General features: G+C 42.6%; 1 protein-coding gene across 1 annotated transcript; it reads right to left on the bottom strand.

The window, feature by feature from the left end:
- Positions 1–25,758: 25,758 nt before the first annotated feature.
- Positions 25,759–50,259, bottom strand: LOC106568156 (fibroblast growth factor 10). The gene is made up of 3 exons (XM_014138234.2): positions 49,269–50,259; positions 27,909–28,012; positions 25,759–26,724 (listed from the first exon to the last, which is right to left on the bottom strand). Exons 1-3 carry the CDS (start codon positions 49,591–49,593, stop codon positions 26,533–26,535), a joined length of 621 nt encoding a protein of 206 aa, XP_013993709.2. The 5' UTR covers positions 49,594–50,259; the 3' UTR covers positions 25,759–26,532.
- Between the last annotated feature and the right edge of the window lie 21,830 nt (positions 50,260–72,089).

The raw sequence follows: 72,089 nt of genomic DNA, 5'->3' as shown, positions 1-72,089 counted from the left end.
TACTCACACCAGGTTACTGCCAGGGCACAGGGGACCACAGATAAACAAACTCGATTAAGCATATGCCAAGCTTCATACATCTAGGATGTCTGTGCCAGGACACATAATATAAATTCTGATAGGATTTGCTCTGAGTAGAATTACAAATATTCATCCCTGGAATGAAAACCTTTACCTGTGATTTAAAAAGCAAATTATTGTGTATGTCAAAGGCCTTGGCCTCAACCTCTGTCTCTCTCTGTTTTGACTCTATTCAAACATCTTTTGTTTTTGATGTTAGACACTCCACTGTGAGTCATTTACTCTTTTTTTAATCATAGTCGAGGATAAGTCCTTTAAAGCCAGACTGGCAAAAGTAAGATAAACTTAATTTGTGTTGTTTACATCTGGCTGAGAGTGCTTTTGGTACAGGAGGCTGCAGGCGCAGAGACGGACCTGGAGCGCTGAGACAGCGTGATGAAGCATTGTCGTCCCAGCTTGAGAGATCTTATCAAACCACAAAATCATCAACCGTTAGAGAGGAGGACAGACCAACCTGCAGATCCACAAAAACATCAACTGTTAGAGAGGAGGACAGACCAAACTGCAGATCCACAAAAACGTCAACTGTTAGAGAGGAGGACAGACCAACCTGCAGATCCACAAAAACGTCAACTGTTAGAGAGGAGGACAGACCAACCTGCAAACATCAACTGTTAGAGAGGAGGACAGACCAACCTGCAAACATCAACTGTTAGAGAGGAGGACAGACCAACCTGCAAACATCAACTGTTAGAGAGGAGGACGGACCAACCTGCAGATCCACAAAACAACACATTTTAGAGAGGAGGTCGGACCAACCTGCAGATCCACAAAACAACACATTTTAGAGAGGAGGTCGGACCAACCTGCAGATCCACAAAACAACACATTTTAGAGAGGAGGTCGGACCAACCTGCAGATCCACAAAAACATAAACTAAAAGAACAGACCAACCTCATCCAAATTCTCAAGGAATGTCAAAATAAATTCACATCCTTAACTAAATGAAGATTTATCCTCGTGAAATAATTATATTTAGGTATCAGGTTCTCCATACAAACTCAAAACTTGAAACAAAGGATAAATGCAAATGATGACAGTGTTGGGGTACTTGGCAGGGAATCCTATTTAGTAAGATGGCGTAGCAGTTGAACCATGGAGAAAGCCCCCGAAAAAGATGCCTGTATCATCTGTATCGTAGAGGTCTTGATTATGAAAGACACATGGGAGAGGTGGTTGGGCCAAGCTGTCAGTGAGGACCAAAGAGGGGTGTGAGATTGTGGGGTGCAAGAGTGCTGGAACCAGCAGTTGATTCAGATGTGTTAATTCCATGCAAGAAAAGGCACAACATTTTAAAGCCATATGGACTTTGTTACCATGGAAATGTACTGATTTTTTAAAAATGCTTTGAATGCATAATGCAAAGACTTGAGTCTGCAGGGGGAAAAAATAGCTAGGATATTGGAAAGAAACCAGAGAGGTGGAGAGATAAGGAAATTTAACCTAATGAGAGTGACCTGAAAAGGCGTAACAGTCCTTTCCTCTGTCTACCTCTCTTGTTTTCTCTGCAAACAAACTCATTTTGCAATGCAGTCTTTTTGGAAGCCATTTTGATATACTTCTATATCCTGCTTAGCCCCTGCACTGATAGCAAACCTCATACACTAACACACTGAAATCAAATCAAATCAAATTCATTTTTATTAGTCACATGTGCCGAAGGGAGCCAAGAAGGGAGCCAAGCTGACTCCAGAGGAGGAGGAGGTGATCAACAAGTAGAGGTCGAAGAAGATTCAGAAGATTGAACAAGTGATTCAGAAGATTTCACCTTACAGTGAAATGCATACTTACGAGCCCCTAACCAACAATGCAGTTTCCAAAAAATAAGGATAAGAATAAGAGATAAAAGTGTGTGGGGGAGAACAATGCAAATAGTCCAGGTAGCAATTTGACTAGATATTCAGGAGTCTTATGGCTTGGGTGTAGAAGCTATTTAGAAGCCTCTTGGACCTAGACTTGACGCTCCGGTAACGCTTGCCGAGAACAGTCTGACTAGGTTGGCTGGAGTCTTTTACAATTTTTAGGGCTTTTCTCTGACACCGCCTGGTATAGAGGTCCTGGATGGCAGGAAGCTTGGCCCCAGTGATGTACTGGGCCGTACGCACTACCCTCTGTAGTGCCTTGCGGTCGGAGGCCGAGCAGTTGTCATACCAGGCAGTGATGCAACCAGCCAGGATGCTCTCGATGGTGCAGCTGTAGAACCTTTTCAGGATCTGAGGACCCATGCCAAATCTTTTCAGTCTCCTGAGGGGGAATAGGTTTTGTCGTGCCCTCTTCACAACTGTCCTGGTGTGCTTGGACCATGTTAGTTTGGGGGCGGCCCGTCAGGATGTCCAGGATCCAGGTGCAGAGGGAGGTGTTTAGTCCCAGGGTCCTTAGCTTATTGATGAGCTTTGAGGGCACTATGGTGTTGAACGCTGAGCTGTAGTCAATGAATAGCATTCTCACATAGGTGTTCCTTTTGTCCAGGTGCGCCAGGGCAGTGTGGAGTGCAATAGAGATTGCATCATCTGTGGATCTGTTGGGCGGTATGCAAATTGGAGTGAGTCTCGGGTTTCTGGGATGATGGTTTTGATGTGAGCCATGACCAGCTTTACAAAGCACTTCATGGCTACAGACATGAGTGCTACGGGTCGGTAGTCATTTAGGCAAGTTACCTTAGTGTTCTTGGGCAAAGGGACTATGGTGGTCTGCTTAAAACATGTTGGATTATGATCTGTGCCAACAACAGGTGATTCTAAACTCTACCTGGATGCTTCACATAAAAACAATTGTCACTGGATGCTTTTTAAATCACCAAACATTGACATACACACCTTGGCTGTATATGGCAAGGGAAAACTCCCTTGTATGAAAGAGCACATGAAGAAGAATTTAGAGGAACCTGACAAATGGCTCGAAGGTTGTGGTTGGACTGCTAAGGTCATCCCCATGGTGCCACTAGGGTATTTTATAACGCTGATGATAAATGAGTTCACCGAGGTGTGCAATTATTTGGATTAATTGATTTAATAACTTGTTTATGATGGCTATGATGTTGGTGATGTTCTGGTGTAATGTACATGTTATTGTATCTTGTTATATTTTTTTTCTTTTGCTTTGTGGTCTTAGGGCACCATTGAAAATGAAACCCTGGTCTCAATTGAGCTCCCCTGAATAAATGAAAGTGAATAAAAAATATAAATAAATGTACTGTCGATTAGGATAGCTCTATAGCACACTAATTTGGAACTGATTTGTTTTTATAAATAATGTTTGATAGAGTGGAGTGACTGTCTGCTGACCTCTGCTGATGACAGCGATTCAAACGATTCATTTAGGATTCTGTTTCTACTTCAGTGGCGGTCAATTGCTGTTGAAAACTCCAGATAATACTGGTAGGTCTTGTGTAGACCAAAGTACTCTACACTGGAGATGTTGTGGGTGACAACAAGTGGTGTCAGATTCGGCTTGGAATGTGTGTTGGGAAGAACCAAAAATATCTGCTTTAGCCGCTATTGTCGTCCTTGCCTTTGTATAATGCAGACTTTGAGCGGTTTTCGGTCCCAGTCCAGTCTAGGGAAAGATATGACTGACACTGTGGTCAGCTATTCTCGTTTCCATCTCTCTGAACCAGTGCTTTTCTCTAGCTGGGAAGTTGAGAGTTGCCAGGATCAGGCACCGCCAATGAATTTTCCAGCGATCTTTGGTTTCCATTAGAGGAACATCACAATGGCAATCAAGTGCAACTCAGAGTCTTCTGAAACGTTTCCATCTTTGTTTTTGTTCTAACACATGAATTGTTGAAGTACTGTGCAATAATACAGCAGACTGTGAAAACCACCATCTAAGGAGCCTGTCTAAGGCCTAAGGACACTGTCTGAAGCATGGGTTGCTGTTGTTCACATGGATTTAGCTTGAGATGTAGTGAAGCGCAAACACATGTAAATGTTGTTTAACACACCCGTTCATATAGCGTGCCTTCCACAAACCTATTGCGCTAAATTAGCATTGTTAGTGTTAGTGTTTATGTTGACGGTTGTTCTTCATCTCTATCAACATTTATCATTAACTTTTTTATTTAGCTGAAGATCCATGGCCTGTGGATTAACATGTGAAGTCCCTGGGCAAAAACTGGTTGAATCAATTCAATGTGATGACGTTGAATCAACGTGGGAAAATTATTGGATTTTAAAAAAGTAATCAACGTAAGGGATCTTTTTTTTTTTTTCACCCAACTTTAAAAAAAATCCAATGACATGGTGACATGTTTGGTTGATTTCACCTTGAATTCACATTAGTTGACAACTCAACTAAATGTAAATCAAACTAGTCGTTGAATTGATGTCTGTGCCCAGTGAGAATGAGATGCTGATGACAGACTGAACTGTTGTCAGTTATTGTATTTTCTAATCTGATCTAATCTAATTCACTCTCACACATTTTAGTGTCCAAATGAAGTCATAGCACAGTCCACATTTTCAGTTAGGAGTGACAACCAACCCGTTTGAAGACCAACCCAACTTTCCCCAATATCTAATAGGGATCATGCAGTTGACTACATTGAATAAGGAGACCAGTAGTGTCAATGTCAATATGATATGATATGCTACTTCTGGGATTTCAAGAAGACTTGCTAGGGCATATCTAATTCTACTTTATTGTTATTATTAGGCAATGTAACAATCTCATTGTACCTTTTGACAGTTGGGTCATATAAAAATCTATTATTAAATATTACTAGTATTACATTGAAGGTTTGCATATGATTTTAATTAAGTCTTCAATCTGTGTGTTTGAACCCACCCGACTCTTCTCACTCTTATAACCTTGGGCTACAAAGCCCTGCTTAATAATTACATGCAATAAATGTGTTTTGGGCAGTCATAATTGCTATTATCTACGCTTGTGTTGTGTGATGGCTGTAATTGGGGACAGAGGGCCAGAATATGTTTATTACTTACATATGTGGCAAGCATGTGGTTTACATTTTCCAGTATGTACACTTTGGGTATATTTACCATTGAGGCATCTCACTACGACCAGATTAACTGATCAAATCAAATCAAATTTTATTGGTCACATACACATATTTAGCAGATGTTATTGCGGTGTAGCGAAATGCTTGTGTTCCTAGCTCCAACAGTGCAGTAATATCTAACAATTCACAACAATACACACAAATCTAAAATTAAAAGAATGGAATTAAGAAATATTTAAATATTAGGACGAGCAATGTTGGAGTGGCATTGACTAAAATACAGTAGAATAGAATACAGTATGTACATATGAAATGAGTAAAGCAGTATGTAAACATTATTGAAGTGACTAGTGTTCCATTATTAAAGTGACCAGTGATTCCATGTCTATGTATACAGGGCAGCAGCCTCTAAGGTGCAGGGTTGAGTAACCGGGTGGTAGCCGGCCTGTGATGGCTATTTAACAGTCTTGAGATAAAAGCTGTTTTTCAGCCTCTCGGTCCTAGCTTTGATGCACCCGTACTGACCTCACCTTCTGGATGATAGCGGGGTGATAGGAACTACAGCAAATGGAACTAAAGCGAAGAAAACTAATCTGGGGATGGGTACAAAACACTTCATAACAATGATACAATTTGTTCTATATCACTGCAATGTAGTATGGCACGTGTGTGAGGTTTGACAGTTATGTATTGGATTAGTTTAATATCATTATTCAGATGAGAAATTGATCGATAAGATTATTCAACTCCATATTCCATTTTTTCCATTCTCACTAGACTTACTATATGCTATAACCATCATTTTAAATGATCTTTTCAATAGGTGTCGTAATTGTAATCACAAATGATCGATCATGTAGAAATTGACATTTTGGAATTTGCTTAAACACAAACAAATCTCTTGATGGACATCAAGAGCCAAAACATTCTTTCCAAATGATACACAATGGTTTTTACGTTCAGAAGACAATCCAAATAACATTATTCCTGCTCTTAGCATTTTGACCTGTATTATTATGTTATTATGTGAAGCAAACCTATTCACACGAGGTAATAAGTGTACACAATTTCCATAATGGCTACAATCATTGCTTTTGTTTCATTGATTTTGATGAAAGGAAAAGTGGCGAGTGTTGAAACAGTCATCAGTGTTGCTGAGGGAGGAATGGAGGGAGGGCTCCAGCTCAACTGCTCCAGACAGGGTTCTCTCTCTCTCTCTCTCTCTCTCTCTCTCTCTCTCTCTCTCTCTCTCTCTCCTCTCTCTCTCTCCCATTAGAGAGCTCATCGTCCTCCTCATAGTCAGTCAGTGATTAGCCAAAGAGGGCTGAGCAGCCTACGTCTGTGTGAGAGGAACCAGACTTGTTTTTCTGTGCCGAGAGCAGGTGATAAAAGGGAACTATCATGTCAAGGCCAGATGTGTCCTCGCTGGTGTTTGGCTATGATGCAATGCGGCCCTGAAAACGAGAGCTCCCAGAACCCCACTCTGCTGCAGAGTGAACCTATGCATGCATATCATTAGGAACCTTCTGACCCATTTTATATACTCTCTCTCTCTCTCTCTCTCTCTCTCTCTCTCTCTCTCTCTCTCTCTCTCTCTCTCTCTCTCTCTCTCTCTCTCTCTCTCTCTCACACACGCACACACGCACATACACAGTGCATGGTACTGACCACATCAATGGCCGATCAGGTGGTGTTACAGCTGTGGGTATTGCTGGGTAGTCAATGTCACTGTAAAGTGTATGATAGTGCCCATATTTGAAGTTGCAGATACGACTTAACCACTGACAGATGGATTATGATCTCAAGCATACAGTTTCAGAATATCATAATGTAAACCATAAACATGGCCTTTTACCAAAATCCTCAAATTTTGTGCAATGCAGTGTATTTTATTCAGTTGTTTTCATCAGACAAAGTAAAAGCAAAATAAAAACTGGCCAGTGACCATCTGTATTAAAATCAAGTCAATATGATCTTTATTCAGGCTTAGAAGAGTGTAGCAACATCTTCATTTAGAGCAAAGTAACAGCACAGGACTGGAAAAGCTTTCAGGTGCCAAAATGATTTTAATGTCAGTTTGTTTGTGCTACGTGCTAAACTATTACTCTATCACATAAGTAGCAATAATAATATTGAAGTACTATGTAGAGTACAAAGACCGGTATTTTTGTTGTTGAACTGGTGAGCTCTATAAATGTGATTCACATTCTTTTTTTTCTAGTGGGGGGATGCAGAACTACTTGTGGACAAATTCCAGGGAGAAAACAGTGAAAAACACTGATTCAGGCACAGAGGGGCAAGTAGAAAGTTGTTTTGCCAGGTTTACAAAATGTAGTGTTTGCCCTAGCACAAAGTTTGCACCTGTTGCTTTCCAGGATAAATAAATAATAACTCATGAAACAAAAAGGTCTAGTTAGGTTTAGATATTATGGGGTTGTGCCTTCAACTCCACTGAGGCTTCATTTCTTTAAACCATATACGTTTAGTGGAGAACTACCGAACTAGCGTAAGTCCTTCGAACTGTTGATCACATTACAGTATTAGAATTATTTCACAGAAGAGTGTCATTGCAAAGTCTCATAATGTTATACTTACATTAGAGACAAAGCTATAGTGTCTGCTGTCCATGGTTCTGAAGCGACTATGTTCATCATCTTCACTGAGACAAAACAGTTGTCAAATGCAACACCCAAAACATTGTCCAGAAACATAGCAGCTCTATGTCAAACTAAGCAGGACATTTCATGGGGACTACATATTCTCCAAGGCAACAATGTAACCGCTATGTTTGATGTCTGCGCCCCCGAGGAAATCAAATTAGCATAATAAAAAAATCTCCATAAAAATAATTTAAGATAGATATATCTGGGGGTTTTTTGCATTGGATGCGTCTCAATCCACCACATCCGCCTATGTCGCACTTCCGCATCTGTGGTGAAAGGCTACAACCTCCACGACCTCCACAATGCTGCCACCACAGTGCTTCACCATAGGGATGGCACAAGGTTTCCTCCAGACGTGACGCTTGTCATTTAGGCCAAAGAGTTCAATCTTGGTTCATCAGAACAGAAAATCTTGTTTCTCATGGTCTGAGAGTCCTTTAGGTGCCTTTTGGCAATCTCCAAGCGGGCTGTCATGTGCCTTTTACTGAGGAGTGGCTTCCGTCTACCCACTCTACCATAAAGAGATGGTTGTCCTTCTGGAAGGTTCTCCCATCTCCACAGAGTGCCAAACTTCTTCAATTTAAGAATGATGGAGGCCAGTGTGTTCTTGGAGACCTTCAATGCTGCAGAAATGTTTCGGTACCCTTCCCTAGATCTGTGCCTCAACACGATCCGGTCTCGGAGCAATAACGATAATTCCTTTGACCTCATGGCTTGGTTTTTGCTCTAACATGCACTGCAATCTACACACAATAACCCTTAATGGCAAAGTGAAAACAGGTTTTTAGAAATGTTTGCAAATGTATAAAAAATAAAAACAGAAATACCTTATTTACATACATATTCAGACCCTTTGCTATGAGACTCGAAATTGAGCTTAGGTGCATCCTGTTTCCATTGATCATCTTTGAGATGTTTCTACAACTTGATTGGAGTCCACCTTTGGTAAATTCAGTTGATTGGACATGATTTGGAAAGGCACACACCTGTCTATATAAGGTCCCACAGTTGACAGTGCATGTCAGGGTAAAAACCAAGCCATGAGGTCGAAGGAATTGTCTATAGAGCTCCAAGACAGGATTGTGTCAAGACACAGATCTGGGGAAGGGTACCAAAACATTTCTGCAGCGTTGAAGATCCCCAAGAACACAGTGGCCTCCATCATTCTTATATGGAAGAAGTTTGGAACCACTAAGATTTTTCCTAGAGCTGGCTGCCCAGCCAAACTGACCAATTGGGGGAGAAGGGCCTTAGTCAGGGAGGTGACCAACAGTCAGGTGGTCACACTGACAGAGAGCTCTTGAGTTCCTCTGTGGAGATGGGAGAACCTTCCAGAAGGACAACCATCTCTGCAGCACTCCACTAATCAGGCCTTTATGGTAGAGTGGCCAGACGGAAGTCATTCCTCAATAAAAGGCACATGACAGCCCGCTTGCAGTTTGCCAAAAAGCACCTAATGGACTCTCAGACCGTGAAAAACAAGATTCTCTGGTATAATGAAACCAAGATTGAACTCTTTGGCCTGAATGCCAAGAGTTACGTCTGGAGGAAACCTGGCAACATCCCTACAGTGAAGCATGGTGGTGGCAGCATCATGCCGTGGGGATGTTTTTCAGCGGAAGGAACTGAGAGACTAGTCAGGATCGAGGGAAAGATGAATGGAGAAAGTACAGAGAGATCTTTGATGAAATCCTGCTCTAGAGCACTCAGGACCTCAGACTAGGGTGAAGGTTCACCTTCCAACGGGACAACAACCCTAAGCGCACAGTCAAGACAACACAAGAATCCCTGAATGCCTTTGAGTGGCCCAGCCAGAGCCCGGACCAGAAACCAATTGATCATCTCTGGAGAGACCTGAAAATAGTTGTGCAACAACGCTCCCCATCTAATCTGACAGAGCTTTAGAGGATCTGCAGAGAAGAATGGGAGAAACTCCCCAAATACAGGTGTGCCAAGCTTGTAGTGTCATCCCCAAGAAGACTTGAGGCTGTAATTATTGTCAAAGGTGCTTCAACAAAGTAATGAGAAAGGGTCTGAATACTTATGTAAATGTGTTATTTCAGTTTCTGTGGTGAAAAAAAACTGTTTTTGCTTTGTCATTATGGGGTACTGTGTGTAGATTGATGAGGGGAAGAAAAAAAAAGTAATACATTTTAGAATAAGTCATGGGGGGTCTAAATACTTTTCGATCGCACTGTACATAGGGCGATTTGATTAGTGTAGTGTTAGCTAGCTACATAGTTGTCTTTGCTGTCTTTGTATCTAAGATAATTGTGTAGTTTAGAGTAATTATCGAGGTTAGCTAGCCAGCTATTTTCGTCCGCCGCGCCGCGCCACCGTTCTCCTACTTAGTCAACACTGCTAGCTAGCTAGTCAACTTCTACCGACTAGCAGCACTGTAGAAACTAATACATTACAACGGAACGATTTGATTAGTGTAGTGTTAGCTAGCTACATAGTTGTCTTTGCTGTCTTTGTATCTGAGATAACTGTGTAGTTTAGAGTAATTATCGAGGTTAGCTAGCCAGGTTAGCTAGTGTTAGCTAGCTACATAGTTGCCTTTGTAGCATGATAAGGTGTAGCACTGAAACTATCGAGGTTACCTAGCCAGCTACACTTTCAAACAAAGTCAACAACGCAGCCACTGCTAGCTAGCCTACTTCACCAGCCAGCAGTACTGTATCATTTTAGTCATTTTAGTCATTTTAGTCAATAAGTTGCCTTTGTCATAGTTTGTCATAGCTTGATAATTGTGTAGTTTAGAGTAATTATCGAGGTTAGCTGGCCAGCTATTTTCGTCCCCCGCGACGCCATTTCCAAACCTAGCCAACTATTACCGACGAGCAGCATTGTAGAAACTAAATACATTACAAAGGAACGTCTTGATTAGTGTTATGTTAGCTAGCTACATAGTTGTCTTTGTATCATGATAAGGTGTAGTACTGAAACTATCGAGGTTACCTAGCCAGCTACACTTTAAAACAAATTCAACAATGCAGCCACTGCTAGTTAGCCTACTTCACCAGCCAGCAGTACTGTATCATTTTAATCATTTTAGTCAATAAGATTTTTGCAACGTAAGCTTAACTTTCTGAACATTCGAGACGTGTAGTCCACTTGTCATTCCAATCTCCTTTGCATTAGCGTAGCCTCTTCTGTAGCCTGTCAACTATGTGTCTGTCTATCCCTGTTCTCTCCCCTCTGCAAAGGCCATACAAACGCTTCACACTGCGTGGCCGCTGCCACTCTAACCTGGTGGTCCCAGCGCGCACGACCCACGTGGAGTTCCAGGTCTCCGGCAGCCTCTGGAACTGCCGGTCTGCGGCCAACAAGGCAGAGTTCATCTCAGCCTATGCTACCCTCCAGTCCCTCGACTTCTTGGACCTGACGGAAACATGGATTACCACAGATAACACTGCTACTCCTACTGCTCTCTCCTCGTCTGCCCACGTGTTCTCGCACACCCCGAGAGCTTCTGGTCAGCGGGGTGGTGGCACTGGGATCCTCATCTCTCCCAAGTGGACATTCTCTATTTCTCCCCTGACCCATCTGTCTATCGCCTCCTTTGAATTCCATGCTGTCACAGTTACCAGCCCTTTCAAGCTTAACATCCTTATCATTTATCGCCCTCCAGGTTCCCTTGGAGAGTTCATCAATGAGCTTGACGCCTTGATAAGTTCCTTTCCTGAGGATGGCTCACCTCTCACAGTTCTGGGTGACTTTAACCTCCCCACGTCTACCTTTGACTCATTCCTCTCTGCCTCCTTCTTTCCACTCCTCTCCTCTTTTGACCTCACCCTCTCACCTTCCCCCCCCTACTCACAAGGCAGGCAATACGCTTGACCTCATCTTTACTAGATGCTGTTCTTCCACTAATCTCATTGCAACTCCCCTCCAAGTCTCCGACCACTACCTTGTATCCTTTTCCCTCTCGCTCTCATCCAACACTTCTCACTCTGCCCCTACTCGGATGGTATTGCGCCGTCCCAACCTTCGCTTTCTCTCCCCTGCTACTCTCTCCTCTTCCATCCTATCATCTCTTCTCTCTGCTCAAACCTTCTCCAACCTGTCTCCTGATTCTGCCTCCTCAACCCTCCTCTCCTCCCTTTCTGCATCCTTTGACTCTCTATGTACCCTATCCTCCAGGCCGGCTCGGTCCTCCCCTCCTGCTCCGTGGCTCGACGACTCATTGCGAGCTCACAGAACAGGGCTCCGGGCAGCCGAGCGGAAATGGAGGAAAACTCGCCTCCCTGCGGACCTGGCATCCTTTCACTCCCTCCTCTCTACATTTTCCTCTTCTGTCTCTGCTGCTAAAGCCACTTCCTACCACTCTAAATTCCAAGCATCTGCCTCTAACCCTAGGAAGCTTTTTGCCACCTTCTCCTCCCTCCTGAATCCTCCTCCCCCTCCCCCCCTCCTCCCTCTCTGCGAATGACTTCGTCAACCATTTTGAAAAGAAGGTCGACGACATCCGATCCTCGTTTGCTAAGTCAAACGACACCGCTGGTCCTGCTCACACTGCCCTACCCTGTGCTTTGACCTCTTTCTCCCCTCTCTCTCCAGATGAAATCTCGCGTCTTGTGACGGCCGGCCGCCCAACAACCTGCCCGCTTGACCCTATCCCCTCCTCTCTTCTCCAGACCATTTCCGGAGACCTTCTCCCTTACCTCACCTCGCTCATCAACTCATCCTTGACCGCTGGCTACGTCCCTTCTGTCTTCAAGAGAGCGAGAGTTGCACCCCTTCTGAAAAAACCTACACTCGATCCCTCCGATGTCAACAACTACAGACCAGTATCCCTTCTTTCTTTTCTCTCCAAAACTCTTGAACGTGCCGTCCTTGGCCAGCTCTCCTGCTATCTCTCTCAGAATGACCTTCTTGATCCAAATCAGTCAGGTTTCAAGACTGGTCATTCAACTGAGACTGCTCTTCTCTGTGTCACGGAGGCGCTCCGCACTGCTAAAGCTAACTCTCTCTCCTCTGCTCTCATCCTTCTAGACCTATTGGCTGCCTTTGATACTGTGAACCATCAGATCCTCATCTCCACCCTCTCCGAGTTGGGCATCTCCGGCGCGGCCCACGCTTGGATTGCGTCCTACCTGACAGGTCGCTCCTACCAGGTGGCGTGGCGAGAATCTGTCTCCGCACCACGTGCTCTCACCACTGGTGTCCCCCAGGGCTCTGTTCTAGGCCCTCTCCTATTCTCGCTATACACCAAGTCACTTGGCTCTGTCATATCCTCACATGGTCTCTCCTATCATTGCTATGCAGATGACACACAATTAATATTCTCCTTTCCCCCTTCTGATAACCAGGTGGCGAATCGCATCTCTGCATGTCTGGCAGACATATCAGTATGGATGACGGATCACCACCTCAAGCTGAACCTTGGCAAGACGGAGCTGCTCTTCCTCCCGGGGAAGGACTGCCCGTTCCATGATCTCGCCATCACGGTTGACAACTCCATTGTGTCCTCCTCCCAGAGTGCTAAGAACCTTGGCGTGACCCTGGACAACACCCTGTCATTCTCCACTAACATCAAGGCGGTGACCCGATCCTGTAGGTTCATGCTCTACAACATTCGTAGAGTACGACCCTGCCTCACACAGGAAGCGGCGCAGGTCCTAATCCAGGCACTTGTCATCTCCCGTCTGGATTACTGCAACTCGCTGTTGGCTGGGCTCCCTGCCTGTGCCATTAAACCCCTACAACTCATCCAGAACGCCGCAGCCCGTCTGGTGTTCAACCTTCCCAAGTTCTCTCACGTCACCCCGCTCCTCCGCTCTCTCCACTGGCTTCCAGTTGAAGCTCGCATCCGCTACAAGACCATGGTGCTTGCCTACGGAGCTGTGAGGGGAACGGCACCTCCGTACCTTCAGGCTCTGATCAGGCTTACACCCAAACAAGGGCACTGCGTTCATCCACCTCTGGCCTGCTCGCCTCCCTACCTCTGAGGAAGCACAGTTCCCGCTCAGCCCAGTCAAAACTGTTCGCTGCTCTGGCACCCCAATGGTGGAACAAGCTCCCTCACGACGCCAGGACAGCGGAGTCAATCACCACCTTCCGGAGACACCTGAAACCCCACCTCTTTAAGGAATACCTAGGATAGGATAAAGTAATCCTTCTAACCCCCCCCCAATGTAATGTAATGCAGTAGTCTCTAGGGTGCAGGGTAGACTACCAGGTGGTAGCTGGCCAGTAACAGTGACTAGGCAGGTTGGCTAGTGCTGACTTTTTAACAGTCTGATGGCCTGGAGATAGAAGCTTTTTTTCAGTCTCTCGGTCCCAACTTTGACACACCAGTACTGTCTCTGCTTTCTAGATGGTAGCGGGGTGAATAGGACGTGGCGCGGGTGGCTGATGATGGTCCATGATGATCTTCTTGGCCTTCCTGTGACACCGAGTGCTGTAGGCTGGCATCAGCACCCTCTGGAGAGCCCTGCCGTTGCGGACGGTGCATTTGTCGTATCAGGCGATGATAGGACAGGATGCTCTCAATAGTGCATCTGTAGAGGTTTGTGAGGGTCTTAGGGGCCAATTCTTTCTCTTTGCAAATACTCCTTCTGGGGAAATTATGTTGAACTTTTTGCATAACTTAAGTATCTTGCGATCAATAGTTATATCACAGCTCTAGAAATTAAGCATCAATGTCAGGTCCATGTGTTTCCCTGCATGGTCTCTATTTACCTAGAGCTGCAGGACTAAACAGGGAGAAAGAGTCTGGTCATTCCAACAGACAACTTATTCTGCCATGTCACCAGCCATGTACAACATCACACCATGAGACACTACTGAGAGTCAGTCAAATGACCTGGAGGCAGACCAATACTGACTTCTAATGAACACTAAACACACAGAGTAATTAACACATTATTACGGCCCAAGCCAAAGCAGCCTTTCCTAAAGCAATTACAGTTAGTCTTTGGCACTTTAATCAGTCTAATGCACTGTTTTTCAAAAATATTGTTAGTAGAGAAAAGCTATTATGTGGTTTACTGACACAAGTACCAAATATATTAATGTACATTTGATCCAATGTCAATGCTAATGTTTGCCATGGTCACTCTACTGTAATTGCCTGTGATCAAGGATAATAGTCTGCGTTTGTGCTTGTGCTTCCAGGGGCGCAGGGTTTCTCCAAGAATCACGCCAGTGTCAGGGGTCCAAGAATAACAAATATATTTTCATTTAGACTTCAAGCACATTTCTCCTCCCTGTGGGATAGTGGACCAGGAAGGTCAGTGGGAGCCGGAGCTCGCTAGGGCCTCTGCTCCGCTCGTCACAACAGTCATTGTTACTTATTAGAAAAACCTATTGGTTGGATGGGCCAAATATGACATGTTTTCAGAAAGGCTTGACACAGATCATACTGTATATTATCTGAACCTGCAACACTTTCTCTCTCTCTCTCTCTCTCTCTCTCTCTCTCTCTCTCTCTCTCTCTCTCCATCCCCTCTTTCCCTCTCCTCCTCTCTCTAAATTGATAAACACATGCTTCATCTTAGTCAAGGCCAAGGCAAATGTTTGACACACCTGCTGAACCGAAATGGAGCCCTCCGGAGATCCCGAAGGGGTCCAAGCCTCAGCCTGAACTGGCCCAAGATTTAATATATGCCGTTAAATGCAGTAAAACATTCTCTATACATAGCCATCTAGCCGTTGGATTCTGCTGACATCAAGCAAGGCAGGAGGCTCTTCAGAGACCCAATGCTCCTCACGGATGTTCCAGACTCACCTCTGTTCTTAGAACTCCCTGGGTTCGGACCAATGTCACTGTGTCCGACCTCTGAAAATACACCAGAACCGTGGCTCTCTGAGTTATTATTAACATCTACTGCCCTGCCTTGTCCACCAGAGCATCAGAAAGTGAGCTCTCCAGGATAAAATATTCACAGCTGGTACTGTGGTTTGGTCCTGAAGCCGCAAATTCCTCTGAGCAAACAGAGAAGCTGTGAATGTGTGAAGCCATCGGTGTGGATTTCATTTGAGGTCCACACAGGTTTGTTAGAAATTATGTAGTCAAAACAGCAACGTTATAACGCATGCCCTTAAATCAACAAAACACTGATCTGTACCTTTTCCTGAAGACATCACAAAACACATTTCTGGAAGTATATAGTTCAAGTTATGTGAAATATGAGCTATGTAAAGTATAGTTTGAACCTAGTATTCAGCCATATAGTCCTACACTTTAAGTTCAACAAACAAACACTTTGTCAGAATCATTTTATTTTTGTAAAGGAAAAACAATTCTACTGGTGCCTTGAATACATTTCAGTCTAACTGTACATTATATATTTACAGAACACCCAAGTAATCATATAAACAAAGCTTGAGTGTTCTGTTAAGATTAAAGCAAATTTGAAGCTTGTTCAAATGCATCATACTTACGCACATTTTGACATGACTTTTACACATTTTGGATTATTGAGGCCAACAAAAGATAAAGTCTGTTTACATAAAAACAACAGGATCAACAGAGAGATTTTGATTCCACTCAGAAATAACCTCAGAGAGTAACAGATGTTGGAGTATTGACAGTGATTGAACACACCCTTGGGTGGGGATGGTGGTGGTAGTGTGTGTGTGTGTGTGTGTGTGTGTGCGTGCGTGCGTGCGTGCGTGCGTGCGTGCGTGCGTGCGTGCACCCATGTGTGTATGTGTGTGTGTCCTGATGCCTGCCCTAACTCTCTGTCTGATTCTGTTAATTGCTGGAACTGATCTGGAGGTTACGAGGAGAAAAAAGAAACCATTACATCATGCTTAATTAGAATCAGCTCATGAACAACTTTCTAATATTTATGTTACACCACATGCCCTCGCCTTGTAACTGACACTCACTGGAGAGGCAGAGGGAAACATCCTGATTTAGACATCACAGGTCAAGGTGGAACGTGCTCAGCTGCTATGCCACCTTGAGAAAGCTTCTTTTTAAAAAAAGAAGAAATGTCTGCCCAAGTAGAGAGAGGCCAGGTTCATAGTCATACCTCCAAAAACAGGTTTTCCTTTGTTGGTAAGAGATTAAAGAACACATGTATCCTTTATGGCAAGATGGCGCTGATAGAGATGGCAGCTTCACTTCAAGTCCTTAGGAAACTGTAGTATTTAGTTTTTTATGTATTATTTCTTACATTGTTAGCCCAGAAAACCTTAAGCGTTATTACATACAGCCGGGAAGAACTATTGGATATCAGAGAGACATCAACTTACCAGCACAACCAGCACTATGACCAGGAATACGACATTCCCAAAGCAGATCCTTTGTCTGCACCTCCAAGGGCATTTGAACTGATTCTAGAGGCCGACCCAAAACAACGCCGTCGGAGGAGAAGGTGCCGGAGTGGTCTTCTAGTGAAGCTTCGGATGCGCGGACACCACCCACCACTTCCGAGTATATTACTCGCTAATGTCCAGTCCCTAGTTAACATTGTTGATGAAATTAGGGCAAGAGTTGCTTTCCAAAGAGATATCCGGGATTGTAACATACTCTGTTTCACGGAGACATGGCTAGCTGGGGACATGCTGTCGGAGTCTGTACAGCCAATGGGATTTTCAGTGCATCACACCGACAGGAACAAACATGTATCTGGTAAGAAGAACGGTGGGGTGTATGTTTCATGATTAGCGATACAAGAACTCAAGTCAAGTCCGTTCGTTCACCTGACCAAGAATTCCTCACAATCAAATGCTGACCGTATTATCTCCCAAGAGAACTCTCCACGGTTATCGTCACAGCCGTGTATATACTCCCGCAAAGGGGATACCAAGACGGCCATCAAGGAACTTCACAGGACTTTATGCAACTGGAAACCATACAGTTGAAGTCGGAAGGTTACATACAGTACACCTTAGCCAAATACATTTAAACTCAGTTTTTCACAATTCCTGACATTTAATTCTAGACATATTCCCTGTCTTAGGTCAGTTAGGATTACCACTTTATTTTAAGAATGTGAAATGTCAGAATAATAGTAGAGAGAATTATTTATTTCAGATTTTATTTCTTTCATCACATTCCCAGTGGGTCAGAAGTTTACATACACTCAATTAGTATTTGGTAGCATGGCCTTAACATTATTTAACTTGGGTCAAACGTTTCGGGCAGCCTTCCACAAGCTTCCCACAATAAGTTGGGTGAACTTTGGCCCATTCCTCCTGACAGAGCTGGTGCAACTGAGTCAGGTTTGTAGGCCTTCTTGCTTGCACACACTTTTTCAGTTCTGCCCACAAATGTTCTATAGGATTGAGGTAAGGGCTTTGTGATGGCCACTCCAAGACCTTGACTTTGTTGTCCTTAAGCCGATTTGCCACAACTTTGCAAGTATGCTTGGGGTCATTGTCCATTTGGAAGACCCATTTGCGACCATGCTTTAACTTCCTGACTGATGTCTTGAGATGTTGCTTAAATATATCCACGTAATTTTCCTACCTCATGATGCCATCTATTTTGTGAAGTGCACCAGTCCCTCCTGCAGCAAAGCACCCCCACAACAGGATGCTGCCACCCCCGTGCTTCACAGTTGGGATGATGTTCTTCGGCCTACAAGCCTCCCCTTTTTTCCTCCAAACATAACGATGGTCATTATGGCCAAACAGTTCTATTTTTGTTTCATCAGACCAGAGGACATTTCTCCAAAAAGTACCATCTTTGTCCCCATGTGCAGTTACAAAACGTAGTCTGGCTTTTTTATGGTGGTTTTGGAGCAGTGGCTTCTTCCTTGCTGATATAGGACTTGTTTTACATAGGACTTGTTTTTGTATAGGACTTGTTTTACTGTGGATATAGATACTTTTGTACCTGTTTCCTCCAGCATCTTCACAAGGTCCTTTACTGTTGTTCTGGGATTGATTTGCACTTTTCACACCAAAGTATGTTCATCTCTAGGAGACAGAACGCTTCTCATTTCTGAGCGGTATGACGACTGCGTGGTCCCATGATGTTTATACTTGCGTACTATTGTTTGTACAGATGAATGTGGCACCTTCAGGTGTTTGGAAATTGCTCCCAAGGATGAACCAGACTTGTGGAGGTCTACAATTTATTTTATGAGGTCTTGGCTGATTTCTTTTGATTTCCCCATGATGTCAAGCAAAGAGCCACTGAGTTTGAAGGTAGGCCTTGAAATACACCCACAGGTACACCTCCAATTGACTCAAATGATGTCAATTAGACTATCAGAAGCTTCACATTACATCATTTTCTGGAATTTTCCAAGCTGTTTAAAGGCACAGTCAACTTAGTGTATGTAAACTTCTGACCCACTGGAATTGTGATACAGTGAATTATCAGTGAAATAATCTGTCTGTAAACAATTGTTAGAAAAATGACTTGTGTCATGCACAAAGTAGATGTCCTAACCAACCTGCCAGACCTATAGTTGGTTAACAAGAAATTTGTTGTGGTTGAAAAATGTGTTTTAATGACTCCAACCTAAGTGTATGTAAACTTTCGGCTTCAAGTGTATATTCTGTGTCTGCATTTATTGTAGCTGGGGATTTTAACAAAGCTAATCTGAGAACAAGGCTACCTAAATTCTAACAGTTTGTCGATTGCAGTACAAGAGCGAGTAACACACTCGACCACTGCTACTCTAACTTCAGCGATGCATACAAGGCCCTCCCCCGCCCTCCTTTTGGCAAATCTGACCATTACTCCATCTTGTTGCTCCCCTCCTATAGGCAGAAACTAAATCAGGAAACGCCCGTGCTTAGGTCTATCCAACACTGGTCTAACCAAAATGGATTCCACACTTCAAGATTGCTTCGATCACGTGGACTGGGATATGTTCCAGGTAGCCTCAGACAATAACATTGACGTATACGTATACTCGGTGAGCGAGTTTATAAGGAAGTGTATATGAGATCTTGAACCCACTATGACTATTAAAACCTTTCCACCGCATTTAATCATGGCAAGGCGACTGGAAACATGACCGAATACAAACAGTGTAGTTATTCCCTCCGTAAGGCAATCAAACAAGCAAAGCATCAGTACAGAGATAAAGTGGAGTCGCAATTTAACGGCTCAAACACGAGACATATGTGGCAGGATCTACAGACAATTACAGATTACAAAAAGAAAACCAGCCAAGTTGTGGACATCGACGTCTTACTCCCAGACGACAGTGCCACCGACATGGCCTGCTACCAAAGACTGTGGGCTTTCCTTCTCTGTGGCCGACGTGAGTAAAACATTTAAACATGTTAACCGTCGCAAGGCTGCTGGCCCAGACGGCATCCAAGCTGCGTCCTCAGAGCATGCGCAGACCAGCTGGCTGGTGTGTCTACGGACATATTCAATCAATCCCTATCCCAGTCTGCTGTTCCCACATGCTTCAATATGGCCCCCATTGTTCATGTTCCCAAGAAAGCCAAGTTAACTGAACGAAATAACTATCGCCCCGTAGTACTCACTTATGTCATCATGAAGTGCTTTGAGAGACTAGGATCATATCACCTCCACCCTACCTGTTATCCTAGACCCACTCCAATTTGCTTCCCGCCCCAATAGGTCCACAGACGATGCAATCGCCATCACACTGCACACTGCCCTATCCCATCTGGACAAGAGGAATACCTATGTAAGAATGCTGTTCATTGACTACAACTCAGCATTCAACACCACAGTACCCTCCAAACTTATCATTAAGCTTGGGACCCTGGGTCTCGGCCCTGCCTTATGCAACTGGGTCCTGGGGTTACTGACGGGCCACCCCCAGGTGGTGAAGGTAGGAAACAACATCTCTACTCCGCTGATCCTCAACACCGGGGACCCACAAGGATGCGTTCTCAGCCCTCTCCTGTACTCCCTGTTCACCCACAACTGCGTGGCCATGCACGCCTCCAACTCAATCATCAAGTTTGCAGACGACACTACAGTGGTAGGCTTGATTACCAACATTGACGAGACAGCCTACAGGGAGGAGGTGAGGGCCCTCAGAGTGTGATGTCAGGAAAATAACCTCTCACTCAATGATCGTGGACTTCAGGAAACAGCAAAGGGAGCACCCCCCATCCACATCGATGGGACAGCAGTGGAGAAGGTGGAAGGTTTTAAGTTGCTCGGTGTATATATCATTGACAAACTGAAATGGTCCATGCACACAGACAGTGTGGTGAAGAAGGCGCAACAGCGCATCTTCAACCTCAGGAGGCTGAAAGAATTTGACTTGTCACCGAAAACCCTCACTAACTTTTACAGGTGCACAATTGAGAGCATCCTGTCAGGCTGTATCACCCCCTGGTACAGCAACTGCACCGCCCAGAACCGCAGGGCTCTTCAGAGGGTGGTACAGTCTGCACAACGCATCACGCGATTTGCGTGAAGAAGAGGCAGAGAAAAAGGGGCCAAAGGGCGGGCTGCCTTCTGAGAATTTGTAGGCGGTCGAATAAACCCCCACTTCCCTCCATTCTGGTTACACGCTATACCGGGTGAATAGAACAGCGGCGTCTGGTAAGACAAGGGGCGGCAGACTATGTATTTTTGTAAATATCAGCTGGTGCACGATATCTAAGGAAGTGTCAAGCTATTGCGCGCCTGAGGTAGAGTATCTCATGATAAGCTGTAGACCACATGATCTACCTAGAGAGTTTTCATCTGTATTTTTTTGGAGCTGTTTACATACCACCACAGTCAGAGGCTGGCAGTAAGACAGCATTGAATGAGCTGTATTCCGCCGTAAGCAAACAAGAAAACGCTCACCCAGGGGACTTTAATGCAGGGAAACTTACATTTCTATCAGCATGTTAAATGTGCAACCTGAGAAAAAAACTCTGGACCACCTATACTCCACACACAGAGATGCGTACAAAGCTCCCCCTCACCCTCTATTTGGCAAGTCTGACCATAATTCCATCCTCCTGATTCCTGCTTACAAGCAAAAATTAAAGCAGGAAGCACCAGTGACTAGATGAATAAAAAAGTGTTCAGATGAAGCAGATGCTAAGCACAGGACTGTTTTGCTAGCACAGACTGGAATATGTTCCGGGATTCCTCCGATGGTATTGAGGAGTACGCAACATCAGTCATTGGCTTCATCAATAAGTGCATTGATGACGTCGTCCCCACAGTGACCGTACGGACATACCCCAACCAGAAGCCATGGATTACAGGCAGCATCCACACTGTGCTAAAGGCAGAAGCTGCCGCTTTCAAGGAGCGGGACTCTAACCAGAAAGCTTATAAGAAATCCTGCTATGCCCTCCGACGAACCATCAAACAGGCAAAGCATCAATACAGGACTAAGATCGAATCATACTACACCGGCTCTGACGCTTATCAGATGTGGCAGGGCTTGCAGGGCTTGCAAACCAGGGCTTGCAAACCAAGAGCAGCACAGCCAAGAGCTGCCCAGTGATACGAGCCTACCAGATGAGCTAAACTACTTCTATGCTTGCTTCGAGGCAAATAACACTGACACATGCATGAGAGCACCAGCTGCTCCGGACGACTGTGTGATTACGCTCTCCGCAGGCAATGTGAGTAAGACCTTTAAACAGGTCAACATTCACAAGGTCGCAGGGCCAGGCGGATTACCAGGACGTGTATTGCGAGCATGCGCTGACCAACTGGCAAGTGTTTTCACTGACATTTTCAAACTCTCCCTTTCCGAGTCTGTAAAACCAACATGTTTTAAGCAGACCACCATAGTGCCTGTGCCCAAGAACACTATGGTAACCTGCCTAAATGACTACTGACCTGTCGCACTCAACAACATTATCCCAGAAACCCTAGACCCACTCCAATTTGCATACCACCCCAACAGATCCACAGATGATGCAATCTCTATTGCACTCCACTCTGCCCTTTCCCACCTGGACAAAAGGAACACCTATTTAATAATGCTATTCATTGACTACAGATCAGCGTTCAACACCATAGTGCCCTCAAAGCTCATCAATAAGTTAACCTGTTTGGGATAGGGGGCAGTATTTTCACGGCCGGATAAAAAACGTACCCGATTTAATCTGGTTACTACTCCTGCACAGAATCTAGAATATGCATATAATTAGTAGATTTGGATAGAAAACACTCGAAAGTTTCTAAAACGGTTTGAATGGTGTCTGTGAGTATAACAGAACTCATATGGCAGGCCAAAACCTGAGAAGATTCCATACAGGAAGTGCCCTGTGACAATTTATTGTTCTTCTGTAGCATCTCTATCGAAAATACAGCATCTGTGCTCTAACGTGACATTTTCTAAGGCTTCCATTGGCTCTCAGAAGACCCTGTCTTTCAAAGATAATTAGTAAAAATCCAAATAACTTCACAGTTCTTCATTGTAAAGGGTTTAAACACTGTTTCCCATGCTTGTTCAATGAACCATAAGCAATTAATGAATATGCACCTGTGGAACGGTTGTTTAGACACTAACAGCTTACAGACGGTATGCAATTAAAGTCACAGTTATGAAAACTTAGTACACTAAAGAGGCCTTTCTACTGACTTTGAAAAACACCAAAAGAAAGATGCCCAGGGTCCCTGCTCATCTGCGTGAACATGCCTAAGGCATGCTGCAAGAAGGCATGAGGACCGCAGATGTGGCCAGGGCAGTCAATGTCCGGACTGTGAGACACCTAAGACAGCACTACAGGGAGACAGGACGGACAACTGATCGTCCTCGCAGTGGCAGACAACGTGTAACAACACCTGCACAGGATCGGTACATCCGAACATCACACCTGCGGGATAGGTACAGGATGGCAACAACAACAGCCCGAGTTACACCAGGAACACACAATCCCTCCATCAGTGCTGAGACTGTCCGCAATAGGCTGAGAGAGGCTGGACTGAGGGCTTGTAGGCCAGTTGTAAGACAGGTCCTCACCAGATATCACCGGCAACAAAGTCGCCTATGGGCACAAACCCACCGTCGCTGGACCAGACAGGACTGGTAAAAAGGGCTCTTCACTGACGAGTGGCGGTTTTGTCTCACCAGGGGTGATGGTCGGATTTGCGTTTATCGTCGGAGGAATGAGCATTACACCGAGGCCTGTACTCTGGAGCGGGATCGATTTGGAGGTGGAGGGTCCGTCATGGTCTGGGGCGGTGTGTCACAGCATCATCGGACTGAGCTTGTTGTCATTGCAGGCAATCTCATCGCTGTGCGTTACAGGGAAGACATCCTCCTCCCTCATGTGGTACCCTTCCTGCAGGCTTATCCTGACATGACCATCCAGCATGACAATGCCACCAGCCATACTGCTCATTCTGTGCATGATTTCCTGCAAGACAGGAATGTCAGTGTTCTGCCATGGCCAGCGAAGAGCCTGGATCTCAATCCCATTGAGTACGTCTGGGACCTGTTGGATTGGAGGGTGAGGGCTAGGGCCATTCCCCCCAGAAATGTCTGGGAACTTGCAGGTGCCTTGGTGGAAGAGTGGGGTAGCATCTCACAGCAAGAACTGGCAAATCTGGTGCAGTCCATGAGGAGGAGATGCACTGCAGTACTTAATGCAGTTGGTGGCCACACCAGATACTGACTGTTACGTTTGATTTTGACCCCCTCTTTTTTCAGGGACACATTATTCCATTTCTGTTAGTCACATGTCTGTGGAACTTGTTCAGTTTATGTCTCAGTTGTTGAATCTTGTTATGTTCATACAAATATTTACACATGTTAAGTTTGCTGAAAATAAATGCAGTTGACAGTGAGCGGTCCTTTCTTTTTTTGCTGAGTTTAGAAGCATAAGCATTTCGCTACACTCGCAATAACACCTGCTAACCATGTGTATGTGACCAATAACATTTGATTTGATTTGAAACAATGAAGAATTCCATAGCACCACTTTATGCCATCTGCTTAACAGTGCTGAAATTTGAAAACAACTGACATACTCACAATTTAGCAAACTCTCTTTTTGTGACGTCAGTATATCAGATCCTTTATATGCAAATCTAAAGTGCTTATACTATGCAACATCCTTGATGTTGCAGTAATCCATCTCATCTGTTTGAAATGCTACATTTGATTTTGGTAAGATCTCTACAATTTTGTGAACTGCAAGATCTGTAAAGGGGACTTAAACTGCCATTCCACTGGGCACACGCTGGTTGAATCAATGTTGTTTCCACATCATTTCAATGAAATGTTGTTGAACCAACGTGGAATAGATTGACGTCTGTTCCCAGTGGAACGTGGAATTGACGTCTGTGCCCAGTGGGATATTGTATTTCCTGTATGTATTCTTCTTTGGCTGGTTATCACTTTTTGTATTTCTGTGGGCTGTAGATGTCCAACGTCCATAGCTTTACCTTATCTGTAATTCCCCCTTTAAGGATTTAAGCATTTGCTTGCTCCTCAAAGTCCGCTCCATGTTTTCTCTAGAACACTGGCTGACATATGAATCTTGGACAGAATATACCCCAGTTTGAGGTTTGTTTGTTTGTCAAAATTTTCCACCGTGGAACCTCAAAGTCAATCCCTGAGTTATGAAAGAATTTAGGAACAAGCTGTCAAATACTTATTTGATGTTCTGGCATCGTGACCAGCTTCTAAACAGCTCCTTCCTTCTGGTCAAGCTGCTAGGAAATCTGACCTGTACGTTTTTCCTTCCTGTTGTACCTACAGTAACCAACTAATTAATTAAGGGGTTGGTAGTTGTAAATTGATATGTCAAAAAGCATACCACTATTTCCATTCATTTGTTAATCTGTCCACTTACAGCTGCTGTTGATACAGGCATGTTATTTTTGATTACAAACTGGGTGGTTCGAGCCCCAAATGCTGATTGGCTGAAAGCCGTGGTATACCATGGGTATGAGAAAAGATTTCTTTTTACTAATGTAATTATGTTGGTAACCAGTTTATAGTAACAATAAGGTACCTCGGGTGTTTGTGATATATTTCAATATACCACAGCTAAGGGCTGTATCCAGGCACTCCGTGTTGCGTAGTGGATAAGAACAGCCATTAGCTGTGTTATATTGGTCATATACCACGCTCCCTCAGGCCTTATTGCTTAAGGATAGACCTACAGTGCATAACATGTGCTGTGTAAAGCTGTGATATTGTGATATAAATAGGTGCAAACCTAGAAAGAGACAATTCAACATGGTAAAGAGAAATATATTTATTTGATTCATGTTTAAACGATAGATTAGTATTTAAAAAGAAGAGCATATATGATTAAAAAAAAGAATTTGTTCATACATATTTTTTGTCTTTTTGGTTTCTTTAAATATTACATAAAATAAATAATTTATTTTAAAGCAGTCAGGTAAAGGAATAGAGATATCCAATACAGTGAACTTGCATGTTAATAATGTTTGTAAGGGTTGTTTATGCTATGGTGCTTGCATGACTAAATTCTCTGCATTTGACTCACTCCATGGCCCAGATTCTCTTTCATCACATCTTAGTCACCCAAGTGCTTCCAGTAATGTGTCTGTCTGTTTGTATATCTAGCACTTCACTGGGTCACAAAGCTTGAGTGTCAATTTCAGTTCCTCGTATCAGTTACTACAGAATAAATAACTGCATCGACAGATCATCACAACAACAAATACACACGATACACTCTGCCCTTTGACCCTGTCTTCAGTGACGCTGTTGGAATCAGTGTCCCTTTTTTGTCCTCTTATTCAGTATTGAGGTTTGTCTCCAACAGTTCATTAATTGAAAATTATTTGGCACAGAAAAACATTTCATATTTTCTCTTGTGCCAACTCATAACTTAAAAACAAATATGTGACATCATCAGTCAGACTCCATGATAATGAGTTTAAACTTTGACTCCATATGACTCCATTATGTCTTTGAAGGTTTCCGGTCTTTCTCCTCAGTGCAGTGAAACATTCACAGGGGAAGGAACTGTCCAATGAGGTGGCTACACCACTATGGGCAGGAAGTGGGTGGCAGTGTTTTTCCTTCGTGTTTTCTTGCCCCTCATGGGCTTGCCGTTGGCGCTCAGCCCCACGAACATGGCCTTCTTCTTGTTCCGCCACTCTGCTGAGGCATAGGTGTTGTACCTGTTCTCCTCAATCCGCTCGGTCAACCGACAGTCAACACCAAAGTCCCTCTGGAGAACAAACAGTAAAAACAATTTGTAAGTGAGTGATTCAACAAATTTGGCAGCACAGGCAATGGAACTGGGGTCACATTTGCATAATTTATTTATGAAGCAGTAGTTCCGATCCAGATATCCTGGTTGTTTTGCTCCAATAAGGCAAGCTAAACAACAGTGTAAATGCAGACTTGCAGAGTCATAACAGCAGTGGGGTCCATCAGACTTCTAACAGACTGCTCTTGTCATTCAGTGTTCTGACTAACTAGACACGAAAATGAATACAGTTGTGATCCAGTAAAGAATGTTCCTTTCCCAAAATGCTCTTTAGCCACAGCTAATTAGTTCCAGAAGTAAAGTGAATGTTCCCAAAGCATATGAGAATATTTTGTTTGCCTAGTGTTTAACTCACGTCGGCTACCTCTTTCTCATGGAAACGTGTGTGAAAATGATCTCCCACCAAATGGTATATATGAAGTTAGAACAAGCTTATCAGAATTTAATGCTTGTTTAATGAAGGACAGACAAGCCACCAAAGCTTTACTGAATGAATGACAGTACTTTAGTGTGACATAGTAGAATACATCATTGGGAATTATTTTCCTAGCTAGAATTATTTTTGTGTCTCATTTAATCTGATTTCACTATTGAGAGAGCCGTAGTAACAGCCTTTCACTGTTATGTTTCAGATTATGTTGTATGAGAGCGCATGAAACAGTGCCGGTAGCCCTTGAGGGCTTTTAGTAAAATGGACAGGCTGTTGCATTGTGTTTCTCTGGTCTGAATAAAGCGGAGCACAAGCATGGTGTGGTATATGGGAGGATCTGTGTGTTTGGGAGAGAGGGGCGATAGGGGCGCCTCGCCTTACTTTCTTCAAGACGACATCTCTTTTGGCCGGGCCAACTTGTGCTAGGGGATTATTTATGGGCAGTGGAGTGGAACTGTCCTTTAAAACAACCCTAGGCTTCTCTAAGAGCCCGAGAACAGGGGAGAGAAGAGCTCTCACACAACATCAAAGGAGACTTGATTTCAGCAGTAGAGTGGCAGTGTGAAAACACTAGCTGGCATCTAACTAGTGAGTGTTCTGAACACTGAATCAGTCTAATGGGAAGTTTGTATACTCAACCAAATAATTAGCTCCAGTTTTTGTTAGGGATATTGTTATTCTGTGTGTGAATTTCATGACAGGCTAAACTTACCGCGCCATACAGCTCTCCTTTCTTGCTGATTGCCAGGTAAAAGTTAGTGCTGAGCCCCTTGATGGCCACGATCCCGACATCCACTGACTTGATCTCCAGCACACCTGACAGACACACAGAGACATTCTAAGTTAGTTATACCAGGCCAATAAACTGACGTGATAGAAGTCATTGAGTCATTAAAATGCTTGGAAAGGCTAGCAGTGTCTCTGTTTTGACTGCATAGAGTTGTTAGGCTCCATTGTTTATTTTCTGTTGTAGCATGCAGGCAGGCCAGTTGATTAAGTAGCTGTTACAGTTAATGTATACTGTAGATGTAGGATATTTATTTGATCACTATTTTGTTGCAGAAAATGTTCCTGCAAAGCATGAAATGTAACTTTGTGATTTCCACTTAAATTTCAGACTTGATTTGCCCAACCTCAACCCCTACAAAAATATCCATTCATTATAATTAACATAATAATTCACATTTCCTGTTGCTGCAGGATTATTTTCCTTCTGTAGCAAACTGGCTTGAATTAAGATTGGGCTCCCGAGTGGCACAGCGGTCTAAGGCACTGCATCTCAGTGCAAGAGGCGTCACTACAGACCCTGGTTTGAATCTAGCTGTATCACATCTGGCCTTGATTGGGAGTCCCATAGGGTGGTGCACAAATGGCCAAGCGTCGTCCGGGGTAGGCCGTCATTGTAAATAAGAATTTGTTCTTATTAACTGACTTGCCTGGTTAAATAAAGGTTAAATACAGATCCTACATCTGTAATTGGATACAGTATGTTGTAGTCCATGATGTTGTAAGTTACTGTAGTTCTTTCCAGTATGTTTACTGAACCTATTGAGTCATCTACACTACAGAATCCCATCTAAGCCACACCAGGGGTCGACTAACACTGTTATCCCTGCCTGTTAACCCTACCCATGTTTTAAATAATCACTGTCATCTTTGCTTGATCCCTCTCAGAAAACCACATACTCCTAATTGGCTGCCTGGCTGTGTGTCTCTGTGCCAGTCATGGAAAACAGACAGGCTGAGCCTGAGCCGACATTTCATACCTATGCTAACGGGCCATAAATCCTGAGTAGAAGGTGTTGGCCAGTGGAAAAAAAATTCTCCACTTTTGTTTGTTTTCGGAGCGGAGCGGAGCGGCATGCTGGGGAAAGCCGAAATGTAAGTATCAGTTTGCAGTCTAAATGTTTCTTGAACCAATTACTGATTAAAGCTGTGGTAACCAGTCTCCTTTTCCCCATGCCTTCATCCTGAAGTCAGTTGCATAAACCTATAAAGCTATCATGGGCTAGAGGGGATTAGCTCAGAACCAATTTTGGTGGAAGTGGGACTTTGTATCAAGCAAGGAAGCAGGGCCTTGGTGGCTGGTCTGGCCCAGTGTGGAGCCTCCTAGCCTGGGTCAGAGGAGAGGAGATATTGTCTCATAAGGTGGCCTTTGACAGGCTAGTCAGGGTAGTTAATGGGACCAGTTAGTACTGATTCACCTTCACTCTTCCTCCCCTGTGACATCTTTAATTCGGGCCATCCCTCTTCTCACTCCTTGGACACACATTTCTAACATCCTGCCGTTCTGGGGTGATTTAATGGGCGGCCTGAGACATGGGGGACTCAGTTTTAGGAGGTGAGGGCTCTGGGAGTGTGGTACCTGGAAAACAACCTCTCACTCAATGTCAAGAAAACAAAGGAGATGATCGTGGACTTCATGAAACAGCAGAGTGCACCCCCCTATCTACATCGACGGGACGGCAGTGAAGAAGGTGGAAAGTTCCTTGGCGTACACATCACTGTTAAACTGAAATGGACCAAGCACAGACAGTGTGATAAAGAAGGCACAACAGAGCCTCTTCAACCTCAGGAGGCTAAAGAAATGTGTCTTGTCACCTAAAACCCTCACAAACTTTTACAGATGCACAATTGAAAGCATCCTGTTGGCCTGTATCATCGCCTGGTATGGCAACTGCACCACCCGCAACCACAAGGCTCTCCAGAAGGTGGTGCGGTCTGCCCAACACATTACCGGGGGCAAACTACCTGCCCTCCAGGACACCTACTTTACAGCACAGGAAGGACATCAACCACCCGAGCTACTGCCTGTTCATCCCTCTATCATCCGGAAGGCGAGGTCAGTACAGGTGTATCAAAGCTGGAACCGAGAGACTGAAAAGCAGCTTCTATCTCAAGGCCATTAGACTGTTAAACAGCCATCACTACCACATTAGAGGCTGCTGCCTGTAGGCATCTCATATGTATATACTGCATTCTATACTATTTTACGGTATCTTCGTCACTTTATAAAGTTTCTATATCTTGCATTACTCATCTCATATGTATATACTGTATTATATATTATTCTACGGTATCTTAGTCACTTAATATTTACATATCTGGCATTACTCATCTCATATGTATATACTGTTTTGTATAATATCCTACGGTATCTCATTCACTTAATAATGTTTACATATATTGCATTACTCATCTCATATGTATATACTGTATTCTATAGTATTCTACTGTGTCTTAGTCCGTTCCGCTCTGACATTGCTCGTCCATATGTACAGTCGTGGCCAAAAGTTTTGAGAATGACACAAATATTAATTTTCACTAAGTTTGCTGCTTCAGTGTCTTTAGATATTTTTGTCAGATGTTACTATGGAATACTGAAGTATAATTATAAGCATTTCATAAGTGTCAAAGGCTTTTATTGACAATTACATTAAGTTGATGCAAAGAGTCAATATTTGCAGTGTTGACCCTTCTTTTTGGCTGTGTTCTTAGGCAGAATTGTGAGTGAGCCCACTCCCTTGGCTGAGAAACAACCCCACACATGAATGGTCTCAGGATGCTTTACTGTTGGCATGACACAGGACTGATGGTAGCGCTCACCTTGTCTTCTCCGGACAAGCTTTTTTCCGGATGCCCCAAACAATCAGAAAGGGGATTCATCAGAGAAAATGACTTTACACCAGTCCTCAGCAGTCCAATCCCTGTTCCTTTTGCAGAATATCAGTCTGTCCCTGATGTTTTTCCTGGAGAGAAGTGGCTTCTTTGCTGCCCTTCTTGACATCAGGCAATCCTCCAAAAGTCTTTGCCTCACTGTGCGTGCAGATGCACTCACACCTGCCTGCTGCCATTCCTGAGCAAGCTCTGTACTGGTGGTGCCCCAATCCCGCAGCTGAATCAACTTTAGGAGATGGTCCTGGCACTTGCTGGACTTTCTTGGGCGCCCTGAAGCCTTCTTCACAACAATTGAACCGCTCTCCTTAAAGTTCTTGATGATCCGATAAATGGTTGATTTAGGTGCAATCTTACTGGCAGCAATATCCTTGCCTGTGAAGCCCTTTTTGTGCAAAGCAATGATGACGGCACGTGTTTCCATGCAGGTAACCATGGTTGACAGAGGAAGAACAATGATTCCAAGCACCACCCTCCTTTTGAAGCTTCCAGTCTGTTATTCGAACTCAATCAGCATGACAGAGTCATCTCCAGCCTTGTCCTCGTCAACACTCAGAATCACTGACATGATGTCAGCTGGTCCTTTTGTGGCAGAGCTGAAATGCAGTGGAAATGTTTTTTGGGGATTCAGTTAATTTGCATGGCGAAGGAGGACTTTGCAATTAATTGCAATTCATCTGATCACTCTTCATAACATTCTGGAGTATATGCAAATTGTCATCATACAAACTGAGGCAGCAGGCTTTGTGAAAATTAATATTTGTGTTATTCTCAAAACTTTTGGCCACAACTGTATATAGTCTTAATTCATTCCTACTTAGATTTGTGTGTATTGGGTATTTGTTGTCTAATTTGTCAGATATTACTGCACTGTTGGAGCTAGCAGCACAAGCATTTCGCTACACCCACAATAACATCTGCTAATCACGTGTATGTGACCAATACAATTTTATTTGATTTGCTTTTAGGAGGGCTGTTGCAGGGTTCTTTGATCAGTGGTATCTTCCTCTTTGGACTATGTGTTCTGTCCTTGTACTGTACTGGGTTACATGTTATGGTTAACAGTTTTTAGGAAGAGTATCTCACTTGGGGACTCTAGTCTACCCCTGCCAGGGACTTCCGTGTAAACCAACTTCACCTTTGAACCAATACAGTCTGCAGCTGTTGATTCTACTCAAAGGTCGTGACTTCTAGTCAGACTTCCCATCCCTTATTTTTCCTTCTACAGTCAAAGACAAAAATGTCCAAAGGAGGAGTGTGAAAACATACAGATGTAGGATCTTAATTTGGTCACACTGTTGCAGGAGAACTTTCCTGCAATGCAGGAAATGTTAAACTTGTGGTGTATTTGAGGTTTTAAACGTCTCCTGAAGTTTGTGATTTCCACTTTGAAATTTCAGACTTGGTTTTCCCTTATGTTGCTGCAGGATTATTTTCCTGCTGTAGGGAACTGGCTCAAATTAAGATCCTGCATATGTATAGACATATTTCAAAAGGCAGAGAGGTTTTATCTGCACCTGTGAACCGGCAAAACAAGCAGTGTGGCCACCACTCAACAGACAGATTAGACAGGCTTCTCTATACATGGCGGGCGTGAGAGAGCCCCTTCCGTATGGGCTCTGGTTGCACACAGCTATTGAGTGGTGTTAAGGCTATCGGCCTGCTCTCTGCTCCTCTGCCTTCCTCAGCTTCATGAACAGGGGATGGGAAGGGAGGATGATTGGATGACAGTCAGTCGGATTAGAGAGGAATAATTCCTGATCAAAGGGAGTTAGAGGGAGAGACAGAGGGAGAGAGAGAAGGAGAGACACAGGGAGAGAGAGGCAATGCCAATTGATACAGGTGTATTGAGCCTACTTGGAATAATGAAATTGTGTGGAAATACAACACACTGCATAGACTTGCATCGACTGTACACACTCACACTGACACACAGTCAGAGTTAAACACACAAACAGAAACAAACACCTTCACCATCTGCGCAAGAGTGACTGGTTCAAAACAACTTTTTAAATTCTAGCTCCCCTGTAATATGACAGCACAGCACACGGCCAGACCCATTTTCTCTTCGGCCCCTTCATTCACAACAGTAAAATTAGTATCCTTACTCTACCTCTCTTTACGTCATTTGTCTCTCTCTCTCTTGTCCCACTCTTATCTCTAACTGTATCTACGTCTGTTCCTCTTCCTTCTGCCCCCTGTTCCTGCCTCCTCAATCTGTTTTCTTTTCATGTTTGGGAGGTTGTTTTTTTCTCCCTGTTGTTGGCACGTCGACCAAAACTGACATTTTTGTTTTGTGAGGGTGGACTTTTAAGTTTTATGACCAATATTGAAAGTGTAATAACCAGAGTTTTCTTAATGAACAAGAAAATAAGGTTTTGACATTTTGCAATCAAACATTTTCTGAAACTACTAAGAAAAACACCTGTGTATATAGCAGGACTGTTAGTTTTATATTGCAGATTCAGTAAAACCAGGCCCCAAGGTCCTGTAACAGTCGAATGCATTCTAATGAAGGGTTAGTTCCAGAGATGGACAAGACTTTAACAGAGTCCAACATCAGTTTTCTGCCTCATTTCACTGTATGAAACTGTATTTGTGCTACCTAGATCTGTGGTCCAATGTTTGCTTGCCTCCCTAAAGGAATTTACCGCTGCACACAAGAAGGGGGTGTGTGTTTATGGTGTACCGTGATATTGTATGAGCTCAGGTAAAACATTTCTGAAATATCTTGGTTCGGATAAGGTAAGTCGTGACTTCTATCTCTTTCAACCTCAATTGGTTGATGTATTCACAGTATTTGAGTAATGTGTGTGTCTGGGGTTTCTCCTACAGTACCATTAGCAGAGGCCAGGTCTGCTAATTACAGGGTTACTGAAGAGCAGACAGCTGGTGGCTCAGTTCAGTTCTGTTCACTGACTGTCTATTGGGTGGTCGAGTCATCTGCCTGGTGTGACTCCCATTGGCAGCAGCCTTGCCTTATACCCTAGGCTCTGTAGGTGGCCTCTCTCCTCCCGTCCCTGCCCACGGACCCTCTATCTCCACAGAGGGACGTGGTTTCTTGGCAGGGTGACAGAACTCACATTATCACATCTTGTCATAATTACCTCAACATTTGTAGCTTCATCCAGCTGACTTTACTGCTAAGCCTCCCCATTTCTACCCCTAGACTCTACTACAGCACATACAATGCATACCCTATTCTGAGAGGAAACTTACATTTTCTCATCAACACCAGACATCAATTCTATACTACAGTTCAAGCAGCTTAGATGCCACAAGACCACCAATGCTGTCACCCCAGACTGTGTACATAGTTGTCCTGGGAACTCCAACTTGCTGCCCCCATGACAGGCATGTCTTTCCAATTAACCTTCCAGATCCTGGGGTGTAGAGACAGCTCAGGCCCTATTAAAGTGCCACGGTTTGGGGTTGGGGTTTGGGATTGGGGGTTGGGGTTTGGGGTTGGGTCTGAAACTTGTGGACGAAGCATATTATCAGTGGGCTGGTTCACAACTCTACAGGGGTAGGTAGGAGGGGCTAGGGCTGGGCTGGGCCAGTGGTAGGAGGTGTAGTGGCAGGGCAGTGGAGGGGAGGGGGCTATGTCTGGTGTAGTAGTGAGGGAGGGGCTGGGGATGGTGTAGTGGCATGGATTGAGCTGGGGCTGGTGTAGTGGGAGGGATGGGAGGCTAGGGGACTGGGGTAGTGGCAGGGCAGGGAGGCTGGGGTAGTGGCAAGGCAGGGGGCTGGGGTAGTGGCAGTGAAGGGTACTGGGGTAGTGGCAGGTCAGGGATGGGGGAGCAGGGAGGTGGGATTGGGGTAGTGGCAGGGCAGGGAGTGGGGCTGGGGGTCAGGTGTTGACCCTGAGCTGGCTCCTGACAGCAGTGCTTCACACCTTTGATCTGGCCTCAACAGGACTCTGGCTCCCAGGCTCCTGAGAGATCAGTGAAGAGGGGTCTGGGCTCTCTTTAGGACCGGCTTCATTACACTGCAGCTCTCCTCCACCAGCCCCCTCTACACCCCTCACCACCTCTACACCCCTCACCTCCTGTACACCCCTCACCTCCTGTACACTCCTCACCTCCTGTACACCCCCACCTCCTCTACACCCCTCACCTCCTTTACACCCCTCACCTCTTCTACACCCCTCACCTCCTCTACACCCCTCACCTCCTCTACACCCCTCACCTCCTCTACACCCCTCATCTCCTTTACACCCCTCACCACCTCTACACTCCTCACCTTCTCTACACCCTCACCTCCAGTACACCCCCACCTCCTCTACACCCCTCACCTCCTTTACACCCCTCACCACCTCTACACCCCTCACCACCTCTACACCCCTCACCTCCTGTACACCCCTCACCACCTCTACACCCCTCACCTCCTTTACACCCCTCACCTCCTGTACACCCCTCACCTCCTTTACACCCCTCACCTCCTTTACACCCCTCACCACCTCTACAACCCTCACCTCCTTTACACCCCTCACCTCCTGTACACTCCTCACCTCCTTTACACCCCTCACCTCCTGTACACCCCTCACCACCTCTACACCCCTCACCTCCTCACCACCCCTCACCACCTCTACACCCCTTACCTCCAATACACCCCTCACCTCCTGTACACCCCCATCTCCAATACACCCCTTACCACCTCTACACCCCTCACCTCCTTTACACCACCTATACACCCCTTTACACCCCTCACCACCTCTACACCCCTCACATCCTGTACACCCCCACCTCCAATACACCCCTCACCTCCTTTACACCCCTCACCTCTACACCCCTCACCACCTCTACACACCTCAACTCCTGTATACCCCCACCTCCTCTACACCCCTCATCTCCTTTACACCCCTCACCACCTCTACACCCCTACACCCCTCACCTCCCCTACACACTCCCCCCTGCCTCCTAAACATGGTTAGTGGTGACTCCAGTTTTTACTTTTTCTGTTGAAAAACAAGATCCCATGTATAAATACAGTTATGTACACACACTTCATGGTAAAAAAAAATATTTTTAGAACAAAATAGTGTTTTTTTGTGCAGACTTCAAGGAGTTGTCCTGATGGTGCCCGCTGATGTCACTGGCATCCCCCCGTGCTTGAGGAACAATAGAGGAAAGACCCCTCCCCCATTTGTGCCATGTAATGACATACCTTGACCACCTATTGAGATGTGCCTGTTGTTAACTAACTCAGGTGATAAATTAGCTGAAAAGGAGACTGGAGCAGGACTTTAAGGTTAAGGAGGGCTGTGAAAGTGTTTCCGCAGTTTATCTTCTAGCCCCTTCCTAAGATTATATTGCTGCTCTGCTCCCATTGGATGGCCTACAACTGGGTGTGAGAAGGTAAGGTACTTGTCTGCGTTTTAATTGTAAAACCGTTAGGTTTCAGTATAAAAACACTCCAGGTTTTATTTCCACTTTTCAACAATCCCAAGTTTGATATGTGTTCCTTGAGGTTAGAGTGACTGACATCTGAGAGATCTTCCCTCTGACAACTTGTGACAGCCTGATTCATGCTCTGTCAAATTCACCATGGCACAGGGGTTCATATCCATGGAACAGCTTCAGCATTAGGGGCAGAGGGAGCACTAGATCCATTGGGAAACAAAACCGCCATTGTGGTGTTGAGGGAATTTTATACTTGTTAAGTAATGAAGTATTGGGGTTGATAAAGCCGGAAAATATCCCACTCTAACCAGACAAGCACAAGGCGTTCAAAGGCTTGTGTCAAAGAAAACTTTCTGATGTTTTCACCATTCACTGTCATTGTAATTTATGACTATTGACTACTCAATACATTTTTATTCATTAATGACTTGTCACAGCTATTTTACACAACGATGGGGATTATAAATTGGTAGTAACTCATTGGTGACTGGCTAAATCTGTATGACGGTAACTGATTCAGGGCGGTGGATTGGCGGTAGCGTGACAGTGTGTGATGGATCTGGTGCTAAATAGAATGAAAACTTCACCTGTTCACTGTCTGCTTCTTCACCTAGCGACAGTTAAGTTAGCTTAGTAACATTAGAGATGCCTTTCAAATCAAGTCAACTTTCTCCACACAGAAATTATACATCTAATACTTCTCTAATACAATCCGTCCTGCTGTCAATATTGTTTTCTTTGCCTGAAACGTGCATTCACTGCAGTCTTACACAGGGGAGTAACATTGAAACCACGCTGTCAAGCTGTGTGTGATTTTAAACCTGACACCAAAGCATGATTAAAAGACAATCCAGATATTTGGAAGAAAATATTCACCTGTACTGAGTATAAATGTGATGTTTCAAATACTAGAGCTCTGTTTTCCAGCCAACAGATAGCTTTCGATTTTTCTGAGACAGAACATTCACATTAGCATGGTTTGAGATCAGTTTACCATGCTGGGTAATAGTACTTGTGTATTATGTCATGGTGGTTTTAAGCACATTGAAGACCAAATTAAATGCATGTTGATGTTCACGCTGGTTTTAGAATAAAATGCAGTCTTCTCAGATAATGTGATTTACCCAATGCTATTGGTTCTGCAGCACGGTATAGCACCAAATCTTTGCCGGTAAATGTCAAAACATGTCATTGGGCACTGAGTGGTTACCATATGAATGTGTGTTTATGGGTTTGATCTGGCAAGGTAATTAAGAACCTTTCTTGCATTTTCTAAATGGTATGCATGCGTAAACACAATGTTATGATTCCAATTGTTCTGGACATTTTATAGACTCTTTATGTTATGCTATGTAATGAACCTGGGGTCATTGGGATTTAAGGTGCCATGTTTTTGAAGTCCAGATGCCTTTTTACTGCTGGGAAAAGTCCCATGCACTGCAGCACTCAAGCGGTAGGCCTAACAAACTAATCCGCTCCAGACCTAACACCACAACGTTCAACATTTCCTGCTGAAAGTGCATCAGCAGCTTTTCCTCTGTCTGTTGTGTTACAGTTTTCTGTTTGTTGTTTTAGATCCCTCCAGATTGAGGGCAGGTATTGAGTATGTGACACATTCACAAAAACACACACGCACGCATGCACGCATGCATGCACGCACGCGCACGCACACACACACACACACACACACACACACACACACACACACACACACACACACACACACACACACACACACACACACACACACACACACACACACACACACACACACAAACACACACTCTGTTCCCCCTTATAAATGTGAGAGCAGTCATCCATGTGGATGGGGATAGTGTTGGACCAGTGTTGGCCCAGTGTGGGAACGTGTTGCATTAGTAGCCAGTAAAGCAGTGGGTGTCGGGATATAGGATCTGTGACGGATAAGATCCAGGGCTCCTGCTCCAGCCACTAGTTGCCCAGGGACAGCCCCCCTCTCACGCATGCAATGGGTAATTAGCTGGCATTCCTGCCTGTTCCTTTAAAATGGGACGACCGTCCAGATGCATCTCTGGTCCGAGCACTGGTCTCCCTGCGCTACCTTTGATGATTCCATTAAGACTCTCTCTCCTCTCTCGCTCACCAACTTCCATCTGTCCCACCACACTCTCTGTGTGTGTGTGTGCGTGTGTACACATCTCTGAATGTGTTGTGATGTCTGTGGTTCTCGATGATTTGCAACTTTGACCTGACCTAGTGAATGTTGGTAACATTGCAGCACCCAGACACATGAAACATGCTCACATTTCCCTCCCTGGACAGCTTACCATTCAACTACATTGGCCTATCCAAGTTAGACTTAACAGTGCATCTTCCAAAAAAGAGAAATTGCCATGTAGCTTTACCAATCCTGGGCTCTGGGCAACAATATACTATTGCAGAGCTGACAGTATGTTCAAAAGTTGCTCATCTGTTGAATCATTCTGATGAATTGTGAGCCTTTGACATTCTGGTTTGGTTTAAGGAATAAGTAAATTCCTGCACGTCTGTAAGGGTTTTGAATCTGCACTATTTCAGCAAATAAGGTAGACATTGAAAACTGAAAACCAGTTCATCAAAATAAAGATTGACATCTTAAAATTCCATGGTAAATAATCCATTCTTCAGAGAAGAAAACTGGAGTTTACAAAGGGTTGAAGGTTGCTGGAAGACACAGAATAAAGAGGTGGCTGGATGGTTTAGTGGCAGGACTATGCGATTCACGTAATCTGTGTCTTATTTCAAACATGTTCAGATGAGTCAATGATTGACACAAGAGTAAATTGATGGGTGAATATCAGGAAAGTGCTGAAACATACTTAAATAATGATTTTTAAAGAATAAGGGCCTGTGACCCCTAGAGCCATGCCTCAGTTTCCCCTTGTCCCCAGCCACTTTGGTCAGAGTCACCACATAGACTGCTAGCTTTCCTTATTTGAATTTTGAGTAGAAACAGTACTTAAAGGCCCAATGCAGCCGATTTTATATCAATATCAAATCATTTCTGGGTAACAATTAAGTACCTTACTGTAATAGATTTCCATTCAAATGGGCAAAAATTGCTTTTTAGCAAAAAACTATTTCTCAAGCAAGTATTTTGCTAGGACTGTCTGGGAGTGGTCTGAGTGTGGAGGGGAAAACTGAAAACTAGCTGTTAATGGCAGAGAGGTTTCAAAGTCTATTTGTTGTTGGTGCATTAATACATGTACCACATGGAAGGTCCTGTGTAGATTGTATTTTCAACCAGCAACTATCAGGAAATAACACATATCCATTTTTTCACACTTTTACAGTGTTAGTTTTATCTGCTGTTGTACTATATAATATAAAACACAGGAAAAACTGAGTTTTGACTGCACTTTAAACAGCCTTGCATGAAGTCAAACCATTTATTGGGGTTCATGTGTGGTGATATAAATAAGAGGTTCAGCTGAGTTTAGCTGTCACAAGTTGTCAAGGCCCCTGTTTGAACTAACATTTATCCACTGCAAAACAACGCAAACACAAGTATTAACTCCAACACTTACAGTCTCCCTCTCTCTCTCTCTTTCTCTCTGACCCTCTTGCGCATGCACACACACACAGACACACAGACACACAGACACAGACACACACACACACACACACACACACACACACACACACACACACACACACACACACACACACACACACACACACACACACACACACACACACACACACACCACACTAATGGTGTAAAGTAATCAAGTAATTTAGTTTTTTGGGGTATCTATACTTTACTTTTTATATTTTTGACAACTTTTACTTTTACTTCACTACATTCATAAAGCAAATATTATAAAAGTACTCATTACATTTTGAATGCTTAGCAGGACAGGAAAATGATCAAATTCACGCACTTATCAAGATAACACGTGGTCATTCCTACGGCCTCTGGTCTGGTGGACTCACTAAACACAAATTCATCTTTTGTAAATAATGTCTGAGAGTTGGAGTGTGCCCCTGGCTATCCGTACATTTGTAAAACAAGAAAATTGTGCCGTCTGCTTTGTTTAATATAAGGAATTTTAAATGATTTACACTTTTACTTTTGATACTTAACTATATTTTAGCAATTATATTTACATTTACTTTTACTTGAGTAACTTTCTATTAAGGTATCTTTTACTTTACTCAAGTATGACAATTTTGTAACATCATTTTCATCATTTTTCTACCACTGCACCACATACTCTCTCTCTCTCGCTCTCTGTTTTTCTCTGACTGCAGCTTGTTAGAGACAGACAGGACACAATGATAGTGAGGAGACAGTTGTGTTCCCCGTTAGACTAACCCTGGCACAAATGACCCTCTCTTTAAGTAATGGGGTTAAAGGTTAGGCATACATCTGGACCGCCATACCTCCATGTTGAACTCTAAATAGGGCAAATGAGGGGGCAGAAACTAGAAGAAGATGTTTTGAAGACAAAGCTAAGCTACCCTGATCAACCTTTTTTTCCTGAGAGGGGTTCAAGAGGGGTTAGTTGAAGATGAGCAAAATTATGAAATTTGAACTTTGTAAAGTACTGGCTTGCTTTCAATCATTGAGTTTCAATTCCGCTATGAATCATAACTCTTACACTATAAACAAATCAGATTTCTGTAATAGGCCTTCACAAATCAACATGAATGCACAACCTCTTTAAACAGCTCCAACTTCCCCTGTGATAAGGGAGATACTGGCTGAAAGGTCTAAAGTCAGAAATTGTCAACACAAGTCTGTCAACCTGGGTGTGTAGGGGGTGTAGGGTGTGGAGGAGGTGTAGGGGTGGAGAGGGTGTAGGGGGTGGATGGGTGTAGGGGGCAGTGGTGTAAAGTACTTAAGTAAACATACTTTAAAGTACTACTTCAGTAGTTTTTTTTGGTATCTGTACATAACTCAACTATTTATATTTTTGACAACTTTTACATTTACTTCACTACATTCCTAAAGAAAATAATGTACTTTTTACTCCGTACATTTTCACTGACACCCAAAAGTACTTGTTACATTTTGACAGGAAAATGGTCCAATTCACACACTTATCAAAAGAACATTCCTGGTCATCCCTACTGCCTCTGATCTGGCGGACTCAGTAAACACAACATTTTAATGCTTAGTTTGTAAATTATGTCTGAGTGTTGGAGTGTGCTCCTGCTATCCGTCAATAAAAAAACGAGAAGATTGTTCCGTCTGGTTTACTTAATATAAGGAATTAAGCTTTTATATATACTTTTACTTTTGATACTTAAGTACATTTTAGCAATTCCATTTCTTTTTGATACTTAAGTATATTTAAAAACAAATACTTTTAGACTTTTACTCAAGTAGTATTTTACTGGGTATCTGTGCTATTAAGGTATCTGTACTTTTACTCAAGTATGACAAATGGGTACTTTTTCACCACTAACTTACACACACACACACACACACACACACACACACACACACACACACACACACACACACACACACACACACACACACACACACACACACACACACATACACACACACACACACACACACACACACACAGAAATCAGTACCATGGACAGCCACCTGATATTTAGCTTAGGTTGATTGGACTAAATTCTTTTAGTTTTTTATTTGTCACTGTAAACTAATCATAGGTGATTTTGAAATGTTGAAGTTGAAATGGTGCTAGAGTAGTGGAGGCAGCTCCGGTTTTCTTTGCGACTTAAGATAACTCTCCGGTATTCTATATCAATAGTTGTTTAGTAGTCTGAAAATGTGGGAAACATTAACTTTATTGACCATGCTGTAGGTTTCTTTTTTTTTTTAATCTAATCTTTATTTAATTAAGCAAGTCAGTTAAGAACAAATTCTTATTGACAATGATGGCCTAGTCTGGCCAAACGTGGACAATGCTGGGCCAACTGTGTGCCGCCCAATGGGACTCCTAATCAAGGCCGGATGTGATACTGCCTGGATTCAAACCAGGGACTGTAGTGACTCCTCTTGCACTGAAATGCAGTGCCTTAGACCGCTGCGCTACTTGGGAGCACAAATGTTTGTTACATGCAATATGCTTTGTGGATTCCACCTGACAGATGTTGCTCTCTGGTTTTGTGATGAAACAAAGGAGTGGTTGAATTTATTCTGCCTTCTTATTGTCTCGGCTTTAGGCCTATATATCACGGTGGCAAGGCATATTAACTAACAGGTTATAGAACAAACAACACAAATACCACAACATATAGTTGTTTGCTGATGACACAATGGTGGTAGGACTGATAATCGACACGATGAGACAGCATATAGGGAGAAGGTCAGAGACCTGGCAGTGTGGTGCCAGGACAACAACCTCTCCCTGAATGTGAGCAAGACAAAGGAGATGATTGTGGACTACAGGAAAAGGAGGGCCGAACAAGTCCCCATTCAAATCGACGGGGCTGTAGAGGAGCAGGTCGGAAGTTTTAAGTTCCTTGGTGTCCACATCACCAACAAACTATCATGGTCCAAATACACCAAGAAAGTCTTGAAGAGGGCACGACAACACCATTTCCCCCTCAGGAGACCGAAAAGATTTGGCATGGGTCCCCAGATCCTCAAAAAGTTCAACAGTTGCACCATCGAGAGCATCCTGACCGGTTGCATCACTGCCTGGTATGTCAACTGCTCGGCATCCGTCCGCAAGGTGCTACAGAGGGTAATGCATACAGCCCAGTACATCACTGGGGTCAAGCTTCCTGCCATCCAGGACCTACAGTACCAGTCAAATGTATAAGTCAAGGGTTTTTCTTTATTTTTACTATTTTCAACATTGTAGAATAATAGTGAAGACATCAAAAGTATGAAATAACACATATGGAAACACTCAGAATGTTTGTACAACAGTTTTCATAAGCAATGCAAAAAAAAATAAAAAATAATAATTTATCCTGAATCCTGAACAGGAGGGTCAAACTAATTTTTCCCTGGGGGCGGCATTTGGTCTTCAACGAGGTCCAGAGGGCATCACTGAAAATTGGTTATATTTCCTCGTCGTCAAAAGGTAACAAAAATTGTCCTCTATCTATCGTTTTTGCAATGTTTGATGCTCCCTGAATGTCTAGCTTTCATTCAGGTGATTATTAACGAGCATGATACAGTAAAGAAACTGTATGAATGTAGGTCCATTATCATTCTACCCAGTTTAGATTTGGTTTTAGTCATTTTAAAATAGATTGAGTTTGTTTCCCACGGGCCATATGTTTGACACCCCTGGTCTAGAATAAAATAATCCCTAAACATGTTGCTTCTAATACTAAATATAAAAGGACAGGACGTAACAGTAAATTAGACATCATTCAGAACTGCTGGAATGCACATTCTCCAAACCCCTGGTCAAACAGTCAGTCATTATTTATGAATCTGAAAAGGGAAAGTCTACGAAGGTCAAATATAATAAAAATAAACGCTGGCACTAACCTTTTGTACATCCACACACTCCTCATAACTCACTTTTATTGCCTGTGTGGTTAAGATTTCCCAGGAGAACCATAAATGTGCACTATAACCACAGACAGAAGGAGAACACTCAAGAGAGAGTGCCATCCGTGTGGTGCAGACGGGGTGCTGTTACAACATACATTTACTTACACATGAACACATTTCATATCATGGTGTCTTTCTATCCTCGCATAAACACATTATAAAGAGACACACAACCACACTTCCACTTGCTAAGAGAACGCAAACCAGTGAGGGAACACACAGCTTTGTGTTTCAACACCACCACGAAGCTCATGAAGAAGCACGTAAGAGCCAATAACTGTAATTATGGGCTGAGAAAAAGGGAACATAAACATATAACTATTAGGAATACTAATATTTCTACAACTTCCACTCGCACCTTTTGATTGATCATCACCAACCAATCATATTAGTCCATTGCCAAAGGTACCACTAGTCTATAGCCTATTCCATTGCTCTTTTGCTAAGACATGCTTCTAATGCTGAGCCATGGAACATCAGAGCCCCCGTCCTCCATCATCCAGGATCTGGTGGAACCATAAAAGTTCTAGATTTACCTAGTCCCTCCATCCTCTGTGCCAGAGGTAGTCAACGCTGACCCTACGAGGTCTGGAGCCTGCTGTTCTACCTGGTAATTAATTGCACCCACCTGGTGTCCCAGGTCTCAATCAGTCTCTGATGTTGGAGCTCGAAGCCTAAGATTTTCACTGTACCCTGCAATCACATCTGCAACCCTGTACATGTGATTATTAAACAATCTGCATCTGATAAGAGGGGAACCATGAAAAATGCAGTGGAACTGGCTTTGAGGTCCAGAGTTTAATTTGAGGGCTGTACACTAAGACCTCATTTGCAACACTTAAGATGATACCTCTTGTCAGAACCATTTCCTTTCACAAATCTTCTCAGAAAGAGATGCATCCTGCAATAGATCCAGCCAGCCAGGCCAGCAGAGGATAACACCCACTATTAAAGGTTGGATAGTTATAGGGTCACTTTGGGTCAGTCAGAGGAGCTTTAGATTCAGTCAAGTCTCACTTCCTTGGCTATACAGTACAATACAATACAACTTTATTACCCGAGGGGCAATTCTTTCAGGGATGACAAGGTGCTTCAGACAGGACAAACACACACAGACAGTATAAAAATAACAATAATGAAAATAAAAAAAAATACATATACACTACCAGTCAAAAGTTTTAGAACAACTACTCATTCAAGGGTTTTTCTTTATTTTTACTATTTTCTACATTGTAGAATAATAGTGAAGACATCAAAACTATGAAATAACACATATGGAATCAAGTAGTAACCAAAAAAGTGTTAAACAAATCCAAATATATTTTATCATCAAGGCAATGGGCGGCTATTTGAAGAATCTCAAATATAAAATGTATTTTGATTTGATTAACACTTTTTTGGTTATTACATGACTCCATATGTGTTATTTCACAGTTTTGATGTCTTCACTATTATTCTACAATGTAGAAAATAGTAAAAATAAAGAAAAACGCTTGAATGAGTAGTTGTTCTAGAACTTTGGACCGGTAGTGTACCTATAATGATCTATTCATACCCATTTAACATTTAATAACATCAGGTTTGGTTTTCTAATGGAGGACAGGAAGCTGAATGTACATATAATAACTTCATCATCATGGCAAAATATGTCTTTTTTTTAACTACCCCCCTGTTTACTGTCTTCTTAAAGGAGGTAAAGTTATATAAACAATCTTTGAAATTGGTTAAATCGAAACAAGCCCTTGATTTTTATCAATATTATCAATATTTTTATAATAGTTTTGATGTCTTCACTATTATTCTACAATGTAGAAAGTAGTACAAATAAAGAAAAACCCTTGAATGAGTAGGTGTTCTTAAACTTTTGACCAGTAGTGTATATTAAGGCATCAGTTAAAAGTGCATCGTGCAAGTTGAATATAGGATCTAGAGGTATCTGTATCAAATGATACAATATAAAATGAAAAAACATAATGTCCAGGGTCCTTATATAAGGAAAGGAGTGGACCATGACATGACAGATGAAGTGCTGCTACGACAAATGCACTGCGTTTGCTATACACCATCATCTCATCCGGGAGCACAACACATCAATGTTCTCTTAATGCCCTAGAACTTGACACGAACAAATGAGTTTGGCTTCGGAACAGCCCGTTTTGGCAGGGATCGTCTGTAATACTAATTAAGCAGCATCAGATTCGAGCAAGGGCTGAATGGGGTGAGAGGGGGATGGATGGCTACTTGCCTGTCCCCTCCGTGAAGTACACCCCACAAAGTTGACAACATGATTGGAAAGAGACTGACTGGGGAGCTCACAATCCAACCTGCAGTTGAACCCTAAACTGCTAAGTCCCCTCAATCAAAACTGTCAGGGTCTAATGATGCTCATTAGCAGGCCCCCTTCCTCCCTAGCATCCCCCAGTATATAACTTCAGACCACAGTCCACTGTGGGTGACTTAAGTATATTAGAGGGTGTTTTATTCAATTCCAGTTTGTTTCATTGATAAGCAAGAGAGATGAGAGGAAAGGGTTCCAGATGTCAAATCCGAGAGAATGACTAAGGAAAAAGACGCCCATCTGTTATAAACAGTTTCTTATTGCTTGGTGACATTCGAAAACACCAAAAAGATTGGACATATTGGATGATTCAGTATGAAAATAAGCTTGTTTGTTTGGTTCACACATGCAGTGCTATACTATTCTAATACTGGAGAGTAATATCTGCTAACACAGTGTGACAAAGTGATACTGAGCAGATGGATTCTGAAAGGGAATCACACAATATGGGCTGGATTGGGTTTCAAACAGCGCATAGATGGGTCTTTTGTGGAGGGCCCGGCTGAGAGAGAGAGAGAAAGGGGCTGGGTAATAGACTGGCCAGGCTGCAGCCCAGACCTGACCAACACAGCACACAAAGAGGCTCTAAGAAACCAGGTTTGTTCCCAAGTAGTGTGTCCTACCTAGGTATTTGTACCAAGAATATTTAACGAAGGACCAACTCTCACCCTGCACCTAAAGAAATGTGCCATGATTCTTGAAAGGTCTGGCTTAAACTGACCTATGGTTATACATATAAACAAAAGCATACACTAATTATCATATCATTCTCCAGAAAGATATGTTATCAGACTTTTAATTTAATTTAATTAGAAGATCTTTCATTCATTTGGCTTTTGATTCTACCGTATGTAAACATTTAGCCTCCGTACATGGGCACATCAAAGCTGCAGAGGCTAAAGACCCTAACAGGCTACAATTCTGTGGGCAGTAGAGGCCTGGCCAGGCAATGTCTACTGGTCCCACACTGTGTAATTAGAGCCAATTTCACCATATTCTGCCACGCATCAGTCTACCATGACATCTAAGTTTACAGACAGACACACCTACTCAATGTCTGCCTTGCCTCACAAAGTATGACACATTTTCACACATTTTTCTGGAGACACTCCAAGTGAACCTATTTTAGCACAGAACATCACATCTCTGTCCTGATGAGGAAAGTCTTCTGATATTTGGTTAATTTGAACAAGAAAATGAATTCCATGATGCTGCAGGCATAGATAGACTAAGAGAAGGTGACAGGCTAGATGAACATGTACTCAGAACAATCTCCCTTCCACTGCTCAATAAAGACTTAGGATCCTTTTTCAGCTGTCCCACTGTCAGGGTTTATGACTGGACAAACTGCAGAGCAAGGAGAAACAATCACTCCCCCAGCATCTTTATCATCACCACCAACATATAGCAATATTACCCTGCAGCTCTCTATCTTCCTGCTACCTTGAGACATTTCAACTAGTCAACAAGTCCCCCTTTCTAGGACCAAACCAGGAGACCTGGTTTTTAAACTGTAGTTTCTACAGTTTCTGAATAAATAAACCAAAATGTGCTTATCACCACGTCTTGTGCCACATCTTTGACTTTTCACCACAAGCTGATGGGTTTCAAGTCAGCGAGACACAGGACATTGCTGCAACCTGGTGGGCATTTTACTTTGAGATTCATATAAAATGTTTTTGTGTATAAATCTCCTTAGAGGCTAAAAAAGTGGCGAGAAACCCCCCCCCCAGACATTCCTGGCCCAGTCTAGCTACACTTCAGATGGGACAGTATTAGGTCTGCACGGGATGTGAATTCCCCAAGAAGTGCTCTGTGCATCTGGTTTCAGCATTATTACCAGCCAGACTTGTGCCTAAGGTCATTGTGGGAGCTAATGACAACCGCATTATATTCACACGTGGTTGGCTATTGGCGGGAACAACTCACATGCAGAATGCATTGGACACTCGCCGCAAAATAATCAATATTCTCTTTTGTTTTTTACTCTCTTTTTTTACCGCTATCTTTCCATAAACAAGAAAGACGCCCCTATAGAATATTGTAAAGTGGCTTTCAAACTATCTAAGTATTCAACGCCTGGGAGCTAATGTTGTGACCTGATTTCAAAGCTTGAACTTTTTGTGTTTTTTGACACGTCTGATTCTAATGGTTGAACTGTGAGCGCTGTGAGCGCTGAAGGCGAGAGGAAGCTCTGCTAATTGAAATTCCTTCAGCCATGTCTTGCACAGCCTCAGCGTTTGAGTGGGCCTGTCAGTGAGGAGAAGCCTCACACCACATGGGCTCCATATGGCAAAGCCTTCTTTTATTACGGCCACAGTGTGTTCAGAGTTCGCTGACAGAAAGTCCATGGCCAGTTTGGACAGAGAGACTGTGGCGGTCAGGTGCTGCGAGTGTTGTCCTGGGTGTCTGGTGTATCGCTCACTGCATAGTAAACTTTACGGCATCCAGGCAGGCAATTGTAGCGCTTTGAGCAGCATGACAAGGAGCTGAGGTGTCATTCTCAGCAGGGGCGTGTGAATGGATACAAGCACTTAGAGAGATTCATGTCAGCCGTGCCCATAAAGGGTAAAGGACACGGCTACGGCAACTGGGAAGGGATGAGGTTGATGAAAACCTCAAACAATGATAACATTATATATGCCACTAGTATCACCAGTATTATGACCTATAATAAAGTGATATAATAAGTCACAAAAGAAAACATACAGGGATGTGATCCCTGAGCCCCAGGGATGATGTTGATTTTTGAGATATTTGCTCAGAGACAAAAGGGTTCTTCAGGCTATTTCTAATTGGTTCCAGTAGACATGCTCTAAAGGAAAGTACACTGAGTAACTGAGGCAACAAATATGCTGCTTCCAGAACCTTCTGCTGCCCAGGCAGAGAGAGAGACACGAAACACAGGCTACACATGATCTATGCTGCCCACCACTGCTGCCCACCAGAATACCAGGTAAGGTTCCTATTATGTGTGAATGTGCAGTGGAGAAAAATCTGAGAGCAATGCCATAACAATGGGGGAAAACCACCACCCCACAAACTCTATGGGACCCACATGTGAGAGGGGAGAGAAAAGAAGCCAAACTCACAGAACATAAGCTGAGGGAGTGCATATTTTATGGGGTTACTTACTGTAGAGATCGTCTTTGTTTTTGGTGCCATTGACTTTGCCATTTTTATCAATCCTGAGAAAGAACTTCTGATAGGAGTAGAGTTTCCTCTTGCGCACGTCTCCTTGGAGATGGTTATAGCTGCGCACATGCCGCCCCACAACAGTGGCTGAAGAGGTGTTGGCCACCCTGGGCAAGCGCAGCACGGAGTGAGTGGCGACCCCAGGTGCATTGTGATGACACGTGGAGGGCAACGGGTAGAGCAGAAGGACGAGCATTGTGGAGATGAGGGACAGACGAATGCAGGACCAGGCGGCGGCACCCTTAGTCACTGTCCATCTGGACATTGTACTGGAGCTGGGAGGACTGGAGAGAGGCTCACAGAAAGGACCATGCTGGAGAGGGGAGAGGGAGAAAGGCTGAGAGCGGGAGATGGAACCCCCGGCGGCTGACGACGACAACACTGCTGCTGCTTATTCCTCTCGTGTTCCAAAGGAATGTGTCAACGTCCATAACTCAAAACACCTCTGCTGGGGAACAAGCACCTCTCGCCCTCCACCGCTCACTCTCCTCATTAAATACAAATGAGAAACTACCTCTACCACCTCTGGAGAGGATGAGATAAGGGGAGGGTTAGAAGAGGGGACGGGGAGACAGCAAAAATGTTCAAAAAATGAATCAAATAAACAATTTCTAAACAGAAAAACTAAAGCTTTTTCTCATCAAAATGAAGAATCCAAGGAGGGGAGAAAAAGGGACCCATGTAATCCTTGGTTTTTTTCTGTTCTCGTTGGCTTTTTCTCTGAAGTCACTTGTCTGTGCAATGGAGACTCTTCACTGGATTGTATCTCTCTCTCTCTCTCTGCTGTGCTGTGCTCCTCTATGTGAGGGAGTGAGAGCGGTAGCACTGGTTTTCTGTGTCCTTGGTCCCTCTGAGTTAGAGTAGAGTAGAGTGTGAGCTGGAGCTCTCCTTCTCTTCTCTCCGTCTCTCTGAGCCGAGTCACTTTGAGTGGAGTGGTGGAGTGCTGCTTCTTTTCTCTTCTCTGAGCTGCTATCCCTGTCTGTCTGTCTGTCTGTCTGTCTGTCTGTCTGTCTGTCTGTCTGTCTGTCTGTCTGTCTGTCTGTCTGTCTGTCTGTCTGTCTGTCTGTCTGTCTGTCTGTCTGTCTGTCTGTCTGTCTGTCTGTCTGTCTGTCTGTCTGTCTGTCTGTCTGTCTGTCTGTCTGTCTGTCTTGCTGCGCTGAGGTGACTGAGTCTTGCCCCTCTTCTCACCTTATTTATCTGACGCAATCCCCCAGATGTAATCTCTTAGGATAATTGTCAGTCTATGAAACTTGTGGCTTTGAAGATCTATGTGTGTGAGTTTTTTTCTCTGTTGCTTAGTTGCCTGTGTGTGCCTGTATGTGTGTCTGTGTGTGTGTGTGTGTATGTGTGTGTGTGTGTGTGTGTATGTGTGTGTGTGTGTGTGTGTGTGTGTGTGTGTGTGTGTGTGTGTGTGTGTGTGTGTGTGTGTGTGTGTGTGTGTGTGTGAGAGGCCGTTTTTTCTACCCTCCTATCACCCCCCCTCTCTCTCTCTCTCTCACTCTCTTTCTCTCTCCTCTACCCCCTCCCTCTCACCCTGTTCCCTCCCCTTCCAAGCCCTACCAGTTCCTCAGAACAGGTTAGGAGTGGATTGCGGAAACTCTCTCTCCTCAACTTCTCTCCTCTCTCATCCTATTCCCTTAACACCATCTCTACCGCTCTATCTTATGTACATGTCGTCTTTCCTCTTTTACATTTCTCTATTTTCCTGTCTTTCTCTGTCTTCCTTTTTCAGTGGTGGAAGTGTTGCCAGACAGGTCAGGTCTCTCTCGACTTCAGTCTTATCAATGCCACCTTGCCGCTTCTGGCCGGTGCTGGTAATTTCCATAAAGGTTGAGGCTAAGAGTGTTGTCTTCATGTCTGTTAAGAAATAGATATTTGTTGAGGGGTTTGCTCTTTATCCTTTCATCATGAGTGATGAACAACAGGAAAGAGAAAAACCTATAAAATAAATACATATATTAATACAGATCAAAGAAAAAACACTGTCAAAAATATACATTATTAATGCTGTAGTGCTATAGTATCTAGAACTTGACCATGGCTAGACTGAATGGAACCTCCTCACAAATTACAACAAAACAGTCTAACCAAGTAAGGAAAAGATGTTGCTGAGTATCTTAACTCCATCCATGTCTACATCTCTACTGAGTTGAGTTGCTATGAGTGTTGGTGGAGTGTACCACTGAACAGTACCAGTCAAAAGTTTGGACACATCTACTCATTCAAGGGTTTTTCTATATTTTTACTATTTTCTACATTGTAGAATAATATGAAATAACACATATGGAATCATGTAGTAACCAAAAAAGTGTTCAACAAATCAAAATATATTTTAGATTTTAGATTCTTCAGTTTCCACCCTTTGCCTTGATGACAGCTTTGCACACTATTGGCATTCTCTCAACCAGCTTCATGAGGAATCCTTTTCCATAAATCTGTTCACCTACTCTGCGTCTCACAAAGAGACACGTCGGTTTGAACCGAAAATCAAAAATTGGATTCATCAGACCAATGGACAGATTTCAACCGGTCAAATGTCCCTTGCTCGTGTTTCTTGGCTCAAGCATGTCTCTTCTTATTATTGGTGTCCTTCAGTAGTTTGCAGCAATTTCACCATGAAGGCCTGATTCACGCAGTCTCCTCTGAATTTATATATATTTTTTTAAATAATGTTTTTTGTCAGATGCGTCGAATACAACAGGTTTAGACCTTACCGTGAAATGCTTTCTTACAAGCCCTTAACGAACAATGCAGTTCAAGAAATTGATTTAAGAAAATATTTACTAACTAAACTACAGTAAAAAAAAAAGTAACAAGAAAATTACAATGTAAATAGTCCGGGTGGCCATTTGATTAAATTGTTCAACAGTTTCATGGCTTGGGCGTAGAGGCTGTTAAGGAGCCTTTTGGTCCTAAACTTGACAATCCGGTACCGCTTGCCGTGCAGTAGCAGAGAGAACAGTCTATGACTTGGGTGACTGGAGTCTTTGGCAATTTTTTGGGCCTTCTTCTGACACCGCCTAGTATACAGGTCATGGATGTCAGGAAGCTTGGCCCGAGTAATGTACTGGGCCATACGCACTACCCTCTGTAGCGCCTTACAGTCAGATGCCGAGCACTTGCCATACCAGGCGGTGATGCAACCAGTCAGGATGCTCTCGATGGTGCAGCTATATAACTTCTTGAGGATCTGGGGACCCATGTCAAATCCTTTCAGTCTCCTGAGGGGGAAAAGGTGTTGTCGTGCCCTCTTCACAACTGTCTTGGTGTGTTTGGACCATGATAGTTCACTGGTGATGTGGACACCAATGAACTTGAAACTCTCGACCCGCTCCACTTCAGCACCGTCAATGTCTCTCCCTCAATGATAATGGGGGACTGTTCGGACCTTCTCTTCCTGTAGTCCACGATCAGCTCCTTTGTCTTGCTCACATTGAGGGAGAGGTTCCTGTCCTGGCACCCCACTGCCAGGTCTCTGACCTCCTCCCTATAGGCTGTCTCATCAATGTTGGTGATCAGGCCTACCACTGTTGTGTCGTCAGCAAACTTAATGATGGTGTTGGAGTCGTGCTTGGCCACGCAGTCATGGGTGAACAGGGGGTACAGGACTAAGCACGCATTCCTGAGGGGCACCCGTGTTAAGGATCAGCGTGGCAGATGTGTTATTACCTACTTTTACCACCTGGGAGCGGCCCGTCAGGAAGTCCAGGATCCAGTTGCAGAGAGAGGTGTTGAGTCCCAGGGTCCTTAGCTTAGTGATGAGCTTTGTGGGAAATATGGTGTTGAATGCTGCACTGTAGCCAATGAACAGCATTCTCACATAGGTGTTCCATTTGTCCAGGTGTGAAAGGGCAGTGTGGAGTGAGATTGAGATTGCATCATCTGTAGATCTGTTGTGCGGTATGTGAATTGAAGTTGATCTAGGGTTTCAGGCATGATGGTGTTGCTGTGAGCCATGACCAGCCTTTCAAAGCACTTCAGGGCTACCGACGTGAGTGCTACAGGGCGCTAGTCATTTAGGCAGGTTACCTTCGCTTTCTTGGGCACAGGGACTATGGTGGTCTATTTGAAACATGTAGGTATTACAGACCCAGTCAGGGAGAGGTTGAAAATATCAGTGAAGACACTTACCAATTGGTCTGCACATGCTTTGAGTACACTTCATGGTAATCTGTCTGGCCCCGCAGCTTTGTGAATGTTGACCTGTTTTAAGTTCTTGCTCACATCGCCTATGGAGAGCGTGATCACACAGTCGTCCGGAACAGCTGTTGCTCTCAAGCTTGCTTCAATGTTGCTTGCCTCCAAGCGAGCATAAATGGCATTTAGGTATTCTGGGTTTCCTTTTGTAGTCTTTAATATTTTTCAATCCCTGCCATATCCGACGAGTGTCAGAGCCGGTGTAGTAGGATTCGATCTTAGTCCTGTATTGACACATTGCCTGTTTGATACTTCGTCTGAGGGCATAGCATGATTTCTTATAAACATCCGAATTCGTTTCCCGCTCCTTGAAAGCGGCAGCTCTAGCCTTTAGCTCGGTGCAGATGTTGCCTGTAATCCATGGCTTTTGGTTGGAAAATGTATGTACGGTCACTGTGGGGACGACGTTGTCAATGCACTTATTGATGACTGTGACTGTGGGGGTGTACTCCTCAATGCCATTGGATGATTCCCGGAACATATTCCAGTCTGTGGTAGCAAAACAGTCCTGTAGCGTAGCATCCGCGTCATCTGACCACTTCCATATTGAGCGAGTCACAGATACTTCCTGCTTTGGTTTTTGCTTGTAAGCGAGAATCAGGAGGATATAATTATGGTCAGATTTGCCAAATGGAGGGCGAGGGAGAGCTTTGTATGCGTCTCTGTGTGTGGAGTAAAGGTGGTCTGGAGTTTTTTTCCTCTGGTTGCACATTGGACATGATGGTGGAAATGTGGGATGAGCATCTTCTGGATGAGTATTTTCTTGTTTGCTTATGGCCTTATACAGCTCGATGATTGCGGTCTTAGTGCCAGCATCAGTTTGTGGTGGTAAATAGATGGCTACGAATAATATAGATGAGAACTCTTGGTAGATAGTGTTGTCTACAGCTTATCATGAGTGATTCATCCTCAGGCAAGCATACCTCGAGACTTCTTTATATTAGACATTGCGCACCAGCAGTTATTGACAAATAGACACACACCCCTGCCCCTCGTCTTACCAGACATAGCTGCTCTATCCTGTGGATGCATGGAGAAGCCAGCCAACTCTTTATTTTCCTTGTCGTTATTCAGCCACGTCTTGGTTAAACATAAGATATTACAGTTTTTAATGTCCCGTTGGTAGTATAATCTTAATCGTAGATCGTCCAGTTTGATTTCCAATGATTGCACGTTGGCCAAATGTACGGAGGGAAGTGGTGGTTTACCTACTAGTCAGCGAATTCTTACAAGGCACCCCGCCCTCCTCCCCGTTTTCCTCTATCTTTTCTTCACGCTGATGACAGGGATTTGGGCCTTGTCTTGACAAAGCAGTATCTCCTTCATGTCGGACTCATTAAAGAAAAAATCTTTGTCCTGTTAGAGGTGAGTAATCGCTGTTCTAATGGCCAGAAGCTCTTTTCGGTCAAAAGAGATGGTAGTCGCAACATTATGTACAAAATTTGTTACAAACAATGCAAAAAAACAAAAAAAAATAGCACAGTTGGTTAGGAGCCTGTAAAACAGTTGATGTTGAGATGTGTCTGTTACTTGAACTCTGTGAAGCATTTATTTGGGCTGCAATTTCTCAGGCTGGTAACTCTAATGAACTTGTCCTCTGCAGCAGAGGTAACTCTGGGTCTTCCTTTCCTGTGGCGGTCCTCATGAGAGCCAATTTCATCATAGCACTTGATGGTTTTTGCGACTGCACTTGAAGAAACTTTCAAAGTTCTTAAAGTACAGATGGACTTTCCTTTCTCTTTGCTTATTTGAGCTATTCATGCCATAATAAGGACTTGGTCTTAGCCTCAACAGCACTCTGTAGGTAGCACCATGGTGTAGCCGGAGGACAGCTATTTTCTGTCCTCCTCTGAGTACATTGACTTCAATACAAACCTAGGAGCCTTATGGTTCTCTGACACACACACTTATTCCACCAGACATGCCACCAGGGGCCTTTTCATAGTCCCCAAATCCAGAACAAATTCAAGAAAACATACAGTATTAAATAGAGCCTTTATTGCATGGAACTTCCTTCCATCTCATATTGCTCAAATAAACAGCAAACCTGGTTTCAAAAAACAGATAAAGCAACACCCCACGGCACAACACCTCTCCCCTATTTGACCTAGATAGTTTGTGTATGCATTGATATGTAGGCTACGTGTGTCTTTTAAAAATGTATGTAGTTCTGTCCTTGAGCTGTTCTGTCTAATGATGTTCTGTATTATGCCATTCTGTATTATGTTTCATGTTTTGTGTGGACCCCAGGAAGAGTAGCTGCTGCTTTTGCAACAGCTAATGGGGATCCTAATAAAATACCAAATACCAAAAATACCCCCTTCCATAAACTTACACAGTAATTATGACAACTTCCGGAGGAAGTCCTCCAACCTATCAGGGCATTTATAGAATGAACTGATATGTTGTCCACCCAATCAAAGGATCAGATAATTAATCTAGTACTGAAAGCATAAGCTACAGTTAGCTAGCACTGCAGTGGTGAATTGATGACTCAAAGAGAAAGACAATAGTTGAACAGTTTTGAACAAATACATTTTTTACAAAATGAAGGAGAAGCAAGATAGAGAGAAAGAGAGAGAGCTAGCTATATTTAGTTGTATTTTTTTCACTTTCACTTCACTAGCGAATGCAGCTAGCTAGTTTAGCCTACTCAAACACCTGGCTCAAACAGAGAGGGATGCTATGTTAGCTAGCTGGTTATAGCTATCCAACACTGGAACTCTTCCAAATTAAGGTAAGCTTTTGGTTTTATGAATCTATTGCCACTGAGGCCCACCAGTGTAACTGCTAAACTGCTTTCTGACTGTACACTGTACTGCATGATTGTAGCGGGTTTACTAACGCATTATTTTTAGCAGCTATGTTGACTATGACATAAGCTAATATGGTGACAACGATGTAGGCTGTGTGTAGAGATTAGTGGTTATAATATGAAGGTTTGTCCAATATAAATTCTATTTTGTAACTGTTGGACTAATGATTAAACCCTAGATCTGCTAGATGCAGGCAAGCATGTGCAAGGCAGTATTGATGGGTCACTGTCTGTCACCTTGATTACAACAAAAATGATATCAACTTGTGTACCTACATTGTAAACTTTCATTCATTGGTTAGGTTGTAGCATGATGGGTATAGGAAACATTTGAGTATTTTATTTTATTTCACCTTTATTTAACCAGGTAGGCTAGTTGAGAACAAGTTCTCATTTGCAACTGCGACCTGGCCAAGATAAAGCGTAGCAATTCGACACATACAACAACACAGAGTTACACATGGAATAAACAAAACATACAGTCAATAATACAGTAGAACAAAAGAAAACAAAAATTCTATATACAGTGAGTGCAAATGAGGTAAGTTAAGACAATAAATAGGCCATGGGGGCGAAGTAATTACAATATAGCAATTAAACACTGGAATGGTAGATGTGCAGAAGATGAATGTGCAAGTAGAGATACTGGGGTGCAGAGGAGCAAGATAAATAAATACATACAGTATGGGGATGAGGTAGGTAGATAGATGGGCTGTTTACAGATGAGCTATGTACAGGTGCAGGGATCTGTGAGCTGCTCTGACAGCTGGTGCTTAAAGCTAGTGAGGGAGATATGAGTGTCCAGCTTCAGAGATTTTTGCAGTTCGTTCCAGTCATTGGCAGCAGAGTACTGGAAGGAAAGACGACCAAAGGAGGAATTGGCTTTGGGGGTGACCAGTGAGATATACCTGCTGGAGTGTGTGCTACGAGTGGTTGCTGCTATGGTGACCAGTGAGCTGAGATAAGGCGGGGCTTTACCTAGCATAGACTTGTAGATAACCTGTAGCCAGTGGGTTTAGCGACGAGTATGAAGCGAGGGCCAACCAACGAGAGCGTACAGGTTGCAATGGTGGGTAGTGTATGGTGCTTTTGTGACAAAACGGAGTATCATGTAGTAGCCTAAACTTAACAACGTGGCGTTGAGCTGGATGAATGGAATATGAATGACAGTCATCCAATATGTTGTATTGGAAATAAGGCCATGCGCATAAAAAAAATAATCGTCCTCTCTCATCTTAAATGTCATTGATCACCACTGTTTTCTACATATCCATTCTTTAATGCTTACTGTGTACCTGTGCTTGTCCTAGTTGTTATAGAGTGAATCCATAGTTTTTTATAAAAATAATCAGCCATGCAAAGACGGGCTACTCCTTCACTGTTAACAACCAACGGCTCCCTTGGCAGAGGTCACGTAAAATGCTACTTTTATAAAAAACTACGGATTTCAGCACCGAAATAAAAGCTTTCAGTTACACAGGACAAACATAGGTACATGGTTGGCATTAAACAATGGACATTTTTACAAGTATCGACTTATAGGTACTCGATGTAGTCGGTGGTACACTCCGCCGACACTCATCGCAACTCAACTCAGTACAGATGTATGGACGGAGTTCAGATACTCAGCAACAAAGATGTGGACAGACAGACACTCCACTATATATTACTTTATAAACAAGTGAATTACTACGCTTTTAAAACCTGAAGTAGACCTTCCGTGTGTGAGTCGATTTCACCCTTCAAAGAATCTAGGTCTCATGTCTGGGTCGTTTGTTGTTTAATTTCCTTTTCACATTGCCAGACAAAAGCCTTATCTCCGGTCCTTTCCCTACCTATCAAACAGCTTGTGTTTTGGTGGTCATGCTAAAGCCATTTCCACTGCTGCCAAAGAAATGTCATGCATGTCTCTCAAGACCCTGACACTGCTCAGTGACGAGTGGAGCCTTTACTTTAAGGATGGAGCTCTATTGTAAGAGTCCAACTTTTGTTATCAATACATTTTACACTTTATTTAATCAACACTGCTGATTTATGTCGTGGTGTTTTTGGACTTCAGCCTTTTGACCTTATTCAGCCACAGGGAATCTGGCTCAGATCTTGCGTAACTTCTGTACCTGCATTACAGACACGTCAGAGTGTCGCTAACATCCCCAAGACGGCTGGAATCCCTACCACTCTTACAAGGCAGTGAAAGAGAGGCCAAACAAACCATGGGATACATTGCAGGCACTCTGGGGGAGGGGGGTGGAGGGTGGAGGGAGGGGCAGGAGAGGGGGGATACCAGAGAGAGAGGACATCTGTTCTGTACCACACTGTGCTGAATTCATTGGTGTAGAATGACAACACACGGCAGTACATCGCTTTCACAAGCACATTTACACAATTGTTTGGAATAGAAGTAGCACTTCTAGGAACACACACATGCATAGGTTCTAGAAGTCATTAAGTTAGCTGTAAATACATTAATACCAAGATAGAACTGTATGGTCAGTTCCGATTGTAGTTTATGGCTGCGTCTCCAGAACCACTCAGATGTTGTGAGTAACATGACTAGCAGGATTATCCATCACAGTAAAAAAGAAAGTGATCTAGAGTGATAAAAAATAACACAAAACTTCACAGAGTCCCTCTAGTGAGCTAAATCCTATCGACAGGGTTAAAAACTAACAAAACAGAACTTAAGTCATAATCGAAAAATTCCTCTGAATCCCATTTCCTACATGGTTGTTTCTACAATCCGATTATCATCTCACTTAATAAGATGCCCTTCCCCCTCCTTTCCCCCTGTCTGTCAGTGTTTTAACTACCTCTCTGGTAGTCTGCTGTCTGATTATCCTTGATGAAAATACTTTTCGTCAAACAAGAGAACAATTTGTTGGATATTTTGAAACACTAGATATATGATTTCCCCTCCAAGCTGCTTAGGGAAACCGTGGAAACAATCACAGAGGTAGATACAGTGTAACATCATTAATACACCTTGTCAGTCAACCCTTACTGCGGTCTTACTGTATGACGTTAGCCAATGTTTTCATCTGGACACCAAGTATTTTTATGAAGCACATAATTCATAACAAATCTTCTGTAATACTCTCACACTATGTGAGTGTAATTCATTTGAACCCTCTGTCTATATCATGTCTGCTAGATTGGTCCTAAAATCCCACTACGTCATAGTGAATGTTGGAAACATCGACCCCAAAAAACGATTTGTCAAAAAGGGGGTTAGAGCTGAGATATCTTTTTCCCAGACAGTCTTTGCTACTGAATGTTCAGCTCTGTTCCTCATTGTTAGCGGCGCCCATTTGAGAAAGTCAGAAGAGCCTGAGAAAACTATAAAATGGCACTATTTAACGCAATCCAATCTGTCCCCATAGATTTGAATCGCTAACTTACATGTCTGAGTGTAGATGGTATCAGGATAATAAGGGGTCTGAATCCATCTCTGTTACTTCAAAGAGGAGGGGGTGAAATTCTACCTGGTTTCCAGCCTGGATCAGGTCTCCCACCCCTTCCACTCTGGCTATAGAGAGAGAATCTGTTTCAGGCAGTGCCACTTTATAAAACTGACCACTTCTCATGGATTTCTGTACCAGTTGAAAGCCATACCAATATAGCTGATAAAATATCGTATTAATTACATACACATCTTTTTGATTAATATTTAATATCAGTCCCTAATATTTAAGTGTTGACTGACTGTTTCGTTTAAGGCTAGGTCATGTCTTGAATGACATAATTGGGTCTAATTATTTCATAGCAGTTCAGCCAAGCAGTTAAATGAAGTTGAAGCCTACAGTCCGCTATTGTAATGGCATACAGATTTAAGCTTAAATGTAGTACATCAACGGTACAGTAACAAGAGGCAGTCAGTGGGATTTAGGTTGTTACTATGAAAGGGTCCCTGACTAAGTGGTTAAGGATGGTGTAATTGACCTTCAAGTACATCAGAGACAATATCCACAGTTTATCTTGTTGATTTAATTTGTTTTCCTTATCAACCCCAGACTTGTTGTAGCAATATACTTATATTGCATACTTTTTCTAGCGATCAAGAACTTGGAGCGGAACAACATTTCCTGAGATTCACTTAGCTAAAGAACTCTGACAAACCAATCAAACCAGGCCGCATCGCATCCCAATTGGAAAGCCAGCAAACATCTACCCACTTTAAACCCAATGCATATGAGACCCTGAATTGGAAACATAGTAAACACACCTCTCCATGAGATATTGAAATAGCTTCAGAAGGTGTGCAAGGATGTGGTGTCAGTCTTCACAATAACCATGTGCTCCAAATGAGATAAACAAATCTTTCCTTTGAGGCAGGCTACATAATTATATATATATATTTGTTATTACGTCTTCGATTTTTTTATTTCAAAAATCAAACAGGCATAATTCACATCAAATCAAAATCAAATCAAATTGTATTTGTCACATGCACACGAATACAACAGATGTAGACCTTACAGTGAAATGCTTACTTACAAGCCCTTAACCAACAATGCAGTTTTAAGAAAAATACCTAAAAAAAATAAGAAATAGAATAAATAAAAGTAGACATTTAGAAGCAGTTTAAAAGCCTCTTGGACCTAGACTTGGCACTCTGGTACCGCTTGCCGTGCGGTAGCAGAGAGAACAGTCTGTGACTAGGGTGGCTGGAGTCTTTGACAATTTGTAGGGCCTTCCTCTGACACCACCTAGTATAGAGGTCCTGGATGGCAGTAAGCTTGGCCCCAGTGATGTACTGGGCTGTACACACTCTGTAAGGCAAGGCACTCTGTAGTGCCTTGCGATCGGAGGCAGAGCAGTTGTCATACCAGACAGTGATGCAACCAGTCAGGATGCTCTCGATTAGGCAGCTGTAGAACCTTTTGAAAATCTGAGGACCCATGCCAAGTGCATTTGGAAAGTATTCAGATCCCTTCCCTTTTTCCACATTTTGTTACATTACAGCTTTATTCTAAAATGTCTAAAATTGATTAAATAAAAAAAAAATCCTCATCAATCTACACACAATACCCCATAATGATAAAAGCGAAACAGGTTTTAAGAAATGTTGGCACATTTATTAAACATAAAAAACACAAATACCTTATTTGCAAAAGTATTCAAACCCTTTGCTATGAGATTCAAAATTGAGCTCAGGTACATCCTGTTTCCATTGATCATCCTTGAGATGTTTCTACAACTTGATTGGAGTCCACCTGTGTTAAATTAAATTGATTGGACATGATTTGGAAAGGCACACACCTGTCTATATAAAGGCTGTAACGTAACAAAATGTGGAAAATGTCAAGGGGTCTGACCACTTTCTGAACACACTGTATAGCAATAACATGTATTTCTATAAACAGACTGAGCAACCTTGTACAAATAAAAACTAAATAAATAATAAGTAAAAAAGCACAAATACATAGGGTGGTCTATTCAGGAATCAAATTACAGAAATTATTATAAAAATCAAGGGGTTGTTTGGGTTTAACCAATTTCAAAGATTGTTTATATAACTTTACCTCCTTTAAGAAGACAGTAAACAAGGGTGTAGTTAAAAAAAAAGACATATTTTGCCATGATGATGAAGTTATTATACGTACATTCAGCTTCCTGTCCTCCATTAGAAAACCAAACCTGATGTTATTAAATGTTAAATGGGTATGAATAGATAATTATAGGTATGTGATCCAGTACTGAAATCCCAAAAGGTTTTACTAGGTTAACGTGAAGAAAATATGTTCTGCTGTTTCCATATATGAGTTACAAAACACAGAATGGTTAAAGACAAAGTTAAATCTGTGTCTTAAGAAAACATTACATCGGTAAATGTCATTCAATGTTTTGAGCTGAACTTTAGGTGATGAAGTATAAGGAAGGAATCTGGTTCTTATTCTGACTATAGAACATCTAGTGAAGTCTTGTAACATATATTTCATTTTCAAAGGTGAAGGGAAACACTGCAGTAAGATTAGTTCCTAAGAATTTGTTATTACATATTTGTATCTAATTGGGACAGGCTACTTAACATTGGCTGTTTTGATCATTTCCACTTATCACACTGCATACCCCTTGGCATGCAACTGTTCTGCATGCCCCTTGGTCTTCTATGATTACTCTGTCTGTCTTTCCATCTAATCTCTCCTATCATTCGAAATGGGTGACGGACATCCACAAGTTAATACATACCATACGAAACATAACATATCATACTAAATGGAGTGTCTCGGAAAAACCTAAAGAATAATACGAAATGCTCTGTGACGAGGTTGACATTTTTGTCGTTTAGCAGATGTTTTATCCAGAGCGACTTACATTAGTGCAGTCATCTTAAGATAACTAGCTGAGACAGCAACATATCACAATCGTAGAAAGTACATTTTCCCTCAACGAAGTAGTTTTATCAACAAAGTCAGTGCTATGTGATTTATTTAAGATACTCTTTAAAGAGACAGGGTTTCAGACATTGTCGATCTCTCTCTCTCTCGTGCGCTCTCTCCCTACCTCTCTCGTCTAACCCCCCACCCCCCTCGCAATCTCTCTCTCTTTCTCTCTCTCTCCCATGTTCCCTCCCTCCCCCTCTCTTCCTCCTCTCCTGGGGACCTGTGAATGGTGAATTACTGCTCTCTGTCTTCAGAGACTCTCCCATCATCTGATCATGAAACGCTTAATGCTGCTAATTGTTTCCGATCGTCTCCTCATGTGCTGCGGCCAGTGAGCAGTGAGATTGAAGTCAACCAACTGCAGTGTGTGTTCCCGTAACTTTGGACTATCTCAGCAATTCCCTCATGAGTACATACACTATGGTGGCCATATCTACTGACAATTATTCATAGGAAGACAAAGCATGTACTGTTGTCCTGCACCAGCTCAAAACAGATGACTGTTAGTTATGACTGGTCCCCAAGGCCTAGACTGGTATAAGACCTGTATAAGTAAACCACAAGAATGGTAAGAGTAGCGTCCAACCCAGTTCTATTATCAACAAGGCTACTTAGTGCTCAATTGAGTTTTGTGATGACAGGAATATTTATTCCTTAGATGTGGTAAAGTGAGTTAATTATATAAGTTATATTGAGAATTAGGTCTCAAAATGAGGTTATAATGCTCTTAATTATATATGTGATGCAAAGACATCTGTTACAAAGACATGATTCAATGACATCTGTCTTGGTATCCATATACTAGCAGAGTTATTACACTAATTCATACAGTCAAACAATAGCAAGCTTAAAAACATAAACACGAGAGAAATAGGAAGAAAATACATGAGGTATAAATCAACTTCTAAGACTGCTATTGATCTGAAATCATTTTCTATTTATGTAAACTGTCCTGAAATAGATGTAATGATTAGGGTTGAATGGCGGGGACCCAGTTACCGAGATTTACCAGGATTTACCGCCCAAAACTACTGCCCTTTCCTGGGAAAAGTAACTGTGAGAAACCAGTAAATTATAATAAATTATTTATATGAACAGCATGGCGTGAAACGGAACTGTTAAATTATATGCAATGTTTAAATCTGTCTTCTCTACGGCCTCTGTATGATGAATCAACGCTCAGGGTGGGGACAGACAGTCCATCTCAGTATGGAGCGCAATTCACAACGCATGTAGACCTTTCATCTCATCATGGTAACTTTTTATCTTGTAACAGGTAGGCCTACATTTGCTGCAGCATAGCCTATGCTACAGTAATACAAAGACTGAATGCGCGTCTAATTAACCCATCTCCATCCAGCTTTCAGGGGTCACCTTGTTTTTTAAGATTATAATTGTTTTAATTGCAGCTCCAGAGTTTTAAAACAGCTCATCACTCAAATATCATTGCTTTAAATCAGTGCACGTGCGAGCACTCTCTAGCAGTCTTTCTCTCTCTCTATCAACTCCATTGAAATTGGATCCAATTTTAGATTGATATATATATATGTCCTTGCCTACCTCTTTCAGGTTATAAATCCAATGCAATATTAGCCTTATATTTAGCTAATTAATGATGGGTTATGCATAATAAGCTTATAACTTATAGCCTCTATCTCTTGCGCGATATGTAAGCACCTGTGCTCTGCTGGCCTCTCCTTAAGAATTGCTCCTTAGCTCTTGGAGTCCCATGCAGGAAAAGCTAGACTAGAAAAGCTTGTTGGAAATACTTTTTTTTTAGCATTTATTATACCAATAGACTATTTGAAGAGGGACACAAGCTCTTTTTTGCTGAATATTAATTAAAGCAGTGAATAGAACTCATGGGTAGTTTGAAAGAAGAGCGAACACGCAATGGCGGTAGGCTATAGCAGTTATTTATTCAGACCCATAACCATTCAATCTTCGTGAAGAGAAGTGAAAGCCTTCTGCATCTAATTCTACTCCTATATTACTCAAGGATGACATTGGAATGATGAAGATAAGGACAACAAAACTTATTTCATTTAACTGTCAAAAGTGAGGGAGGAATGAAGCAATAATAGAGAGAGAAATACGAGGTATAGGTTAATAACATTAGGGGAAATATTATGAAAGGAAGAATAAATATGTCTCAGCCTACTAATTATACAAATAGGCCCTATTATATTTCTACATTAAAATCAAATTTGCTGGCCTATACAGTGAGGGAAAAAAGTATTTGATCCCCTGCTGATTTTGTACGTTTGCCCACTGACAAAGAAATGATCAGTCTATAATTTTAATGGTAGGTTTATTTGAACAGGGATGGGTGGCTGAGGAAAGGAGGTTCTCACCCAAGATTTGGCGGTACATGGCCCCGTCCATCGTCCCTTTGATGCGGTGAAGTTGTCCTGTCCCCTTAGCAGAAAAACACCCCCAAAGCATAATGTTTCCACCTCCATGTTTGACGGTGGGGATGGTGTTCTTGGGGTCATAGGCAGCATTCCTCCTCCTCCAAACATGGCGAGTTGAGTTGATGCCAAAGAGCTCCATTTTGGTCTCATCTGACCACAACACTTTCACCCAGTTGTCCTCTGAATCATTCAGATGTTCATTGGCAAACTTCAGACGGGCATGTATATGTGCTTTCTTGAGCAGGGGGACCTTGCGGGCGCTGCAGGATTTCAGTCCTTCATGGCGTAGTGTGTTACCAATTGTTTTCTTGGTGACTATTTTACATTTACATTTTAGTCATTTAGCAGACGCTCTTATCCAGAGCGACTTACAGTAGTGAATGCATACATTTCAATTCATACATTTTTTTTCTCCCCATACTATGGTCCCAGCTGCCTTGAGATCATTGACAAGATCCTCCCGTGTAGTTCTGGGCTGATTCCTCACTGTTCTCATGATCATTGCAACTCCACAAGGTGAGATCTTGCATGGAGCCCCAGGCCGAGGGAGATTGACAGTTCTTTTGTGTTTCTTCCATTTGTGAATAATCGCACCAACTGTTGTCACCTACTCACCAAGCTGCTTGGCGATGGTCTTGTAGCCCATTCCAGCCTTGTGTAGGTCTACAATCTTGTCCCTGACATCCTTGGAGAGCTCCTTGGTCTTGGCCATGGTGGAGAGTTTGGAATCTAATTGATTGCTTCTGTGGACAGGTGTCTTTTATACAGGTAACAAGCTGAGATTAGGAGCACTCCCTTTAAGAGTGTGCTCCTAATCTCAGCTCGTTACCTGTATAAAAGACACCTGGGAGCCAGAAATCTTTCTGATTGAGAGGGGGTCAAATACTTATTTCCCTCATTAAAATGCAAATCAATTTATAACATTTTTGACATGCGTTTTTCTGGATTTTTTTGTTGTCATTCTGTCTCTCACTGTTCAAATAAACCTACCATTAAAATTATAGACTGATCATTTCTTTGTCAGTGGGCAAGCGTACAAAATCAGCAGGTGATCAAATACTTTTTTCTCTCACTGTACTTGTAACATTGAGGGCCGCATGTGCTGCATCAGAATCACATGTTCTCTTCTGCGTTATCATGGTTTGAACAATGTGCGTAATTCCAGTCCGTATAATACAGCATAACACAATACAGTACAGTAATACAGTTCACGCTCAAAAAGATTAGCCTCCTGAGCAAGTTTCATTTATTTACCTAAGAGAGCATATAGCTAGCTACATCTATGGGCTTTTATGTTTTTCTGTCGTGCGTAATGTGCAGTAGCCTATATCATATATCTATTGGATAATGACACAATAATTTGGGCTTTTTTGGGCTTGGGCTCATTCAATGTCGTTAATGTAGGGCTCACAAAATGTATTTAATATATGGCTCATCAGGCTCAGGCAACATTAGGTTTGAATTTTCATGCTGGTCAAACCTCTAATCAAATCCAGACATTAATATGCTTTATAATGCTTTTGAATGATACTTCCGGTTTTGGCGAGAAATACCGGGTTACCTGGGAGAACAGTGATGTATTCTCGGGATGGAACATTTGTAAACACCGGGAAAATATTCAAGGATAAGTGGTCACTTTTCTACTTCCTGGGATTAAAATAACACCCAGATTATATGAACCTTCCATCTCTATCTCATACCAATAAGTGATCTAAAACCCCATGAGAAAAACATTAGATGGGCAGTGCTGAAATATTCATGGTGGAAGAGTTGGTTATTGGTGAATAATGCATTGGCAGGATTAGTTCTAGTTTCAGGGAAAGCAAGTGAGCAGATTAATTAATCATTGTACAAAGCCATTCCTCAATTTCAGGGAATCGGGAGAGGCGATGGACAGACTTTGTGGTTTAATCAGCAGATACATTTTCCAGGACTTTTCCAGGACCATAAAAGTCACGTAGGCAAGGGGTTGTGATATCTATTTAAAAAAAAAAAATTACTATGAAAATAAAGCATGTGTTGATTGTTTTATTCTTGGTACCATTGTTTATTTCACTAAGTGGAAAGTTCAAGCAAAAGGCTATAACCAATCATCGGTGATATCATTAAAACGTGAGCAGAGTGAGAACTTTGAAATAACTTTCAAATAATTTCATGTGACTCATAAAGGTCTGACTGACTGTTGCCTTCAGAGTGACAGGGAATGTCTGAAGTGATGCTGATAGGATGATAAAGAGCTTTAGGTACACTTTTAGAGATGTCAATGCACACTCACACCCCTATCCCCTAGAAGGCAGTTGCTACAGAGAAGTGTTTTTCTGTTTCAAGTTCTGCTTCCTGTCTGAAGATTACCTTTTAAAAAAAGTCATGTCTACTTACCTATGATAACATTTTAATTGGCTTGTTTGTAAGATGTTTTAGATATATTTTCAGAATGATCGGAACCCTTGCAATGACTATATAGTACAGTATCTCAGTAAGATAGCTAAATATCCCAACACTGTCTCTAGGCATCGCCTACAGCCGAGATAAGTGAAAAATCATGTACATTTGTATTTTGAGGACTCTATCCCTTTAACCTTGGTCCAGAGGTTGGGTAAAGTTCAAGATAATTTACTTTAATTGTGGGAGGTGGTTGAGTGTTTAAGCTGTGGGAGGCAGACATGGCACTCCCATTGGACTCTAGGTTCTGTGATTAATCATTGCGTCAGCCGTCATGTGCAAAGCTTCACCTCCCATATGTGGATTTAACTGATGTCCAGCTCTTCTATGGCATATATGGAGTCCTAGGAACGGAAGCTCTTAAATGAGCGCCAGGTGTGCGTAAGTGGGAAGAGGCTAGGGGCAATTAGGCCAAAACACTCCCAGGCCCTCTGGAATAAGGAGACCTCCTGTAGGTCAGATTCAATAGGAGATGGGAGCCATGAGTTCACTTCATAGGTAACAAGTCATATGTCAGGCACAGATATCTAGTATTCAACATCTTAATACAGTGCATTCCCTCCAGCAGCCGATCCTATTGGACACCTTTAGACAGTGGACTGTGGGTAATTTCTGTCAGAACAAAGCTCTCCTGAGTCAACGGAAATCTGAGGCATGTGGTAATGGAATCATTGTCTCGGGAGGTCTTGGCTCTTTGTCACCCTGGTGTTGGTGGCCCTGTTGAGGGCCAGGTGGGAGGAGGGGGGATGGATGGGGACACACAGGAAGCTCTATCAGTGCCTGCCTAGGGTTACTGACGCACATGGCTGTTGTGTCCGCACTCCAATTATTTATCAGCATTCAAGGTTGAAGGGTTCAAATGCAGTACAGTCAACTCTTAACCTCTCTGGGTCCCATTTCAAACATGTAGACCAGCGGTGTCAAACATATGGCTCGTGGGCTGGATCCGGCCGGGGTTCCAATCTGGCCCACGGGTGGTTTGAGTCAAATAACAAAATAATAAAAAATATATTTTTTTCAAGAAAAAAAACTATTTGGGATGGGGAAATAAACTCAATATACTTTAAAATGCTTAAAACCAAATCTAAACTGTGTAGAAATAATAATGGACCTACTTTCATACAATTTATTGACAGTGTCCAGCTCGCCAAAAATCTCCTAAAAGAAAGCTAGACAGTCAGGGATCATTGAAAACTCCCAAAACAATGAATAGAGGACTATTTTTTGCAAATTTTGACAGTGAGGAAATATATATTTTTTAAATCAGTGCAGTCCTACAGACCATGTTGAAGACCAAATGCAGCCCCGGGGAAAAATGAGTTTGACACCCCTGGTGTAGACTCTTCAACTATTACAATATTATTGTTATGTATTTCAAGTTGCACCATATTCTGACGTCAATCTCGAGTTAATCAGTTACAAATAAAACTATTCTATCTGCTCAGTGCTCAATCATTTGATGTTGCTGATACCGCTCCAGATGTCTATTTCATAGAACCTGAACAGTTTACCACGTTGTGCTTAGCCCCTGTCTCTTCTAATGAGTGTGTAGATAGACAGAATATACCGTTTTTAGGGTTAGCTACTCTGCTATACTAAGGTGGAGAAGGATCCATCTCTATCTCTCTCGCTCTCTCTCTCTCTCAGTTTGTAAATTCAGAGTGTTTCGCTCTCGGAGCGCACACTGGATGCTCGGGTCGATGAGTAGGGTTGATTTGAGCGTTCTGACCTTACAACGGCAGTCAAGCACCCTAGCTAACGTTGGCTAGCTTGCTAGCTACTTCCAGACACAAATGAGACCACTCTGACCATTTTACTCACCCTAGCAGAGCTGGTTAGGCAGTTATCCATGTTATCCAGAATGTTGGTGTCTGTAACAGTGCTGCTGACAACAATTTAATTCCGATTTTTTCCGACGTTTACTGACACCGACCATATTCAACGGGTGTTGAGCGCGAGTAAATTAATTATTCTGAGCTCTGGTACACTCCGACGAGAGTGCTCTGAAATCGGAGTAGATAGCCAGAGCGAATTCATGAAAGCACCCAAATGTCCATTGAGAATGCTCAACAACTATACCATTTAGCTAAGCTAAGAATGATGGGAATAATCAAGTCAATAAACATTGGATAGTTAGTTGGATAGCTTATAGTTAATATACTGGCAGGTTTGATGTATAAGTAGCCAACGAACGTTAGGTAGCTAGCTAACAACATACCAGTTCATACAGCTGTAATGATACACTATGTGTTTCGTAAACAAATTATCAGCCGATATAACGTGTGAGTTAACTTATTTGAAAAGTTAGGACTTTATTACATTGCTCATCATTTTCTTAACATTTGTCATAATTAGTTAAAGCAATGAAATTGTATCCACTCTTGTTTTACTTTAACTGCCTATTTTCCAGCATTTTTTTCAAATCTGGAAATGATGTGAAGCCATGCCCATTTCCTGAAGAATTGCATTATGGGCCCTAAAGTGTGGAAATAGTGTCCTCTGCATGTATACTTCATATTTTGGCGAATTTAGTACAACATCCGGGAACTTTTGGCATACTAACTATATCCATACTATGACCAATAAGCATACTATATACTAAATTCACGTCACAAATAGTACGGTTAGTGTGGTTAGTATGAGTATTCAAACACAGCTTCTCTCTCTCTCTCTCTCTCTCTCTCTCTCTCTCTCTCTCTCTCTCTCTCTCTCTCTCTCTCTTTCTCTCTCTTTCTCTCTCTCAAACACACACAGAGCTGAGCTAAATTGTGCAAGTGTTCCAGTGTTCCACGACCCAACCCCTCACATCCTTATCATCTCTCAGGTGAAACCAGACACCCTTCTTTCCTCCGTAGAGTAGTTAGGCTCTGTTTCAGGGATCAGGTTAAACTGGGCCAGACCCCTTTAGGTCAGCTGACAGACCACACTACCTTTTGTTCAGCACATCACATAGCTGTATACCAAATGGCAAAAACTTTGCACTTCATGAAATTGTTTCATGCTTTCAATATCACAAGTTACCAGTGGTGGAAAAGTACCTTAATAGAAAATGACTCAGTAAAAGAGTAAAAAGTCTAAAAGTATTTGGTTTTAAATGTACTTAAGTATCAAAAGTAAATGTAATTGCTAAAATATACTTAAGTAACAAAAGTTTAAGTAAAATTATAAATATAAATAATTTCAAATTCCTTATATTAAGCTTTTTTTTAAATTATTGATAGCCAGGGCCACACTCCAACACTTAGACGCCATTTACACATAAAGTGTTTGTGTTTGGTGAGTCCACCAGATCAGAGGCAATAAGGATGACCAGGGATGTTCTCTTGATAAGTGTGTGAGTTGGACCATTTTCCTGTCCTGCTAAGCATTCAAAATTTTACAAGTACTTTTGGGTGTCAGGGAAAATTTATGGCATAAAAAGCACATCATTTTCTTTAGAAATGTAGTGAAATAAAAGTAAAAGTTGTCAAAAATATAAATAGTAAAGTAAAGTACAGATACTCAAAAAAACTACTTAAGTAGTACTTTAAAGTAGTTTTACTTATGTACTTTACACAACTGCAAGTTACAGTAACATTTCAAGTCTGACTGGAATTTAGGGACTTATTATTACAGTATAATAAAGCTGATTTGTACATTTTAGCACAATTAAGCTGTTAATTGTGACAAGGCAAATATGTTGCTAATATTAATAGCCTTGTCAGGATTATACCCAAGCCTCTATAACATGATGGAAACCAGCTGGGCCTCTCAATACAAAGGTTTATCCAATGTAACCTTTCTCAGAAAGACATTGAATAAATACATGACATTGCACTATACACATTCCAAGTCAGTTCATACAATTATTTATTCCGTTATTCTTATTATATACTGTATGTTCAAGTACATTATGTTTAATACCAAAGACTGAATATGTGAATATGTATTCAATTGAGGGTTTACTGGGGTTGTAAAGACACATTTAAAGACAAAACACTACTTTTCTGAACTAATTTTGATTCTCAGAAAAGTTGAATATATGCATGAAGTTAATCCTCAGTAGTTTTCATTGAAATCAATATTGCTGTGTGTAGTACTGTAAACAGTATTGATAGAACAATTGAAATACTGTATACAGACCTTTTATTGAAAGGGAGTAGCAATTTAATAAGATAAAACAGAACATCTCCCTTGTAAACACAGTGTCTCAAATTTGGCAACTAAACTGACTATGATGACTGTTGTTATAAACACAGACAACTTGTGTAAAAACAGAACAGAAAAAGAGGCAGGACCCCCATGTAAAAGTGAAAATAAAAAATGGAATTGTGAACTGAAACGTGTACCACTCAGTACAACCTAGGTATCCATTGATGTACAGCAGTATCCGGTATCACACTTGCGACTCTACAAGGTACCATCTTCCTACAGTAGAGTCTGTTTGAGGGACATTTTGGCTAATGGGTTGAATATAAGGGGATAATGTGGCCTAGTATGGGATTATTTATGATGCCTGCTGGGAGGATTT

Source organism: Salmo salar, chromosome ssa13 (assembly GCF_905237065.1).
Source record: "Salmo salar chromosome ssa13, Ssal_v3.1, whole genome shotgun sequence".
Lineage (NCBI taxonomy): Eukaryota > Metazoa > Chordata > Actinopteri > Salmoniformes > Salmonidae > Salmo > Salmo salar.
Note: the sequence above shows the minus strand (reverse complement) of the source record. Positions and strands in the feature narration are given on the sequence as shown.

What these genes read in the sequence shown, in the direction of transcription:
- LOC106568156 (XM_014138234.2), bottom strand. Translation starts at nt 49,593, where the DNA reads ATGTCCAGATGGACAGTGACTAAGGGTGCCGCCGCCTGGTCCTGCATT. An exon ending in AAACAAAGACGATCTCTACA is followed by an intron (nt 28,013 to 49,268) that starts GTAAGTAACCCC and finishes TGTGTCTGTCAG; the next exon opens with GTGTGCTGGAGATCAAGTCA. An exon ending in AAGGAGAGCTGTATGGCGCG is followed by an intron (nt 26,725 to 27,908) that starts GTAAGTTTAGCC and finishes TTTGTTCTCCAG; the next exon opens with AGGGACTTTGGTGTTGACTG.